Source organism: Pholis gunnellus (assembly GCF_910591455.1).
Source record: "Pholis gunnellus genome assembly, chromosome: 1".
Lineage (NCBI taxonomy): Eukaryota > Metazoa > Chordata > Actinopteri > Perciformes > Pholidae > Pholis > Pholis gunnellus.
In genome coordinates this window covers 31,385,893-31,457,981 of record NC_136528.1, presented here as the reverse complement: position 1 = coordinate 31,457,981, position 72,089 = coordinate 31,385,893, and the positions used below count along the sequence as shown (strand labels likewise).

Below are 72,089 nucleotides of genomic sequence, written 5' to 3'. Positions count from 1 at the left end.
ACACTACGCAAGAAAGCTGAAGATAACAATTCATTTCTAAGGCAAAATCAAACTGCAGTGATTCTCTTTAGGAAATGTGGCTCACTTCAGCAGCACTATAAATGTCAATTCCCGTATCATAGGATGGCTTTAACACATGTTACATCACAGTAATATAATTTTTACAATTTTTACAATATTACTTTGGTTTTATTTTGTAGTTTTGACTTTCATTTCGCTTTAAAACATTGTACTCACCAAACCAGTTATTTGGTAACATGGTGACAAGAAACACAAGATCAAATGATCATTTTAAACACGCCTATCTAAACCACTTTATTTGGGTCTAAAACCAAAAGTGTGGGCACCTGAAATCACCTAAACTCCCTCGTTGCACAGGAACACTGCAAATTAATTTTACTTTGAGCCTTTAATTCTCTCACAAAAAAGCTTTGTGAAAAAGAAGCAATGGCATTTTCTCGGGGAATTTTTCCTTTTTACCCAGTTGACAATTTAATGTGGAGCCAGTGTAAAGAAATCAAGATCGGAGTAACATGAAACCAGTTAAAGGAACTGGTCAAAAGCAACTTTCTTGACCAAAGGTCCTCAGCAGGACTTGAGTCATGGAAACTTTTTTGTTCATGGCCGGAGTCTTTATATTAGCCCCCTGGCCACCTGAAAAGAAAATAATTTTAGAAACATTGGAATTGAATGTTAAAAAACCTTGCCATCAAATGTAATCCTGGGTTTTGCAGAAGTGCCCAACATCAACATTATTGTTGAAAGCGTAGGGTGGCGATAGGGTTCACTGATTTTGTCATTCAGAATCAGAATCAGCTTTATTGGTCAAGGTTGTGCACAGATTACAACAAATTTGACTCTGGGTTTTCGTTGCTGTTAATTCACTTGCACGAAGCTAGACATTCAGCTAAAAACAAGGACAAGACAACTGCTCAAAGGTAAACATGAACATTAACTACTGTGTATAGATATAGGTGTTCATAAAAATATGTATAAAAAACAATACATTTTGTGAACAAGAAGACAATAGTGCAATGGTGCAGAATGTGCTGGAATGAATATGGAATGATTAATAAGGTAACTTTATGAAAATTGGGAAAAATATGTAACGTGTGAAGGACGGTATCATATGATGATATCATAGAATCATTACTGTTCTGTAGCGCCTTCCAGATGTTTCAACACATAGTGTCCAGGCTGTGAAGGGTCTACAGTGGCTATGTTTACATGCACCAAATATTACGGTTTTTGCCCTTATTCAGAAAACAGACAATATTCCTAATAAGCCTTTTCCTCACTCTTGAAATGTATGAATCCTGAATGGATGCATCATTGTCAGTGATGGATGTATGGAGGACAGACTAAATTATTGCAGTGTAGAGTGGATCAGCAGCTCCTGAGGCAGGTTGAACTTCCTGACCTGGCACAGGAAGTACGTCCTCTGCTGGTCCTGTTTCCTGATGACTTCTATGTTAGATGTGCTCTTCAGGTCCTGGAAGGTAGTGGAACCCTGAATGGTTCCACAGTAGACACAGTGCTGTTCAGCATGGTGATGGGGGGAACTGTATGCAGACTTGTCACCATCCCGGATGAGGGTGTCGGTCTCCTCAGGTGTAGAAGATGAACCAGACCGTGATCAGAGAGTCACAAAGTTGCACAGGGAAGAGAGTGATAGACTTCCTTTAATGTAGTTTAGCAATAGTCCAGTGTGTTATTGTCGCTGGTGAGAGACACTTAATATGTCGTCTGTATTTTAGCAGTTCGTGGCTGATGTTTGCTCTGTTAAAGTCCCCAAGAACAATGAGCATGGAGTCTGGATGAGTTTGCTCCGTGTAAGTAATCTGGTCAGAGGTGGGATGTAAACACCAACCTGAATGATTTCTTCAACATTGTGACATCTGTAGAAGTCGATTCAGCATCCTGTCGTCGCTAGGAGGAATTGGGGGCCTGGCATGTGGAGGGAAGTTTCTGGGATGTGCTCACCAAGCATAGGGCAGCAGATCTGCAAAAGTACCAGTTTGCTCCGTTGAGAAGCAGAGCAAAGTAGAGTCCACAGAGCAAACATCTCCTCCAACAACCAAACAGAAAACAGAAAAAAATGTACTATGAATATTACAATGTCCAGTTTTCCTGATCAGTTTTTGGTCAAAAATTAACCCTGTAGATCTGAGGACTTCCAGTATAGCAGCCGGAGGGTGTGTGATGTCATCTTCAATCCGTCTATCTTCCATCAGTCTGTTTAATGATTTTGTGAAGGAGTTCCCATGTTAGCTTCTAATCCTCTTCATGCTGCTCTCGCTACAGACCACCTGGGTCTCTCACAGTTCCTGTGGGCTGAATGTTAGTAATGAGGTAGCAAATTACTGTCTTAAAGTTTGATTGAGAGGTCTCCCGCTGACATCCTGACACACACACAGACACACACACACACACACACACACACCATCCCCCTCAGGGCTGTCCTCAACCCCCTGCCAACTGTAAAACAACAATGCTCCAAACTCTTTATTGATGAGACAGTAGTGGTTTTCACTGACTTGCCATTTCCCTCCAGCCTTTTGAAGAATTGTTCCTCTCCGTATTCTCAGGGTGGCTGATTGACATTTCTCCAGAACCAGAAACCCGGCATTTTATCGACCTCCTGCACCGACCAATGGGATTCATTAATACAAACTTGTTGGTATCTCAGCAGATAACTCTCTCACATTTGATCTATATATAACTTCCCACTGTAATTGGTCACATGCAATAGTCCAGGTTCTTGTTTATCCAGATCACCTTGGCATTTATAAGGCAGTCTGCTGTCATGGTTTACACGATGCCCTCAAGTAGAGTTATGCTCAAGATGCTCTGGTGCCTGGTTAGTGGGGCTTCATCAGCCAGCTGCCCCATCAAACACAACTGTCACAAATGAGAAACCTGTGCTTGTCGATATCTACTGGCAGGGAGGAATGTGGCATCTTGGGAATAGTGTGAATATCTGCAGGTTGAAAAAAGGACCCTTCTGGGGTAACGTACGAGGTACGATTCCAGTGTTTCATGAAGGCATCTCGAAGGCCTTTGGACGTTGTTTAAAGGATCCTTTTGATTCTATTCCTACCTGGTATAGACTAACATGCTATCTGTATCTGGATATCATTTCATCATTTCATGTATTGTGATACTGTATCTAAAACACAGCATTCAATTTTAATGAATAGTTTACATGCAAACAGTGGCTCAGATTGCACAAAAAGTAGTACAATGGTGTTCTGATTGCATAATGCACAGGGTGGTGAGTTATTTGTTAACGTATAATCATACAACAGTTTGTATATCTTACGAAAACGTTACTCATTTTAATGCATTTTCCTGCAAATGTCCAGCAACATGTGTTATTTTCCGCTCGTTACATGCATCCAGTCTTTGCAATGTAAGTACGGTCTTCACAGGAAACAACTTAGTGAGGTTTAGGCAACGAAACTACTACAAAGATTGTAGTTTGGGTGAGAATAACTACGGAAGCAGTGTTACATTGGTTACGTGACAAATAAACAGACACGGCACTAACGGAAGTGTCTGTGGTGAAAGACCTGTTTCTGTTTGAAACGCTACAACGTGCAAGATGAGGGTCATATGACCGAGGGGGTAGCCGAGATAACACTGGTGCTAGCAGGCTTCTCTATTGGCTCTGATTACCTATGAGTTAGCCTTCAGGTGACATTATGTAGACAACGTTCATCATGTTAAGTGCTCTCCGTATAATTCCTACAGATCATGATGCAATCAATTAAAAAACAAAATTCATAACATCATACTTTTTATATTACCAACAGGATGAGAATAGGTTGCTGCAGTATAATGTGAATGTGTAAAGCTAGTCTTTAAGGTATGTGGAGCTAATAATGTATTATAAAATCAAAATAGCTTCTTTTGAAACCCCACCACCCTGACCATTCTCACGGGAAAACTAACACCTCACCACTTTTTTTCTTCTCCTCTTCCTTTTCCAATAAAGAGGAGAGAGCTGAGGGGCCATAACAGTAGCAAGGCAGGCCTGTTTGATCCCCATGCCGTGCGATCTTCAGTTTTATCCATTCAGCCCATATGGACGGGGATCAGTGGAGTGGACTGCCTGTCTGCCCAAAAGGACAAAAGTCCCCCTGCTAATTGCTGCCACATCAAATGAAAAGGGACATCCAAAATAGGAGCCCTCAGATTGATGGAGAGGGGACGAGAGAAGAAAAAGGACAGCAAGTTTTCCTTAAAGCTGCTCACCGATTTTACTCAGATTACTCTTTGGTCTTTGTTGAACACTGGCTGATGAAGTCTGCATATGTTAAATTTGTGGTTGATGGGGGAATATTCTTTGTCTTTATTTTGTAACTCGCAATTATTTCCATGCATATCATTTTATATTGTTCTTAAATCTTGGGTTGGAAAAGCACTCATAAGTCAAACTTATGGCAGCAACATTGACACATCTTCAACCAAGTGCAATGACATTCTGTGGATAAATTACATTTTAAGGTAATAGCGCATGGGAATGAAAAAAGCAGAAAAAGCATTTGGTATAATCTCTGACATGTTTAAAGGATCTGTATTTAACATTCTGAACATTAATATAGCAGCAAAATAACTATTGTCCATACAAATATACAGAGGAGTAATGTCTACCTGAGCAGAGAATGAAGTCTCTCTCCCTCTGTGTGTTTTGTTATCAGAGCTTCTTCTTCTTGCTTTGTTGACATAGCCGGACCGGTCGTGAGTGCTTTTAGTGCACATTAGTGCATGTGAGCATTGCCCGCTGGTTAGCTCACGGCTGCCGCTCTGCACTGCTCTCATAAGGCGGTCACAGTTGATAACGCCGTCCCGTCTCGTCCCGTCGACCTTGTGATTAATCGACCCGCTCTACACTCTGAGCTGCGTTTAGGTCCTATTTTCTGCACGAATGGAACCAACTTTCCAATAATATTTATTTTAATATTCATGAAAAGTAAAGCATGAAATTCAGCTGCCAAATGATAATACAAAATATAAAAATATAATGGAATATAATCCACTAATTCACATGTAGGCATGGTCTACTCTGTCCTCCTCTCGTGTCTTTTGTTTGTAGAAGTAACCTCTTTAAATGTGTATGTAGCACCTATTCACGATTCATTCATTTTAATAAATGTATAAACCCCTTGATAGCTCATATGTGTCTCAGCAAGATTTCTGTTCTTGTTCTGCCATTCAAAACACACCCCATAAATCTGTGTTCTCTGAGAAATTGAAAATAAAGTTGAAACATTTTGAGAAAAAAGTGATAATATTACAAGAACAAAGTAAAAATGTGATACCAACTCTAAAATCACCTTATTCTCAGAGAACATGACATGATGTATCATGAAGCAGCAGCGGTCTGGCAATGTTGTAGTAAGATCGTTCTTCACTTTTTGAAGGTCGCTTCTCGGAATCAACTGCATTTTTATTTGGTCTGATCTCGGTCTCAAAGAGGATTCTGGATTTCATTTCAAGACCACAACTGCTGGGTTGGATGTAACATTCTGCTTCAATTGGTACCAATAACCTGACTCATTTTTGATTTTATATTCTTATAATGTCTGTCTGGGAGGAGATGTCATCGAAAACCTTCACCTATAAAATGTGGCTTCCTAAACTGCAAAAGGTTCATCTGCAAAACAGCACCCACAAGAAATCACTCAGCAGAATATCTGACTGAGGCGGACTATATCAAACTTGAATTGTTGTTTGTATTTGTTTGCTCTTAGAAAAACAAGGGAAATCCCCACACATATAATGTACCTCTTTAATGCCTTTTATCAAGACATTACTGATGAACACACACACTAAACCTATTTCCAATGGAAATAAGCAGCTATTCTCAGAAAACATGTTCTATATTCCACTGTGTTCAGCAAGCAGCAAAGTCAGGGACTAGCTAAGACATAGCAGCTAAATATTAAAATATATCCAGTAGCTAAAAACACAACTCCAAATAAATGTCATGTTGCTGCCTGGCTGCTGGATGAGCAAATAGGCAACTATTTGCACCATCCAAATGATCTTTATAGGGTGATAATATGCCAATGTATTATTATTATTGTACTTGGTATGTATTTGGCATATTCACTAATACTTTATTTAACAATGTTGTGGTATGTTGTGTCTTACAAGGCTGCATGGCTTATGGGTAATGTGAATGATATCACCACTTTACTAACTTGTAACTGCATCTTTTAACGTTTTAATCAAGCTCAATGTTATGATTGTTGTATTCTTCTTGTCAATATTGCTTGGCTGTGTTTTGTTGCTTAGTGTGACTAGCATGGCTACATGTACAGACTAGTGGATATTGTTGCTGTATTATTGTACTCATATTTAGTTGTTTCCTGTTGCTCTGCATGTCTTTAGAAAGCTTATTTTATTTTATTATATTTTGTTTCAAACCAACTCGCCAAAGCATTGCAGTTGATAATTAGCCAGCTGGCTAACACTGGCACGCTTACACAAATGTTGATTGATGTGCATTGTCTTTATGAAATAATATGTGTTCCGACTTTTACCACTTTCAAATGAAAATCCAATGTCTTACCTTTGACTGAGAATTTTCTCCACTGCGTTTTTTACTTCCTTCGGTGCTAATTATTAAAGCAGTGTAAGTGCATTGAACTTTATTACTTCATTTTATGTTCTCTATTATCATTTTGTTTATTTTGATACACTTGTGTTTTGCATTGTACAGATCTGTTTATTTCTACTGGTTTCCTTGTTGATTCAAATGTTACGAACAAAAAAAGCATTTTAAAAATATGAAGCATTGATTTAGTTTTATATCTCCAACAGTATGAAGTAATTAGATTGATATGTGGGACCAGCTGCAGCTTTAGACTACTATGTACAGATTAACACCTCATTCGTAAATCTGACAACTTTCGCTGTGGAAACTGGACTACATATTAATGGTAATACTTTCCCTTTGCTTAAGTGTAGTTTTGATTGCAACACTTTTCATACTTACATTGCTTGTACTTCAGTAAAGTTCCTCAAAATGTGTCCTGCCATTGTGTTCTTACTGTATTATGAAAAACAGCAGCAGCGGTGATATATAAAATGGAAGGTTTTGAATCAATGTTTTTATCACAGAGATTTAAATCAAGTGTCGAATGAAGTATCCAGTTGTATCCAGAGGTTGTTGGGTACAATAATGGTTAATGAAGTCCCAATAATAATACCAGTGTCATTGTGTGAATAAGATTTTAGTGGTGGGTCCATGTGTTTCTTTTGTTTTATGCTTTTTGTTAAAGAGTTTGGGAGACATTCCCAGATTAGTTCTGCCCTTGCGATTGCCTGCTATGTTACTGAGAAGCAGACAGTAGCTGACTGACTGCCTGTTTGACTGACTGCCCTTTTATTGTCCTTCAGCAACGAATAAGATCAGTGGACCAGGACCCAGCAACAAAAGGCTTGGAGCCACCACTCTGTGTGTGCTTGTGTCTTCGTGTATGTGTGTAGCTGTCACGGCCCAGTGATATAAGTGTCTCTGGGACCCGGTCGGTCCCCTGCACCACACAGGGACAGAAAGAGAGAAAAAGCTGTCACTTCAGAGGGTCCTTTCAAAACCTGCATCACTTTAGCGCAACCAGGCCCTGAAAGTCACAGTCCATATAGTCCTCCGAGCAGTCAAATGGTCGCTGCTCAGCTTCTGCATCAAATGATTTGAAATGGTCTCTTAAACTCCCCCCTCTCACCCCAACATTACCCCTCTCTCCCACCCAGCCCTTCCTTTTCTCAACTCATGCATTCCTGTTTTCCAATTGTGTTGTCTTTGTGTCACAGCGAGGCTTTGTTGGGGCCATGGATGGCTGTTGAGGGCGGCGGTGCAGTTTCAAAGTGTTTATTGATGTGCAGTCTCCACATGACGTTGGATCTTGTTGTCAGAGGTCACAACCTGTTGGTGTTCCGGTGTGGTCGAAGTAAGGCTCACATCTTGATCCATGCCGGCGGGTCACGCTAGGCCATTGAAAGCAACAAGACAAACAGATCTTTGGACGTCGGCTCATCCATCAAGCACACCTTAAGACTGTATCAGCCAAGCATGCAGCGCTGTCACTCACAAGTAAGTAAGCTGTTGGCGGCAGGAAGCGAGATCACAAGAGGACCTGCTGTAAATCAGTTGGTTAGAGCAGCGGTTCCGAACCTGGGGGCCGGGACCCCTATGAGGTTTTTGAGATGTATCTTGGATCTCAATATGATCCCCAGGGTAGAAATTAAAAAATAAAGGATGCACAAAATTGTGTTCACTTTTTGGACTTTCTTGTGCAATACTGTAATTTTTGGTCCACTTGTTGATGGCAAATGTCCAGACCGTCAAAACTTACAGCAACGAGTAGTCACATTCTTTGTGTAATTTTTCTTATTGGATTCTTTATACAGTATTTCTTCATATTGGTTATTCTGAACACACTATATTGCATGTCTGTCCATCCATTTTTCCTGTTCTGAGTTGTTCCTTATCTGAAGTGAGGCTCAAAGAAAGGACAGAGGGTATCATTTGCTGTACAGATTGTGAAGTCGCTTGAGGCAAATTTGTGAATTTTGATACTGGGCTATATGAATAAAATACACTTGATGTAACATAGGGAGTGTTCAAATCAGAGATGAAACTAAAGAACAGCTAACAACGAGTCTGTTACCAACTATTTTCAATGGAAAGTTAAGCCTGCCTCAAAAGTCCCTGATGTCACTAGATCTATTCACACATTCATTTCCCTATCCATGACATCATATCGTATCTATTTGAATTAAATAAGAGTCTAGCTTTATAATTTGGCATTGTATCAATATGCATATAATCTGCCTCTCATTTCATAGTGTTTTTAAGTAGGCTGTTGTAAAGACTGGGAAAATAAAGTATCATCAACAAAGATCCAGACACTGGAATGAAGTCAATCTTGAAATTCTGTGTATTTTTAGAAAAAAAAAAAAAAAAACATCGAGTCAAGTTAAATTATTTAGAACAAAGAAAAGAAGGAGTTCCCCAGACAATGGTTGTTGAGATTGGTCGTTAGGCACATTCACAGCTCATTTACCCTTCTGGCTGGCTGCTGATTGGGTGACTGAAAATGTTGCTGCTTTCCTCCACTTGCTGAACACAGCCTGTTCAGAGAGCCACACATTGACTGAGAAATATTGGCGAGGAGTTCAGTTCTGACCAAAACGTCACTAGATGTGTTGCTATACATGTATTTTGGAAAAGTGTAAAAAGTTACAGTAACTGACCTTGTAAATTCGAAAAGCTCCAGAACCTCTGGAGTTTAAAATATTGAATTTTTTATCAAGACTGTGCCAGAAAGGTGAGACACACCTTATAACATGACAACACAGTAAAGCAAATAGCTCATTTCTCAGGCATAGCCAACAAACTTCAGCTAACTTCAGCTATTAGCCAAATGTGAGAAAATAGGTTTGTGTAATTTCCTCTTTGCTTCATGCACAAAGTACAGAGATATGACAAGCACAGTGACTGGTTAGCTGGCTAGCTGGTGGACCATAGTCTATTGCTAATGCACTAAATATACATACAGGCGTTAGCTACATTAGCTAACTTGTGCTTACAGGACCATAATCAACATTTAATTTATACAAATATTAAAAAATGACTTGACTTTTTGGATTTCCAGAGAGAAGTTGTCACTTTTTGAATTGAGGTCAGATGGATCCAGGGATTATTGGAGCTAGAATCGTCTGCCTGTCAGTGCTGAAAGCTACTTCCACATTGGCCTCAGCCATCCGTTGAGGTAGTTGCACCTTGCAGTTGCACCAACCCAGCTTGCAGGATTTTCCAAGGATTATTCTGAACAGCTTTTTTATGATGATTTTAATGTTTGTAAAGTGTCTTTGAGAATTTTGAAAAGCGCTATATAAATAAAATGTATTATTATTATTATTATTAACATGCAGACCCTTCAAACAGAATAATGTGCATGCAGCTCTGGGAGCAGACATTTCTGGAAATGGATGTATGGAAATGGTTTTAAAATATTTTGTGGTGTTTAGATAAACATATATACATATATAACAGAGTAATAATCGTGTTTAATGTCATTTAGGTGGGTGTAATCAATAAGCCTTTTTGGGGCTTTTTCTCGACTCAAACATGAGAAGACTTCCCCATCATCCTTGAGCAGACAGCATACTGAACCACACTCATGGGAAACTGTGGCTCAGTGGTAGAGCAGGGTCGTCCTTCAATCAGAGGATCGGCGGTTCCTTCTCCGGCTCCTTTAGTCCATGTCCATGTGTCCTTGGACGAAACACTTAACCCCAAACTGCTCCCGTAGCTGTTCCTACGGCCCATGAATGAGTATGAATGTTAGATAGTCCTGATGGGCAGGTGGCACCTTGCATGGTAAACCTGCCATCAGTGTATGAATGGGTGTGAATGGGTGACTGATTACATGTAGTGTTAAAGAGCTTTGAGTGGTATGAAGACTAGTAAAGAGAAATGCAAGTACAGTCCATTTTGTTGAAGACGCCCGATTATACAGAGCTTATTTATTTTTTTACTGCTAATGCAAACAATGAACTGTACGCTACTTAATAGTTTAAGATACTAAAGAATAAGTTTTAACTGGTAATGAAACACTCTATTTAATACTGATGCATCTATATGACCTACATGAGCAAACAAAACCATCAGCAAGAGGGTTGGTTCTATGCAGTTAACTTTAATGCTTGTCATTGGCGCCACCAGGTCCGATTGCGACGAAATCAGACAAAATCATGCGGGTTCAACAGAAACTCTTACAGCTCAGTATTCAGCGGGGCCTCCAGATCCGGGTCCGCTGCCCGAGCTCAGGCGGGAGGCAGAGAACTCCGCGTCCAGCAGAAGAGGCTCCTCCTCCGGCCAGGAGCAGAGCTTAGCCAAACGATTCACTCTCATAGAAAACTATTTTTAAAAGCCTCTCCAGGCTGCTAAGAAGCGCTCTGTCTGATGGGAACCTTGTTCTTCACTTGTCAGACTCCCTCTCAACAGTCTTATCATTTTAATCATCCGAACCTTATTTTACCATGATTCTTCTCTACACTGCTTTACACCCTGCCCTGCTTCTCTCAAATTAGCAACCATGATGTCGTCTTGAAATTGCAATACATCAATATCGGGCTATTACGCAAACCCCTAATTATGTTAAACAACAATATTAAAATTATCTTCTTCTACATTATCTGGGCATTGCGACCTCAATTTGGTTGAGGTCAAGGTATGGTTCGAGTTATACAAGTAAAACACTTGGCCAAGGTTTGGGACAAATTGTAGCTCCTGTTATTAAAAAGTTGATGGAACACAAATGCCGCTCTCCTGATTGAAAATCAGATGTGAAATATCACCCCACCTTTACATTCCTACCTAACCAAACCTTAACTAGAGTAGTGTCGCATGATTTATTTTCCAACAGTGATGTTAGACGGTGGGTTTAGATGTGATCCTGCTGATAGAAGTGTCAGATCAGAAAAAAACACCTAATACAAGCACTTACTTCATGCCTTGTAGTTATCCTTGTCTTGCATTTGTTTTTACACTTTGTCTTTTATTATGGTTTTGATCCTTTGATACAAATGTTATTTCTTTAAAAAAAGAGCTCTCTAAGAAAGGGGAAGCCAGTTTTAGTTGCCATAGTGTCAGATGGGAAGTACGGGATAATGTACAGCTCCTCGTCCGTGTCTCGTTCACCCTGTCAGGGTTCACAATAATGACCGGCTTGCTGTACATTATCTTGCTTATTACATGGCAACTTTATAGATCAATAATTTAACACAAAATATTGATTTCAAATCAGCGTCCACAGCAACAGTCCGTTATTTATAGCAGCAGTCTGCTATAAAGAAATGACAGACCGTAGTATGCTGTAAAGAACCAATCAGAATCGAGTATTCAACAAAGCCGCAGAATAAAGCGACCTGCATTGTAACATGTGATGTTCGTTTACTCCTTATTGTAAATAATAACTGCCAAGGCTCCTGTGAATAGAACAAAGACACATTCTGGTGTTTGTTAACGTGGATGAGAATTTCGGTCCTTAATTAATGAGTAACACTCTTCATATATATACATTCATGTGCCGATGCATACACACTCCTTTATACAATCATTTGCTGTAAAGTAAATCTAAATCCTTCTAAAGCCTGAAGTCCTTCTGTCCTTCCTGCCTGTTGTTTCAGTGTGTTGACCAGTATTGTTTTGCTGCTCGTTACACCTGACTGTCCTCATCAGCTCTCATTGTCATCTCATCAGGAGTTAGATCTAATGAGGGTCAGTCTCATTACTGCCCATGTCGGCTCACCCCAGTCTGACCTCTGACCTCTACCTCCCTACGGCCAATCGAGTTTTTTCCCTCCCTCCTCTTCTTTTGGTCAGACGCAACACAAACAAAAATAACAATGTGTGAGAATAAGGAGCGCAAGAGCTAAATGGTGTGAGATGGATACAACTTTCCTTCAGAAGGATCCAAAATCAGTTTAGACTTTTTTGACATCAAAAAATATATTAAATGCTAACAAAAACAAAAACAAAATCTGCCAGTGCTGCTTATAAAGTTTTGCTCCAATGCATTAAAATGTGTATTTAAAAACATATAAAATTGAAATACATTTTTCTGTGTCTTCAAGGAAGATGTGAACAAAAACCTCAACCAAGACTTCAGAAAAAACAGTGAAAGATAGCCTCGTATTTTTAGTAGGGTGGTGGTTGAGGAGTAGGGGCTGGCAGCGGGGGTCACAGGAAGGGTGGAGGTGAAGATTAGGGGGCAACAATGAGTTAAATGTTCCCCCGTCAGACCACGTAGAAGCCGAACTATCCCCCCAGTGTCCATAATTTGTCTGGAATAATTGAGTGTGTGCATATGTGTGTGTGTAGCTGGGGCTTAGGCCTTGCTCTCTGGTAGTTGGAGGTGAAGGGGCTCTCCACAGAGAGTGGAGGACCCTCGCTGTCAGACAGGAATCTGAAGAGACCTCCCAGTAGCCCTCAGTGGTGAGACCCTGCAGCTCCATTTATTCACAACCCTCAGCAGTTTAGGGAGGCTGAGAGGGAAAATGTTTGCGTCATTTGATTCCAAATGGATACTGGCATGTTTTGCTGATATTGGGTACACATGGACAAATGGCTACCAAGCATAACTCTTACAACACCAACAATGATGGTACAACATAATAACTTTTAAATGTGATGTAATGCATAATAACATATCTGAAATCACTGCAAGGTCCGGGCACTTAAAGAGATAGCACATTTTGTACGTATTCAATTGTGTATGTATTTTATTTATTAATTATCATTATTATTGTAATATTTTAATCAAAAACAGACATATAAAGAGTTAAAAAAAATACAGATTCTGATCCTTTTGCATCTTTGTGTCCAAGGAGTCCAAAAGTCCAAATTACATAAATACACTTGTCTCTTTCCCAGACAATGTTAGCAATGGACGGAGTAGAGGTGGGCATGGTGTTACTGGAGGAGATGGTATTCAGTGGAGGTGATGGAAGTGGGTGATGGAGATTACATGAGAGGTGATGATAGAGTAGGAGGAGGTGCAGTAACTGTAAACTTTTTTTTTTAAAGCCAAAAGCAATCCTTAAATTAGACATCCCAGAATAAAAGGATGGTCTTGCAGACTGCGATTTCATCATGACATCACACTGGTGGTGTTCCCTGATGCTCAGCCAATGAGTGTCAATTTAAATGATGTGCTGCCATCTAGTGGCAAGACTGAAACCTGTCAGATCACTGCATGTCAGTAACCCTGGCAACTCCTGTGATTGACAGGTTTTCAGGATAAAGGTTTCAGTGTGCAATGTACAAAAGATATTCCAAAGACACAGTATTATAATGAAAACTGTTTCAGGCCAATGACATGCTGACACTCACCTGTGCTGACACTCACGTATTTTGCCATTAGTATTTTGACATTAACTCCTTGCTAGAAATCTTCCATAACTTCTTTTTCAAAGAATTATTGGACCATGCTAAATCATTTTTTTTTGTCTGCAGAGTTAAATAAATAAAAGTAAGAGTTCATAATGATGGTCACAATCGGCACACACATTTACAGAGAAGATGAGATACATTATCATGAAGTCAAAGCTACAATAATCACTATCTTTATACAATATATTAAATGATTACAGGTAATGTTAGAGGTGTGGCTTGTAGTGACGAACCCACTGAGAATCATCACCAACTCTGCAGTTTCCCTCAACTCTATGCAGCATCTCAGCATCTTTCAGTTCACTATTTTGCTTTCATGGCCCATGACTTAAAGTGTCTCACAGCTCTCATCAAATGTGTTTCCATCAGCAGAAGGCAGCTGTTCTCAGTGAAAAAGCTCTGTATACTTCCCTCTCTGGTGGATGTCTAAAGTAATGGTTTTCTTACACATTGGCCATAACAACTTTGTAAATGCATTTAAAAACTTTGACTCAGCAATTTACGAAAAACCACTACAACTACACTGCTGACGGACAGGTTTAAAGCTATAGACATAAATACATGCAGGCCATTTACAAGTTATCATTGAGCTTGAAGGTTCAAACTTGGAAACAGATTAAAATGAAGTCTAAATAAAGTGCTACTGCATTTTACTATGTTATTTTGTAGTTGTGGAGCTGTCAGCCTCATCTCATGAGCTGCATCGGCATATGGAGGCTCACTGTTGTCACATGGCCATATTAATAACATGTAATCACAGCGCCAACCACTGATGAAGGCAATGGCTGAAAGCTCTGGAAAAAATGAAGATGAACTTGGTCAAGACTGTTTCTACGAACACAATATAAAAAAAAATGTTTTGTATTCAAAGATCTGAAAGACTTTCAGCTTCACTTTACTTGTGATTGAGGACTTACTTGACTTTAGAGCCTGCCAAAACAAGCCTACATACTGGGTTAGAAAAATAAATCTCAGAATTACTCTATCTTCACTAACACCTGTTTACTCGAACACATTTGATAACTGAAAGCATTTTGCAACACTTTGCAACACTTTCCTGATTTCCAAACACAGCTGATCACATATGCTCACGTGTCCCTGCAGCTGTCTGGCACAGACTGGGCCGTGGAGGCTCCCTGGTGGACCCCCTGACACGTCTCCGGGTAGAAAGAGCGTGTAGGCCTCTGCTTATTATGTCTCTGTTATGTCTGGAAGTATTTTTTTCAGCAAAAATTGGTAAGACATTTATGTCATCTTTTCGTCTGTACAAACTGGGCAAATAGTCCTGTTTGTTGAGCCTGCCCCAGCCAGGCTCTTCACCTGGAGCAGGACAGGACAGGGGAAGGGTATGATTTGGCATTATATATCCTGTTTGTGTAGAACATAACAGAGTGACACACATGCAAGCCCTTCGGATGTCATAGGAAGAGCTGATTCTTTTGAAGTTGTCCGTTTGCTTTGTCTATCATCTCTTGGATAACCTCTGACCTCTGTGACATAGGCAGAGGTTACTTTGGTTCAATGTCAACACGGCATGGAGGACATATGGGAGAGTTACATGTATGAACAATATTACAAACAGTGGGACTGCATGAAATTCGAAAGGCACAACATTTTTTTTACCAATGAAGTTCCAACTTTATGGAGAATGCACAGAAAACTAAAGTCTTTTGTCTATTGGCCGAGAGCTCTCTGCAGCTTTAACTTCACATTCAGTGTTACTCACCAAAACTCACTGTGTGTATATCCTTGTGGTCGAACTATTATGTTGAATGCAATGTCCTGCATTGTTTATATCCCTCCCTCTTATCTGCCACGTTGATGGTCATGGTGTGTTACCGTCCCTTGCCAACCAGTGGAATAACATGAAACCATTTGTATGAATTATCTCATCACCTCCATGTATGTTCGTCCTCTTGCACGTGCGTGAGTCAAAGAAAATAGGGACACAACTACTCCATAGTGCTAGAGGTCAAACATCAGCAGGGTACCTTTAAGTTGATACCGCAAATGTGTTCCACATCCTGCAGACACGGTATAAGGGAACACAATACAAGCAACATGTTAATTTAGAGTCATCAATTAACCTAAGCTACATTTCATTGGACTGTAGGAGGAAGACGGAGAACCCAGAGGGAACCCAAGCTAACACGTGGAGAACATGCAAATTCCACACAGAGGGGAGTTTGAACCTGGGTCCCACTTGCTGTGAGGCGACATTGCTGAAATCTGAATGCTTCTTATTTTTGTAAATATAGATCCAGTGGAACCGTGTTTCATAGATCTCCTAGGCCACCACACTATGCAATTGCTAAAACTAAACTAAGGTGTTCTGAGATGGGTACCATTTTTCATTAACTACACATTTGACGCTGTCTGAGTTCTATTTATTTGATCCCGAGGATTACACCTTCCTGAAGCGTGATTTTCTCTCAGTAGCTCATTTTGTGAATCACTCCAGTCATGTGCAATGTCTGTAGAACACATAAATCGGATTTCATCTTTTACTTTAAGATAACTCTATAGCATATACCTTGCTGAGTATTAAACCTCCCAACATGTTGTTTTAGAGATCACTGCTGAAACAGAACAGGCATTGGCAGACCTTTGAATGTGTGCTGTACATTCACTGAAACTTCACTACCAAATCATGAAGGTCACTGGGTCCCTGTAAACAGAACATATGGCACTGTATTTAATCTGGATAGTAGACAGTTGTGAGAGAACCTGAAGGTGTTCACTGGAGCGAGATCAATCGCTTTTATCATTGGTTGACAGATGAGGTTCTCCCTGCTCCTTTTTAAATCCTCACAATGGACTCCAAGTGATCCTTTCCTTTTCTTTGCACCGAACATCTCAGTGCATACAAACAGTGCAGTGCAGCTGTCATTTGCACAGCTGTGTTGCTTTGGAGTCCTGCCAGTGATTTTTAGTCCACACATGCTCAGAAGCAACAGAACACATCACACACACACACACACACACACTCCTACACAAAGAGAGAGAGAGAGAGACAGAGAGACAGAGAGAGAGAGAGAGAGAAAGACAGAGAGAGAGACAGACAGAGATGTGTAAAAAAAGGACAAATATCCCCTCTTTAAGATCAGGTGAAACGGCCCTCAACGGTTCAGTTTATATTGTCTTTGTAGAGCATATTATCAAACAAAAACTACAATCTAACTGTAATACAGAAAACCTGGGGCCTTTAGGGCCCTTGGGGACTCCTCCAAGTTAGTAATCCAGCCAGGTGGGTGATGTGGTGCATGGGATGAAATCGTGCCATGGAAAAATGGTTCTAAAAGTAATTCCTGATCATAAAGGTTTAATTTAGGACAATAAACTAACCTGTTCCAGACAGATATCTATCTTCTCACTGCTTCTCAGTCTGGTGTATGTGTCTCCACCCACTGAAGGACCAGGGAGACTTTGCCTCAGACAAATGTTTGTAGAACTAAATCATTAATCTGTTAATGTTGCTGATGATCCCATATCCAAAACCTCCAGCTGTGTTTTCACAGCTGTTAGAGAGAAAAACAGCAATAAATGGGGGCACAGTGACTTAACACCTCCTCTTTCCTGGTAGCATCAATATAACACAACTGGACTTAGAACTATAGAGGACAATTTGTTTTCAAAGCCTACACCCTAACAACACCGGTGCGAGACATCCAAAGCTGATCATGTTTGCCTTTAGCTTCCTGTCAGAGGACTCTGAAGTTGGTTAAGCAGTTTGTGACTCTGCTAAAGAAACATCCTTTCATCGCTCCACTTATCCTACAGCGCCCTCTGCTGTGAGAAGGACAGATTTCTTTCATCAAAATCCAAAGTACTAGAAGTACCTACAGTATTTAGCGATGCAAGGTCAGGTTAGTTGCGCAGATTTAGAGTGAGCTTGTTTAACTTTCACAGAGCCACTGTTGTCAGACCTACAGGAAAAGTCTGGTGTTGCTCTGACGTCTTTGTAGAGCTCAATAGATAAATCAATTACTCCATCAACAGAAAAATAATCAGCAACGATTAACAGTTGCAGTTATTTTTTTAAAACAACCCTTGATCCAGCTCATCAAATCCTTCTGTATGAATTGATGTCCCATTAATGCTCATTACTAACTTTGCTTCTTCCTCGGAGTCTTTGTGCTTTCTCGCCTCACAGGTTTCCATGGATCGTGGTTATATCTGGACCCTGGACCTTCCTCCCGCCATGGCCCTGCTGACACCTACTACCATTATTATTAACATTATTAATTATATTACCGATACCATTAATGCACATTACTGAATTTGCTTCTTCTTCAGTCTTTGTGCTTTTTTGCCTCACAGGTTTTCATGGATCGTGGTTATATCTGAACACTGGTCCTTCCTCCCGCCATGGCCCTGCTGACTCCCACTGCTAATATCACTTTTATTATTACTCACATTACTATTTTATATTTCCTATACAATTATAGGTCTTCCTCAGAGTCTTTGTGTTTTTTCGCCACACAGGTTCCTGTGGACTGTGGTTTTATCTGGACCCTGGTCCTTCCTCCCACCATGGCCCTGCTGATTCCCACTGCTAATATCATTCAGTGTGGCTTTGTGGCACAAAGGCAGTAAAACTGCCTGTGCCAAAGCACACTAACTGTAATCCTGCGGGCTTAATAATAATAATAACTAGAAAATGCATTTCCTGCTGAAACTGCATTGGAATGCTGAAAGCTGAAATGAATTGCAAAAACATTGCTGAAAATAGATATCCAATTAAAAAAAAATTGCAAAAAGCTTAATAATTCAAAAAGTTTAAAGATTGCAAATATGAAAAGTCAGCATCACCCCTCTCCTGAAAGAGCTGAACATTTTAATATTTGAACGGTTTCTGTGGTTTAAAAAATGGCAGCAGTAGTGATATTTGTTGTAGTAGTAGTTGAAAGCTGAAATGAATTGCAAAAACATTGCTGAAAATAGATATCCAATTCAAAAAAAGAATTGCAAAAAGCTTAATAATTCAAAAAGTTTAAAGATTACAAATTGCTGAAAATACAGAAATGGGAGACTACCTGTCTGAAAAATGTTGTAGCCTGAAAGCATTTAAACTGCACTGCTGAAAACCCTTCTAGTTGAAATGTTTAACTATGGTGTCTGTAGCTGAAAGTATGAGAAAGAAGAAGGCTTTGAAAGTTGAAGAAGTTTAAGAGGATTTGAAGATTTTCTCCATAGATATCCAATTAAAAAAAGATTGCAAAAAGCTGAATAATTCAAAGTTTAAAGCTTACAAATATGAAAAGTCATATCACTCCTCTCATGAAAGAGCTGAACATTTTAATATTTGAATGGTTTCTGTGGCTTAAAAAATGTCAGCAGTAGCGATATTTGTTGTAGTAGTAGTTGTTGTTGTAGTAGAAGTATTATAAGTAGTAGAAGTATTAGTAGCGTTAGAATAAGTGTGTGTGGGGGGGTCCTCTAAAAGTATCCAAGACCTGAATGACTGAATGAGAGAGATGCACACAGAGAGATAGAGAGAGAGAAGTGTATGTGCGTGTGTGTCTGTGAGTCTGTGTGTTTATTAACATTGCTGATAACCTTAATCACGAACACCTGTGTGCCAGCAGCCTGTTCATGGAAAACAGACAGGCAGACAGACAGTTAGATGGACTGAGTGAATGTGAGAGACAGACAGGCAAGCAGACAGACAGTTATATGGACTGAGTGAGTGTGAGAGAGAGACAGACAGGCAGACAGACAGTTATATGTACTGAGTGAGTGAGTGAGACAGGCAGACAGACAGTTATATGTACTGAGTGAGTGAGTGAGACAGGCAGACAGACAGTTATATGTACTGAGTGAGTGAGTGAGACAGGCAGACAGACAGTTATATGTACTGAGTGAGTGAGACAGGCAGACAGACAGTTATATGTACTGACTGAGTGAGTGAGACAGACAGACAGTTATATGTACTGACTGAGTGAGTGAGACATGCAGTTATATGTACTGACTGAGTGAGTGAGACAGGCAGACAGACAGTTATATGTACTGAGTGAGTGAGTGAGACAGGCAGACAGACCGTTATATGTACTGACTAAGTGAGTGAGACAGAGAGGCAGACAGACAGACAGACAGACAGGAGGTCTAAAAATGCCTTTGACTGAATATCTCCAAGTCGTGTGTGTGTGTAGAGAGAGAGCGTGCGTGCGTGCGTGTGTGTAACTGGTTGCCATGGTGAGGACGCACCTGGTGTTAGAAGCAGACTGATTAAGACACGTTACAGTAAACAGTGATTTTGAACCAAACTCCTGCCTCCTTTTAACAAAAAGCAGGAGTCTGAGTGCCAAAATAAGGATACCGTGAGAAAGATAAGACTCTGCCGAATGCGATGATGTGTTTTTTATGTTGGTGGTGTTAAAAATGTGAGCTCCGGCGCAATATACAAAACTGGTACCGTCTGCTTTCTTTGAGAAATGAGTGGTCAGATTTAACATTGGTCTCTATGGAGCAGAAAGTTGGTTTTCCTCTCAATTTAGTAATTTTCTGCCAAATGTGTAAATCTGTGGGATTCGACAATCACTTTTTAACGAGAAGACAGGATTAGCTACTGTATGAACTAAAAAATATATATGAAGAGTGTAAATTGTGGAGTCGAAGGCAAAAGACAAATATTTTTTTCACAAGAATCTGAAGCTGCTCTTCACTCTAGCGGTGACATCACGCACTCTAAGCTGCGCAATACACACCCATTATAAAGGCAGAAGAGGACTGAAAAAATCATAAAAGTTAAAATGGGACAGTTCAAAAAGTATAAAAGATATTAAAAAGATTATAACATACAATAATAGCTTAAGATTTTCTCTGTATTTTAAAGTTGAAATGGTGTCTGTAGCTGAAAGTATGAGGAAGTTGAAGGATTTGAAAGTTGAAGAATTATTTGAATTATTTGAAATATTTGAAAATATTCTCCATAGAAACCCATTCAAAAAAAAAGTTGCAAAAAGCTTAATAATTCTAAAAGTTTAAAGATTAGAAATATTAAAAGTCATAGCATAAAGGTCCTTAAAGAGCTGAACATTTTGATATTCGAACGGTTTCTGTAGCTTAAAATATGAAGGAGCAGAAGCAGCGTACGGAAGAAATATAATAATAAAGAGAAGAATAAAGAAGAGGATAACAATACTTATACTTATAACAATACTTATTATACTTATATACTTATTAAAACAATACTTTATTGTTGGAATGCTTAACAGCATTCCAACAATAAAGAAACAGGATAACAATAGTTGGAATGCTTGACAGCATTCCAACAATAATAATAATCTTTATTTTGGTGCGCTTCTCCTCACACAGCGTTGCCAACAGCGGCGCGAAAAGTATATCCAAACGTGCGGCCCGATCGGGAATGGTGTGCTATGACTTTTATAAGAGATTCGCCCAGCGGTTTTCCCGAAAATCCCGAAAAACGGAGCAAAATCGCTCCATAGACTTGAATGGGATTTCAGCGTGAAGAGAGCAAAAAAAACACTGAACTTTGGACCCATATTGACAAGCCATACTTTAACGTAGAAAAATGATTTAAAGTTTAAAATGTAGACAAAACACTGGACGTTATTGAGCCAAATGGACATTTTGATAGCTAGTGCAATTTTCATGAAGTCGCAGATTAAGTTTCAGGAACATTTTGGGTCCATTTCAGACGGTACCACTTTTGTATATTGCTCTGGAGTTCACATTTTTAACACCACAAACATAAAAAACAAATCAGCGCGTTCGGCAGAGTCTTATCTTTCTCACAGTATCCATATTTTGGCACTCAGACTCCTGCTTTTTGTTAAAAGGAGGCCGGAGCTTTGTTCAAAATCACTGTTTACTGTAACGTTTCTTAATCAGTCTGCCTCTAACACCAGGTGCGTCCTCACCATGGCAACCAGTTACACACGCACGCAGGCTCTCTCTGTCTGTCTCTCTACACACACTGTCTCTGTCTGTCTGTCTGTCTGTCTGTCTGTCTGTCTCACTCACTCACTCTGTCCCCCCCCCCTCCCATTTCAAAATAAAAGCCCCACAGAGTGAATCCTAACTGGAATACTTTTGTTGAAGCCTGTCATTTAATAACCTTTGTGTTTGTGTCAAACATTATGAATATGTCTCCTCTCCCCCTCTCTCACCCACCCAGTCCCACCCTTTCAAAATAAAAGCCCCATAGATTAACTGTATCTTAACATGAAGCTTAGAATGAGGTTCGTACAGAAATGATGGGAGCGATTTGTGGACCGTCAATCCAAGAGTATGAATCTAAAATGCAGAAAAGAGAGAAGCTCTATCTCAATTCAACCTGAACGACACTACCGGTAACATCGGCGTGTGTGTATATTGCGACGTCTTCGGGCAGTAGAAGCCACACTGTCAAAATTTCTTGCGAAATTTTCTAGTTTTATTATTACCATTCTATATTAACGATACCATTAATGCACATTACTGACTTTGCTTCTTCACCAGAGTCTCTGTGCTTTCCCGCCTCACAGGACTCCGTGAATCCTGGTTATACCTGGACCCTGGTCTTGCCTCCTCCTGTGGTTCTGTCATATGCATTGAATGTGTTGTAACTCTGTTATGCTGTTAATTCTGTGCACATGACATCTATCACACTTCTGTCCATCCTGATAGAGGGATCCCTCCTCTGTTTCTCTCTCTAAGGTCTCTTCCTCTTTTCTCCCCGTTAAAGGTTTTTTGGGGAGTTTTTCCTGTTTCGATGTGAGGGTTCCAGGACAAGAGGATGTTGCATGTGTACAGATTGTAAAGCCCTCTAGCAAATTTGTAATTTTGGGCTATACAAAAATAAATTGAATTGAATTGAATCTATCCTACTCTCTCAGCTCATGGCGAGCAAGTGGTGGCAGAGGGGCTTTGGAATTGCCAGTCGGCAGTGCCGAAAGCTGAGTTCTTCTCAGGCTACGCATCCTTACTCTCCCTCAACTTTTTTGCTCTAACTGAGACCTGGATCACACCAAAAAACACTACCACACCCACAGCTCTGTCAGATGTGTACTCTTTCTCTCACACTCCCAGAGCTGCTGGGCGAGGTGGTGGTACTGGCCTGCTAATTTCCCCAAAATGGAAATACTCTCTTGTCTCTGTTCCACAGTTCTCCCCGTCCTTTTTTGAATTTCATGCTGTTACTGTCATTTATCCAGTCAAGCTCACCATTGCTGTTGTGTATCGCCCACCAGGCCCCCTTGGTGAGTTCCTGTTAGAGCTTGACACATTAGTCTCGCACTTCCATGACGATGGCTCTGCACTCATCCTGCTCGGCGACTTCAACATCCAGACTGATAAGTTAGAACCTCTTTCCTTGCTAACCTCCTTTGCCCTTTACCTCTCCTCTTCTCCTCCTACCCACAAGGCCAGCAACCAGCTGGATCTTATCTTCAAAGTCTATAGTTAAAGGGCAAAACATTCCTTTTCTATTATTATTTCTATTAATAATTTAAAATCCTTCTCCTCACCTACAAAGCCCTGAAATGGCTAGGCACCATCATATCTTATGAGCTTATAGTACCTTATGAACCCTGTAGAGCACTACGCTCCCTAAATTCAGGGTTACTTGTGGTTCCTAGAGTCTCAATAAGTAAAACGGAAGCCAGAGCCTTCAGTTATCAAGCTCCTCTTTTGTTGAACCAGCTCCCCAGTTTCAGATACCTTCACCACTTTTAAAAGTAGGCTCAAGACTTTTATGTTCAATTACACTTATAGTTAGGGCTGGCTCAGGTTTATAGTTAGGGCTGGAACAGGTTGATCTGGTTCACTACCTATCTACCTGAGCTCACGTTGGTCCGTTTATGTTCATGATATGAAATATGAATCATCTGTAAAATCATCACAATCTCAGTAAGATATTATTCAACCTCTGAGGTTTGAAAGTAAAGTTATTAAAAGTTACTTTATGGCTTAACTACGGTCGGATGCAGGCAGCCGAGCTGCCGGTAATAGCGCAGCGGCTAATGTTAGTTAGCTTGTCAGTTACCAACGTCACGTAAATTAACGGAACATTTTAACACACGTGATGTTATACGATCTCTTATTTTGCTTCAACATTAGTATCGGTGACATTCGAGTGAGTTGAAACCCAATACTTACATTTAAAAGTGAATACTGCCGCTTCTCCAGCTCTCGCATCAGTCGCCGCCATGTTTGTTCAAATAAAATCTTCACCGGCACGCAATGCATCTCGGGATGTGCTGGGCCGCGAAGGATACATCAGATGTATCCTTCAAATCTGGGGTCTGAAGGCTGCATTCGTCGGCTGCATTCGAAGGAGTCTTCAACAAACATGCGATTTGGGACAGCCTAGTCGCCGCGCTGTGACGTAACCGGTCTACGAATGCAGCCTCCGAAGGATGCAGGGACATAGCTAGTGTGTGTAGAGAGACAGACAGAGAGAGCCTGAGGAGTGTTGATCGAGTGTTTGAGGACTGTCTCGCAGACATTTTGAGCCCTTTATGATCACTTTCCGTAAGTAAGCATTAGATGCAGAATGTCCCCCTTGGAATTACCCACAATTCATTGCAATGTGACGTTAAACACGGGGTTAACAGTGGAAGCATGGAGACATAAAAAAATGTAAACAAAGAGGATGGCTCACTTGTGTCCAGCCTGTCATCTTGAATTTACACAGAAACATTAAGGGTTAAAACCTTTTGGACCCTAAGCCTTTTTTTAGGCCTTTTTGTAACCCATACAAAAGAGACTACAATTCTGTAACTACAAGGTCTATTTTAAAAATGTTGATGCTTGAATAACACTAGGGATTGTGAGATTTGATGAGATGAGTAAATATTGTGTATATGTTACTGGTTAATAGTAGCTGAACACAGCAAACACAGCAAACAGGGAAAATTCCCAAGTTCGTCTGAAGAAAAAGCACTGTAATTTATTAAATGAGGCCCTGGCTAGCCTAAAAACATTCCCAATTCATAGCACAAAGGGTGCAGGTACCTCACAAAAAGATTTGGTGTAAATAAAGTGAAGCAAACCCCAATTATAGGTGTTTATCTAAAAAAAAACATGCGAAATTCTCATTTTATATACTTTATAATTATATATTTCACTTTATTTGTCACTCATATTGTACAATCTATCCTAACAGAGCTGTTTGGCATCATTTTGGCATAATTCTGACCCATTCTGACCCATTTTGACCCATTTTGACGTGTCATATCTCTCCTGGATGTCTCTGTCTGTTTGTCTGGAGCCCTTGCTCAGCCTGTGGTTGGTGGATCTTGTCATGTGACATCTCATTAGATCCAGGTGCTCAAAACGAACACACTCTTGTGTTTCATGAAGTGATTGACAGAATTTTGAGCCAATAAAACTCCAAAACCGTGCAGCGGTCAGCCCCCAAGCCCCAAGCCCCTGTATGATTCGCCGCCGGCATTCTGACCACCATTTTGGCTCAGATGAATGGAGAAACTCCATTTTAAGTTCCAGACGTACCTACTGAGCAGACGAACACATTACTAATAAGGAATAATTGCGGATTTCACCGTTTTGGCCCTCAAAACCGTCTCAAGGTATGATACAGTTATAATATTTTCGCAGTGTGGGAGTTGTGCTTTCTGTGGCTTGTTGGCTGTAACTCCTGAACACTTTGACGGAGAGTAATTTGGAAGCTACCGTTGAACTCTGTGTGGAATGCTAATGTTGTTAGCGGTGTGATTTGCCGGGTAAGATGCTATGCCCGAGATTCACGAAGCATTCTCTGAGTTGTTGTCTTGCCGGCTGTGGCGTAAAATGCATGATATTGTGGCGAATCTTCTTAGTTAGTTAGTAGAATAGTTTATAATGGTGTTTGTAGTGTGTAAAATGGTTAACGTGATTACATTAAGGAGACTTTTTTCGATAAATTTCTTTTTTTAATTTCTTTATGAACTTTAATTTCTACGACGCTCTCTTCGATTAAAAATCTCGTAATGGAGCTCGCTCGGGTCCAAGAGGTTTTAAAGATGGAACAACAAAACATGAAATCAGAGAATATTTGATTTTGTTGTATATGAAATATGAAATGACCTCTCACAATGACTGTGTGTAAATCTAGATCCAAGTTTAAGTAAAGCTGTGTATAGAACCCACCGAATATATTTTTTGATATCTGTTGTTGGGCTGAATTTATGGTTGACACGAGTGTTGGACAACGTTGTTGGCATGTTGCATGCCACTGTCCAATTTGCTGCTGTGATCCTGTAAAAATCCTGTAAATTTCCCCACTGTGGAACTAATAAAGGATTATCTACTGAGCTTTGACAATTTTAGATTGTTCTCAAATTTGTGCCCGGTCTTTAAATGGTTTGGCCCCTCCTCCACTCCGTGACTTTGTATACACTCGTTCAGTAACTTCCATTAGATCAGCAAGAATATCCTTTACACGAGATTGTAAAATACCATTTCGCCACACTACTTTTGGACAATCAGCCTCCTCTGTAAAAGCAACACATCAGTGGAACACCCTGCCTGAAGGTGTGGGGAGCTGCAGCTCTATCAGCACTTTTAAATCCAACTTGAAAAGTCTTTAAAAAGCTGCACAACACTGCACACACTGACCTCAATTCTTGTGGTCTTTCTGACTTGATTTTATTGACAAACATTCATTTTTGATGTGCTATTTGTGTATAGTGTTGTATTGAGTGTCTTGTATGTTCTTTATGGTATATCTTTGTATTATGTCTTTTCCTTTTACTGTGTTATTGTCTTGTTCTTGTTTTACCTGCCAAGGGACTGCAGATGCAAATTAGCTTAAGCTACAATCTGGTACAGTGCATCGAATGGTGGTTAAACTGTACATGGTCCCTTTTAAATAAATAAATAATGATCTTATCTTATGGTTATTTTGATGTATGTTTTTCCTCTTATTAATTAATTAATGTTTAACTTGTTTTTCTTCCTGGTCTATGTTTGCTAGGTGCATGGTTTATAATAAAAAAAACGTAATAAAAAAAAGAAATGACCTCTCATCTTGTGAGGAAAGAGCCGGGAAGACGTTCAAATCAGGGAGTAAAAAATATAAAATAAATACCTACAACTGTACACATATTTTGACGTTGTCATGGTAACGTGATATGTTGCAGCACAGCTCAACCATTTACCAGGTGACGTCAGTAAGTCCCTGAGTGTCCAGGGTTTGAGACTTTAGGGTTACACTGGGATTGGGCTCTAGACTCTGTAAGGCGGAAGTGACAGTTCACCTCCACACTCCTAGGGGGCAGCACTGCTCTGATGATGGCGGAAGCAGATACGGCTGATAGAGGCCGATGGAAACAGCACAGTAAGCGGTTAGCAGCGACCAGTAGCCTTCAGTTTACATCTGTGTAGAATACAACATCTGTAGAGTAGGGCTGTCAAAGCGTTGTGGACACATTTTTATAAAAGAATAAGCTTGTAGGTATAAGTGGAGATGGCTGGCCGCTCTGGAAAAGAAGATCTATTTGACGATATTCTTTTGGCGGATGAAAGGTGAGTTTTCTGGAAACTAAATGATGTCTTGTTTACCACTGCGGTCAAGTCAGCAGACACTCAGATCTCCGTAGTCAACTCAGCAGACACTTACATTTTAGTGCACCTATATGCTGAAATTCACGGTAAACTCATTCAAACTGCACAGATCGGGAGCGAGCGACGGATTTTGCAAAGTTTGCGGAAAGATTAACGTGACACAACATCCGGTTTTCACACGAACATCCTGTTTTCAGAATAAGATGCCAACAAAGTGTATACATATTGTATATATGGAAATAAGATTAAATTAATTATATTCACATTAAGATAAAACATGTTGCATCTCGTGAGTTAAAGGGAAAATACACCTGAATTGTGTGTGAAGTGTCCTTTATTCTTTGATTTGAGGGTTGCTGGAAAGATATTAAAATGAACTAGAAAATGCATTTCCTGCTGAAAATGCGTTGGAATGCTGAAAGCTGAAATGAACTGCGAAAACATTGCTTAAAATAGATATCCAATTCAAAAGAAATTGCAAAGAGCTTAATAATTCAAAACGTTTAAAGATTACAAATATGAAAAGTCATATCACCCCTCTCCTGAAAGAGCTGAACATTTTGATAGTCGAACGGTTTCTGTAGCTTAAAAAAGGGAAAAGTCCTCTCAAAATCTCTAAGACCTAAATGAATATATGAGAGACACACAGAGAGAGAGAGAGAGAGAGACTGAGTGAATGAGAGTGAGAAAGAGACAGACTAAGACAGTTAGATGGACTGAGTGAGTGAGATAGGCAGACAGACAGTTATATGTACTGAGTGAGTGAGTGAGACAGGCAGACAGACAGTTATATGTACTGAGTGAGTGAGTGAGACAGGCAGACAGACAGTTATATGTACTGAGTGAGTGAGTGAGACAGGCAGGCAGACAGTTTTATGTACAGAGTGAGTGAGACAGACCGACAGACAGACAGACAGACAGACTCAGACCGTTAGATGGACTGAGTGAGTGAGACAGGCAGACAGACAGTCATATGTACTGACTGAGTGAGTGAGACAGGCAGACAGACAGTTATATGTACTGAGTGAGTGAGTGAGACAGGCAGACAGACAGACAGACGGTCTAAAAATGCCTTTGACTGAATATTTCCAAGTCGTGTGTGTGTGTAGAGAGAGAGCGTGCCTGCGTGCGTGTGTGTATCTGGTTGCCATGGTGAGGACGCACCTGGTGTTAGAAGCAGACTGATTATTAAGAAGTGATTTTCAACAAAACTACCTGTCGAACATATGCTCTTTATACCAAAACCAGTCAATCTCAAAAAACATCAATCTCCATTGATATCTCAAAAAACATCAATCTCCATTGATATCTCATTCAAAAAAGATGTTTGATGAAACTGAACGTTCTAAAACCTTTCACTTGTAAATTAAAATTGTTAGATTTTTACTATGGTTGGAGTCATGGATGTCCTGATTTACTTATTTAATGTACAAATGTTTACTTTGAAAAATCTATTAATTGTTACCATAAAAATGATTGTTTTTGTAGGGTTGTAGTCAGACTTGTCTTGAACACATGCATCAGTCATTGTGTGGAATTATTGAGAAAATACCTATTATATCACCTCAAATATTCAGAAATTTGCTTTTTGAATGTTCAAATATAGGACTTTTACTTTGAAAGATCTTTTAATTTTGTAAGTGACTATCTGCAACTTAATTAATCACCGAGAGGCTCAGTAGGGGAGACTAACCTGCGAATGCGCTGGCAGTAAATGATTCACGGATCCAGTGGCTGAGTTTTATGGTTTTATTTGTGGACAACAAACAAACAAAAAAACATACAAATGTGTACAGTAAAAACGTTTGATTTTCACCATGGGAGGAGTCAGAGATGTCCTGAACATAAATAGTTGAGTCATTGTCTGGAATTATTGAGAAAATGCGTTTTATAGCGCCTCAAATATTTAGTTATTAGATATTTGTCAGTACAAATGTAGGATTTTGAATTTGCAATATCTCTTAATTGGTACAGTAAAAATGTCTGATTTTAAGCATGGGGGAAGTGGAGTCAACGGTGTCTTGTACACATATACATCAGTCATTGTCGGGAGTTATTGAGAAAATACTTTTTATAGCACCTCAAATATCTTTGACGTGCTAATTAACGGTAGCACTTCTTTAAGCAGCCTAGTCGGTATAGGGTCTAAGAGACAGGTAGAAGGTTTAGACGGAGACAATGTTGAAGTCAATTGGTGAAGGTCGATGGAAGTAAAGCCATCTAAACATGTATCAGGGTTTACAGCTGTTTCTAAGGTTCCTGTATTTGAGGATAGATCGGTAATGTTTGAGGGCAGGAGATTATTAATGTTCTCTCTCGTAGTTATAATCTTATCATTAAAGAAGTTCATGAAGTCATTACTACTGAGGTCTCCAGGAATACACGGCTCATAGAGCTGTGACTCTGTCAGTCTGGCCACAGTGCTGAAGAGAAACCTGGGTTTGTTCTTATTATTCTCTATTAATGATGAGTAATAGGCTGCTCTGGCATTAAGGAGGGCCTTCCTATGTGTTTTAAGACTGTCTCGCCAGACTAACCGAGATTCTTCCAAGTTAGTGGAACGCCATGTTCTTTCAAGTTTTCGCGATGTTTGCTTTAATTTGTGGCTTTGAGGGTTTATACCATGGAGCAAACCTCCTTTGTTGTACTAACTTGGCTTGAGTCAAAGATGGCTGCTACTCCACCTCCTCGGCCGGTGCCTCGAGGATTGTGAGTATTAATATGACTTGGAGGAGTTTATTCATTTAGGCTGACATATTCTTCATTACACAGCCATGTTTCAGTAAGACAAAATAAATCAATATGATTATCTGATATTAATAATTTACTAATATAGCTTTAGATGACAGAGGTCTGATATTTAAGAGTCCACATTTAATTATCCTATTTTGTTGCACTGTTATTATTAACTTGGATTAGGTTGTTTTTTTTTTACTCCGCGACTGTTTACTTTTGATTTAATTAATTTAAGTGGCCGTTGGGCAGACACAGTCTCTATAGGGTTTTGGGTGGGTAACTGCTCTAATCAGAATCAGAACCGTTTATTGCCAATGTATGTTTCACATACAAGGAATTTGTCATGGCGGGTGGTGCATTAGACAATAACAATAACAATCTACAACAATCAACAATGCAAGAAATAGAAACATATTAAAATTTACAATAGAATATAGAAGAATTTAAAATAAAGTGCACAATAACAGATAACAGGACTGTAAACAAGTGTAATGTAAGTGTAATGCAAAAGTGACAAGTGTATTAGAATATGAAGGCATGTACCAGGGAGTAGTAGGGAGGGTAGGAAATTGTCCTGGGGATGACAGAGTCAGTCAGTGGGGGACCCGGGCTCTGTTAATGAGCCCGACTGCCGACGGGAAGAAACTGTTCATATGGCGTGAGGTCTTGGTCCTGATGGACCTCAGCCTCCTGCCAGATGGAAGGGGCATGAACAGTTTGTGTCCAGGGGGAGAGGGGTCGGCTACAATCTTACTTGCTCGCTTCAGGGTCCGCGAAGTCCTTGAGGGACGGCAGATAGCAGCCAATCACCCTCTCGGCAGAGCGGATGATGCGTTGCAGCCTGCCCTTGTCCTTGGCTGTGGCTGCAGCGTACCAGACTGTGATGGATGAGCAGAGGATGGACTCAATGATGGCTGTGTAGAAGTGTAAGAGTAATGGAAGCGCAGAGAAGTGTGTGAGACTGCAACTCTGCTTTCTGGTCTGAACTCTAACTGAAACTAGTCTCCAGCAACAGCCGTTGAGTGAGGGTGTAATTGTCTCTCAGGTTCCGAGGGGAGGGCTACCTGGAGGGCTTTGATAGAGGGACCCGGCGAGGACTGCAGGATGGCTGCAGACACGGAGCCTCTCATGGGGCCAAGCTGTCCACTGTGGTGAGTTAGCACAGTGATGTTTCTACACACTCGTACTGTTGAGTACCTTAAGGCCTCAACATTACCCATTGACCCGCCACCAGACCGTAGGTATGTCAGAGTGCTGTTGACTTTCTTTTGCCGTAGTACAAAGTCAGTGTGTCTGTATGGATACATGTGCAGTTTACAGGGTTAGCCTGTTAGCTTAGTCATGTGACAATAAGCTGAGTTGTGTTTCTTTGAATCCATTCAGCCTCTCAGGGTTGTTCACGGTCTCTTGCCCTCTAACCTCCGACAGATTTCCTTCTACTATGGGTTCGCCATCACATGGAGAAGTCTCCTCCAACATAATACAGATGTCAAATCAAAGTATGGTCTCCTCAAATATGATCTTTATCTCCTAGATATTTCACTTCAGTGATTTTTTTTGTTGTAATATTAGAACCTATATACATGATCCAACCTTTCTCCTGCTTAAGTTTAAATACGAAAAGTAGTTTAGCAAGTTTTCCACTTTCTACAGTAGTTTTTTTTTACATATTATGAGTGAATGTAGATCTACAGTGAGTTATGTTGTGTTGTCTATACTTATGATATCTATCAGTCTTTCAAAAGTCCAAAAGTTTTAATTGAGTTTATGTCTTTCTCTTTAAAGGTCGGTTCTATTTGAAGGGTTCCTCTTTATTGTATTGTGTTGTGTATTCTATCATACATAGGTATAAATAATCCCTCACTTGTAGAAAACACTGTTGGTCATGACTCAGGGAAGTTCTGTATTGTCATATGAACAACAATTCATATGACAATACAGAAGCAGTCTTTGGCATCGAAAATCTTATTTCTCAAGTTCCCTCCAACAATGCTCATTAAATATGTTTAAAAAGAAAATCACATGAGTAAAAGAGAGGAATCTAAGGCATAAATAATCCAGAAATAAATGAAAAGGGCGTAAATATAACATATTTAATACAACACATTTGCAGTAGACAGCGATACTGATAAAATGAATAAATCCTAATGTAAACAGTGGTGTAGTAAATGTATGCATAGTGACATGATGATGAATAAGCCGGTGTAAGGACTTGTTACAGATCAATTTTAATGCAACTTTGAAGAACAAAAAAATCCAGATTGTGTCAAATCGTCAATAATAAAGTCAAGCTAACTCAGTGATCCATGTACGCAGAGCAGGGCGCTGCATGTCACAGAATGAATTTTGTCTGAGATTTATTTCAAAGCCACAGTGAGTGTCCTGATAGCTGTCTTGATGTGTGTGCTGTCAGAAAGAGAATGAAAGCGCTGGAGGCTCTGCTGGGTTTGGTCCAAAACTCCCCTCATGATGATCCGCAGTCTGCACAGCTACAGGAGCACATGGAGAAACTTCGGGCCAAGTTCAGACAGGTACTCCATTTACTTGACATTGGTAATAGTGAAGAGTGTCCCAATTCAGTGTGCAGGATCAGGATCAGCCGCTGTGGTCCCGGTACGTCAGCTGTCTAACTCACGGTGATTTCATACCCACACATTTCTATTTCCTCTTGTCTTTATTTCTATCTCTTTTAGAGAGATGGATGGATAGATAGTTACTTAAAAATATTAAATATAAAAATGCACAATATATACAATGAAATAGAATAGTATTCAAATTAACGAACTAAACAGTAGTGCAAAGATTTTTTTAACCAACAACAAACAAACAACAGTGTAACAGTGTTATAGTCTTGTGACTGATGTGGCCAGAGGTGATTTATTCTAAAGTCTTATAGCAGAGGGAATGATCTCCTGTATCTGTCCTTGTGACAGCGGAGCTGGATGAGTTGACCATTTTTAATTTAATCATTTAATCGTTAACCAATTTTAATTATTAAATGCATTCTACACTTCAACAGAAGTCTGTCTGCTGTTCAAAGGTGAATTACGTATTTCAAGTGTAAATGCACGCTTAAACATGTCTTTTGAAGCTATAAACTAAATGATACACTGTGATGAAACACATCAATGCTGGTGTTGAAATTGACATTTCTTACCAAATATATAAAAATCTGCATTAACAGTTGAAAACGGCTCAAAACGCTATGTACTGTAATAAATCCGGCCTAATCTCACAAGACCACCTCTGAGATAGTGTCGACCGCCTGGGACTAATCTACGTCATGAAATAAAAGAAGGTTAACGAGCTCCAGTCAGACCCCCTCCTCACCTGTAAAAACAGCGTCTGTAGCATCACAATCACTAATGACTGATCTTCTGTGAGAAGAGTGTGTGGATGAAACATTAAATCACATTTTTCTCATTAAGTGGCTAGCTAGCTAGCTAGCTAGCTAGCCACCTTCTACCATGTAGCTCTCCTTAATGCACAGCAGCTGACCTCTATCTGCTGTCGCCCAGGTCTGCTCTATGCTGAGTGTCCCGACCGACTTCAACGATTACATCAGAACTTCTGAAGGGACTTCTTTCTGAGTGCCTGGTGATGAGGAGGAGGTGCTGAGCCGACCTCTGCGTCCTGGACAGAGAGGGGGAAGTGGAGCTGCTGTCAGCCAGCAGCCCTGTAGTCGGTTTCCCAGGCGACTGGGATTGGTCTTCAGTGGATTCATCTACGGGTTTGGAGTGTGAAGCGGTGACTGTGTCGGTTTGACCATCGTCTTTGAGAGCAGTCCTGGCCTTCCCTTTTCCTGTGGGAAGGTGTGGCCTGTAGGAAAGTCCAGGGACCTCATTAACCCGGACAGTCTGAGTAGAAGGCTGCAGCTACTCTTACTGTTGAACTTGCCAAGTCTGGAGCTCAGTCCCAGTAGGACTTTAGAAAGTGGGATAGGCAGAAAGACACTTTTATGTTTTGTGGTGAATGAGTGGATTTATTGCAGTGATGTTTAAGCAGCTGAATTGAAAATCAGAACAAAATGGCAAACACCAAAATAAAACCTTGGAACAAACTTTGCTCCCCGGTGTCTGAAGTGTCTGTATTCTTTGGGAGGTTTGACTAAACTACAGTGACTGAATAACTGAAGCCGTTCATGCTGCTTTCAGCAGTGTTGGAAAGTAACTGAATACATTTTCACTTTCTGGTGCTCTGTACTCCACATTACACTTCAGAGGCTAATAATGTGTTTTTACACCACTATATCTGACAGCTATAGTCGTAGTTTGTAAAAAGATTTCACACATGAAACATTTAAAGAGAGTTGTAATAAGATGCATTGTTACGGATTAAACATTCAATAAAGCCTCCTCCATGAAGGTGTTCACCTCTCCAACAGCTTGAACACAAAACACTGCGATGGACGCTTCTGTCAGGTCGTCCTTCGGCTTGTGGGATGTTAGTGAAAAACATTGGACATTTGGAGAAAATATAATCTGAGTATCAGAAATTCCCACGTAACTGTAATGTACACTAACATTCTACAAACTATACAAGCAGCTGGCCACTAGAGGGTGCTGCTGTAATTCAGTGATTACACCATAATCACAAGTCAGACAAACACACAAGCACGTTTCTGTTGGGTGAGCTTTATTGTAATTTTCATGTTATTGGATAGAAACGGCTGATGCTGATTGGTTGAGTGTTGACATATTGTGTGTTGATTGTGAGCATAAATGTTACAGTTATGGACTTTTACTTCCACATGGAAACATTCTGAGCTTTCATTTTACACAAGTCTTCCACCCTCATCAGTGCCCCCTGCACTGTACCAGCAACACCTGTATCGTCAGTAATAATCAGAGAACTCATCAAGCAGTATATCGGCCTGTAAACTGTCATGGGTGTTTACAAAGGACAGTTTGGATAATCATTTTACCATCGACATTCACATGTCTGACCAGGGGCTCGGTTTAAACCCTTCTTTTATAGCAGTGTCGCTTCATCTCCACGTCTCTGCATTTAATGGGTTCAGATTTGTTTTCAATTCTATCTTGATACCATACATATGTTTTATGTAGGTTGAATGAATTATTACCCCTCTTGTTCATACTGGCCACTAAGCCATCTCTAAAGGGACTCCACTCTAAGAAATGGGAGATCAATCCTCAGTCTTTGTGCAAAAATACATTCAAAAGTTCAACTGAAGCTCATGATAGGCTTCAGTTACACAAATCATTGGCTTTTTAGTACAAACTTTCCTCAGCAGTGTTTCCTTACTGAGGTACCTACATCATGGTAGTCACATGTAGGTTTGTTACTAGTTACTGGTAATTCATCTACACACAACTATGAGGACACAAAGACTCTCCCTTGATCTAGCTCACACTTCATAAGCCTCATATTAGCTTCAGCGGAACTTCATAATTCATTTTATCCATAATTTCTTTACAGTGGAGTGACACGTGGGTCCTAGGAGGGATTACAGACAACTATTTCAATTTACACATGGATACATGAGTATTGTACCAAGATATACATAAAATCTACAATGCAGCACAATTATGGTTTAAAATGTTGAGGTCACAAGGTCTCAGACCCGTCACTTGACATCTGGGTTGTCTCAGATCCCACGCGGCGTCAAGAGAGGAACGCTTGTTCACACGGACACTAAAAGTTTGCTACATGAGTAAAATAAACCAAGATTAGCATTAGCAGAGAGTTGGGTAAATGGTGACACTGCTCCTGAAAAATCAAATAAATCTTGCAGGAAAAACTTTGAAAATTCAAAGTTACGGTTGTAAACCTGTACAGCTTTAAATACAATGAAGTAACAAACAACTGTTGGAATGTTGGTAAGTATAAGTAAAGGCCAATGAATACACTTGGCAGCACTTTGCATGTCAATCTAATAAACCAGTCAATATGTTAAACTAAAGTCCTCGTTTCTAACATGAAAGAAATGAACACAGTGACAGTGACTATAAAGATTAGTTCAGAAAAGGTCCTCACAACTTCATCTCTTTTTGATATGTTACGGCAACACTTTCATGGCGTTTGGGATGTGTTGTTGTGTGGCTCCTTGGCTCAATTGGCTGCTCATGATCACAATCAGTCAGCTTCTTGTTTTGTTTGAGAACACATACCAGGAATTTGACTCTGGTTACTCTGCTCTCATTGTAGATATGCTGATATAGAAATGTTGGCTCCAGTGTTTAAAAGACTGACTCCAGTGTTTTTATTTCTGCAGTCATTACTGTCCGCTGTAGTCTGTTCCAGTCCGGTTTGGTGGCTGATCCACGCCACATATAAAATAGTCTGTTAGATTACAGCATTTGTCATAAAGAAATGATGGTCCAAAATAAGATGCAGGTTGTGATGAGTCGTAGTGATCCAGTAAGAGTGTAGACGTCAGTGAGAAGAAGAAAGAGAACAGCGGCACAGTGTTTGCTCTGATGACAGATGTGTTACAGTAGCAGACCATGTCTGTCTGCTGATTGGTTAATGTTAAACTCCTGTCCCTCTCTCTAAATAAGACCAGGTCACTGACCTCTATGTGAGCAGTGTATGTACAGAGTGTGTACATGGTGCTGCTCGGTCCACACACACTCAACAACAACAACAACAATGGCATCAGGAGGCACCAGAGAGGACCAAAGGGACTTTTGCAGCCTTTGTCCGCCAGCCCACTTTCTCTTCCACGTCCAAACTCACACTGACAATAACCCAACAGGACTGTGTGTGTGTGGTGGGGTTACAGTAGCAGCTGGTTTATGCTGTGTCAGGCAGCAGGTGAACGCTGTCTTGTAGTCGGCAGCTTCTGAAGGGAAACAGAGAAAAGAGAATGGGGGAGGGAGGGGGGGGGGGTGACAGGGGGCCAAATGAGAGAGGCTGCATTCAGACAAGTGTTTCAGTTCGACTTGTACCCTCTTAAAGTAAAAAAAAAATCAAAATCAAAGGCAGAAGCCGAGTGGGCAACTTTCATGAAGAATCCAAAGAAAGAGAAAAGGAATGAATCGATTGGTGCTGCAGTAAAGTGGAGAGGAGGAAGAGGAGGAGAGAGGGTAAGAGTTTGAGTAATAGCGTAATAGTCGTTAGGAAGAAGGAAAAGAAGAGAAAAGGAGGTGGAGGGGAAGAGGAGGAAGAGCAGGAGGGAGAGGAGGAGGGACCGAGGTCTTTGAGAGAATGTAGAGGAATGTGGGGAGCAGGTGGTGAGTGGTGACATGAAAAGCAGTGGTGACAAATGCCGCCGTCCGTCCGGCCGGCAGCAGAAAGGCCCTCTGAATGAAATGGTGGCTTCGGATTTCACCACAAGCACACCAACAGCTCCGAGAGGAGGAGGGGCCTCCACAGAGAACAGCAGGTTTCCTTTTTTTTAGGCCCTTTGTTTTGTTTGTCTTTGGGGGTCAAACTACTGCTTCAAGGCTCAGAATGAACTTTGACGCTCAATAAAGTGGTCCCTTTGATTGGATATGATTATGACTTCATGTATTTTAACAGCTGTTACAGACAATACAAAATAATCATAAAAGAAATATGGAAAACCCTAAAAGAACCACTTTTTCTTTTTTAAATCCTTGGAAAAGATTCAAAGTCCATCTTAAAAGTCCGCCTAAATATTTTCTGACTTCCCTACTCTGTCTCTCATTGGTTCCCACTGAAGTGTATAGTATAATTTCTACATAGTTTCATAAGAAAGAAAAGGTTCAGTAATTTCCTGAAACAGCTGATCACTTTAGTTTGTATTAATTGTTACTCAAATAGGACGAAATAGTGCATTTGTTGGGGACTATTTTCAGCTGCGAATGAATCCACATTTGGTGCTCTTGATGGTATTTGTGGCGGCAGGACGGTGTATGTGGGACGAAGTCATAATAAGCTACAGTGTGTGTGTGTTCATGGTAATGAAGGAACGTGTCACCCAGTGGGGCTCATTGCTTTGTTTGAATAGGTTTTAGACATCCGTGGAGCTCTATGGACTTGATGATTAACACCATACTTTTCATTTGGGATTTAAAAAAATGCTTCTTGGGAACAAATTGACTTGCTGCTGCTTTTTTAAGGACTGGGCCTCAGAACGAGTAGGCTGCTGATGTATACTGGTTTGATTATAAACATGTTTTTTTGGTAATTTATAAAGCTAGTTATTGTTATATCTAAATGAGTTCAATGTAATTCAAGCAAAACCTTACTTCAATGAGCTGTTACGTCTGAATATCACCATGCCAATCACAACACATCAGGTCGAGAGAAACATGTTTTGCCAGTGTTAGCTAACGTTCCCTCAGATGCAGTGACACAAAACGGATCTGCTTTTGAGACAAAAAAATGATGTGACAACCTGCCTCAGTAAAGTGGTGAGGAAATATGACCTTGGATACATTCAATCTGGATTCATAATATCAGGCAGTGTTTGTGAGGGTAAGCAGAGTATTTATTTTGGTCATTACAGCTGACAGTGGCATAACACATATTTACAGCCCAGTTCATTTCTTCTCATTTTTTCTTCTCATGTATGTGGCAAGCTGGTCCTCGGAAATGTTTTAACAATCAGAAGTGGGCCTTAAATTACAGAACCCGTGAGCTACTGTACTGTATACTCATATACATCGTATACAGCAGATGCAGAGGACCTGGGCTGGATGACTCAGGATCTCAATGAGAAGAGGAAAAATGACCAAGATGAACACACCATGGTGTCATGTTGACGAGCATTGGTCATTACTCGAATTCTCAAAGATTGAATAATTGCTAAAGTATGGAGGGACTTTCAGATCATTGATTTTAAAAAACAAAAGCCCCTCATAAATGTTCTTTTACAAAAAATAATAGATGAATATATTTGAACAGTATGATTTGTCAATGGTATGTTTGTTTGTTGTATTGCTCACCAGGGAACAAAATGATGAAGACATGAACCCAAGGTATGACAACGGCCTCGATGTAAAACATGACAAACATGACAGCTACGGTAGCTTAGAAAACAGCAATACGGCATGGGCCCCTGAATCTGATGGAATTACTGTTATCAGACCACAGATGAGACAAAAGTTACACCACGCTGCTGGAAGACTACTTTGCCAGGAGGAGAGCGGGCGTCACAACTGTAGTAACTCAAATCCAGCCATCACAGGAGCGGTCATCTTCTCTCCTCCCGGCTGTAGTCTCAACGGGGAGCGAGGACCCAGCGGCAGAAAACATGGTGGAATTAGCAAGCTAACATTAGCGAGCTAACCAGCCAGCCGCTAAATGGGGTGAAATTAAAAGACTTAATGCTCCATCTACACACTCTTGTAATCAGTCATCAACACTAATTCACTAGATTGTGTGATGTGCTGAAAGCTTAATTTCCAGTTCACAGAAAAGAGAGAAGAGACTTGTGCTGCTATTGTGATCTTCACAATGGTAACCGAAAAAGTAAACACTCTAAGGAGAGGGGAGGAGGGGAGGAGGGAGTCTGATTAGACTGCATTAACATTATTTTATTCCCCGACGTAGATTAGTCCAGAGCGGTCGACTCCATCTCAGAAGTGGCCTTGCAAAATTAGGGCGGATTTAAAATAGTAGATTGTGTTTTGTGATTGTCATTTTTAACCATAAAATGTCAATATTAACGCTGGCATTGTTGCACTTCACCAGTAGTGGGCTGTCAGGGCCTGCAAAGCCTTCTCTGCTGGCCTAAACAGAATCACAAAGTTATAGCTATTTTATAATTTTATATTTTTTCTTAAATACACTACATGTATTATAATTTACAAAAATATTTTTTCCATTATATTATTTTCTCATTGCACAGCTACTGTCTTCCTCAGTTGCTCTGCTTCCAGTGCAGCTTGTTTTAAGTAGAGCTTTTATCCAATCAGATTTCTGTGATTGGTCAGTGGACGAGCACGTGACTATTGGAAAACGAAACCTAAGCAGAGGCGTAGTCGCAGTAGTGAGAGTTCAAATTGAAAGATATGGAAGAAATGATGCCATTTTTTGCATTTTGGTGTATATATATTTTTTTTTTTTTACTTAGCTTTGTTTTTTTAACACTCAATGGCTGAAGGAGGAGAAACGGATTTGTGAGTTGGGATTTAACCATGGGATGAAACTCTTTGTCAACAAAGAAAGGAGGATGGACTTTGTCTTTAAGTGATCAGCATTTGGTAAGTCAACTGCTGTAGCTTTAATATGCTTGTGTATTATTTGTACAACTTGTTTTTATGAAGATGGATTTTTGTTTGGTTTAATATGTGATAGGAACTATTGTTACGTCCAATGTTGCTCTGGGGACATATTTAGCCGGTACCAGTGTGGCCAACTTGGCGACTTTCTCGCTAAATCTGTCAACTTTCCAAACTGTCATGGCGACTTTTTTTTATCAAAAGCTACTAGCAACAAATCTAGCGACTTTTTCTGGTGTTGTTGGAGACTTTTCTGGTGTTTTGATTCTGACGTGAAAGCACGTACGTTCTACAGTTACTGCCGTGAACAAGCAGCACGTGCTGCCGTGAGCCGCCCCAAAGCACTCACAGGCAGCTACTCTCACAGCAGTCCCAGCTGCAGTCAGAGCAGAGAGGAGACGCACTCTCGGCGTATTCTCTGCAGTTAGTGTATCTATAGGTGTTGAGCTTCATTTTTACACAAAACAAATAATAACCTTAGCTGTGTTTCAGCTGCAGGACAGCAGTGAAGGCCCAGGTATAAAATCCACAGCCCGCCACTGCACTTCACCAAAATAAAGTCATTTTATTTAGTTTACTAATTCAAAGACATGTTTAAGTTTGCAGTCAGTTAATATTGAACGAGTTATGTGTCCAACTTGTACCAAATTCGACAATGCACTCCCTGGCGTCTCCAGCAGCTTTATAGTAAATTACAAAGATACTGAATATGTGAGCAAAACAGGAGCAATAATCATCCTCCTCAATCCCAGAGTTGTGCTTTCATTCACAAACCTGTAATGATCAGAGTGCAGCAGCCAGCAGGAGCAGACTGCAGAATGGATCCTCCTGGAAATACTTTCCTCCCTGTTTGATGTGGTCTGCTCAGTATGTCTCTCCCTGCTCTCAGACCACAAACACTAACCTGTGACAGGACCAGAATAGTTTATAGCATGTCAAATAAGTGCGAGTTGGTTCTGCGTGGAACAGCTTTTCCATTTCAATGCAAACTGCCATGTTAACACTCAAGCCCACGACCCAGTGTCATCCTTGGAATTATTTTTACTTCTCTCTGAGACTTCTCCAAGAACTGTTTGAGGCCTCCTTTACTGCACTTCATTCAAAACTCTTCTGGAAAGAATCATTCCAACTTAGTTCTTATTTTCATCATTTTGGTCAATGTTTCAATTGGTTATGATAAGACTATTCACCATAGTATTTGCTTAGTTCTGTGAACGACAAGTCCAACAAACACTCAGGTTAACCAGAGAGAATAAAGGTGAACAAGTTATTTACCATTGTTGTGTACACGCACAATTTTCCTGTGTAACGACACTTTTTTACAAGTATAGACCCTTTTACAGCAGACGTCAAATATGTACGCGCATGTTGACAATGGAGGTGACATTTTGCCGCAGCAATCCAGAAAAGTTTTAAACATTGAATCTAAACTGTTAACAGCATAATGTCTGCTTGTTGCATGTTTGCTTGTCAGAATCGATATTCCAACAGCAGACTACTTCTACAGAACTCCAGGACCACAACCATTTCAGAGCAGAACAGATGTTTCAGTTTAACAAGTGACCGTGTTAACTGGTGACTTTCAATTTCCATGGTTGCTCGTAGTAACTCACGTAAATGGTTGGCTTAAACAATAAACACAGATGAGTATGTATTTGAAATTAGTTAAGAAGACTACATGTTCTGTTTGTGTTTTCAACAGTTTCCGTCATAAAAAACAACTTTTATGACAAAGACAAAAAGACGCATTCCGCTGAGAGTCTCCAGTTAACACGGTCACTCCCTAAACCCAAACACCTGCAGTGTCTATGGCAGCAAGCTATAAATGTGTTGACTACCACTAGACAGAGGACACAAAAATGCTTGTGTTTGTAGTGTCCTTTTTAAAACTCAATAAACTCAAAACTGCTAATCAATGTCATGGTATTCTGGCGTTCTATATGACCACAGATAACTGCGAAATGCAACGTACGTGACAAAAACATCAACATTGACTTCTCGTCTTGCGTGGGGAACGAAGTGTGGTCTCCCGGCTGATATATCGTTGTTTGTTGGACCCATGCACCTCCTCTACATCAGGGGTGTGATTCAGCGGTATTTATATGTCCTTGTTCAAGATTATGTGGATAACATACAAAAACACTTTGTGGAATGTCTAAGAATTACGGCGCATATTGTTTCTTATAGGTATTGCTAAGAATGGTGGATGAAACCAGCCTTGGATCTGGAAAGTCAATTTGTATAGGATGCATTTGAAATCTTTGGTGGTAATGCCCTTGCATAGCTTTGAAAGCTAATAATTAGGTCATCTGGATAAAGCGTTGACCAATCATTACCACTACCACGGCTTTCTGTTTGTCGCTGTGCTCGTCCAACACATTCTTACACCAATGGGTCAGCTTGCTCAGTGTTCCTAAACTTCAAACTATGGCGCTCTATGAACCCCTCTATATAGTCAGTCTGTCATGGCGTGTTACATGCATAGTGTCTTTTCAAAATAAACTTCCGTCTCCCCATTTTGTTGCCACATTGGACTCTGCTTATGTCACAGTGCTCCCAGATCTCAATGATTACTTTGGTGGATATGTTGACCAATAAAACAATATCCAAAACTACAAAATAATATATGTATACTGTGATAAGCCGGAATTCTTTTATTTGGGACGTTTTTAGCCTTTTCACATGCAAAGACTTTAATAGGCTGAACAAATTAACAATACTATTTATGTCAGAAAATAAATAATTTATGTTTGCAATATCTACTTGAAACCGTAGTTTAAAATATGTTTGAGTTAAATCAGTAGAACTGGACTCCATAGGAAAGTGTGTGTGTGTGTGTGTGTGTGTGTGTGTGTGTATGTGTGTGTCTGGAGGGGTTGAGGGGATCAAGTGAAAATCAATAGACAAAGACAGACACATGGATAGAAAAAAAGTGAAAGCATGGTGTATCACGTACAGCAGGCTGCTGTTACATAGTGTATGTCGGTGTGTTAGTCTGTGTGTGTGTGTGTGTGTGTGTGTGTGTGTGTGTGTGTGTGTGCTGAGGGTCTTTGTCTGCTGCTGGTTGAGCTGGCGCTGGCAGGCCTGTGGGAAAGGATTAGACTTTCACGCCTTTTCCTCCACACTGAAGCTCCATCAAAGACATTCCTTGCATAACAAATCAATGAGTACTGTCCCACACACACACACACACACACACACACACACACACACGCACACACACACACACCATCACACACACACACAAACACACACACACACACACACACACACACACACACACACACACACACACACACACACAAACACACACACACACACACACACACTCCTGTTAATCATTAGCCAAACAATAACTTTCAGAATTCAGGCACTTTCTTTTTCTCTCCTTCAATGTGGGAAGGAGAAAATTAGCAAAGAATTTACAAGTTGAAACATTAGCATTTGTAGCAGTTAGGGGTGTCGCGACATACCACTATTGATGATAAGAGTGGTATTTAAAAAAATAAATATTGATCATCATCGTATGGTAACTTTGTGTAGATAATCACCTCTCAAATCAGGCTTTGTACAGTTTTGGTTAAAGACTCTCTCTACCTCCCTACACTCATTTTGAGAGTAATTTATTTGCCCAAAAAGAGCCGTCATGAAATTAGTTTTCTGGAAACATGCAGTATGGAATCTGTCAGTGAACATTTCTCTGATTTAACGTAACTGCGTGTTCCTACTTTTGTCATCACTTGTAATACTAGAGTCTTTCCTAATTTCTTCTGTATACAGTTGGGCAACAAATGAAAGTAAAATCAGCAACCAGTGTCTCACAGCTCCACCATGTGAGTGCTGTTATAGGTTCCTCATTGTGTTTCCATTGTATTTTACAAACCCTTTCGGATATAAACCATTAAAAGAAAACAGTAGGACTGACTTAACTATCTCATATAACTAGAATGCACTCATCCTCCTCTGATACAGACTCCAATGCAAGCTCAAGGTGTGTAGAGAGTACTGGAAGCTGGAAGAGGTGAAGCTCTCAGTGGAACTGATTGGGATCATTCTGTGGGAAGGCAATGTCACACTGCAACTAAGCATTGCTTCTTAACTATCAGACATTTACACACCAAAATCATTTTAAGCTTGTGCAAACCTACTATGAAAACTTAACTTAAAAATATTATGCAGATTTAGAAAATAGCATTGTAATGAAGCATCATTTGGACAGCCACCATCACATGCCTAACACATCATACATGTAATGGTGGCAGGATTACTGATCAGTAAAAGGTGATCAGAGTGGATGCTGCACTCCATGTTAGTAAAATACTTCTGCTCCTTGTAGCTCTCTGCAGTTCCTTTTAAACTCCAGTTGATTCATTAATAAGAGGTGATATCAGTCTGCATTTACTGACCCGAGCTTTGTTAAACATGTAATCAAATATATTTAATCCATTTCATGTTTCAAAACAACCTGACAACAAGTGCAGTTTATCACTAGTAACATGTGTCTGTTTACATTCCTTATGATGCAAATTCAAAAAATGCACGACTACTGTTTTTTTTGTGTGTGTTTGTAGTGTTGAAAATGTGCTACAACTGAATGCTCCTGCATCCCTGTGTTGCATAATGACAATAAAGGATCCTTGAAATCAATAGTTTTAGAACACCTGTATGGAGTAAATCTAAGCTAAGCTAATGAAACGCTTCCTGTTCCATAATATAGGGTTGCTGCTGTATTCTCTGTGAAGCATGAGCAGGAAGTGATGATGTAGTATCAGCATATTAGTGCTGATACAGCAGCAAGTGAACAGTCACATCTGGATAATACCAGAATTAGGTTAGTATGACACGAGATCATTGCATTATTACAAATAATGAATTTGAGTTGTGGCACAGACAGAATCAGAGCAGGAACCTGAGCCAACCCATGTGTCCGTGTCTACAGTACAATGTGAAACTGTGCTTTTGGATAGAATGTGAATGTTTTCAGAGGATGGAAAGCCAAAATCGGTACAATGCATATTTAAATGCATATGGACATCTACAGTGTCCAGTGCAAGCATCTACTTGCATTATAATACAGGAACTTGTGTCTTCACGCGACTTAAGGAATTCCGGTCTCAACATGATTCATGTTGCAAATGTGAGAGAAAAGAAGGAACAAGATAACCATGCAGCTGTAAAGCCAACACAGCACTTTCTTTCTTGTCTCTTGTCACTGGCAGAAGGAACTGATGGGTGACACAGGAAGTCAAATTGGTTAGAGGTGAAAAATTTCACTCCTGACTTTTGAGTCCATCTTCCTTAAAGTGACAACAGTGGTCCCAGAAAAAAGAAATAACGTGCAATGATAATAAATAACGCTGCCAACATCAAGAGCAATCAATGTGCCGTCAATCAATCAATGAAACATGTTTGGTGGCAAAAGTCCGCTGAGTCTCTCAATCAGGGCCACTGATAAACAGCTGTCTTCAAGGTGCTGATTCATTGTGTCCAATGGATCGGTTACGTCTTCTTTCAGGAGTCCGGGTTGTTGTTTCACAATCTCATTGGTCGCCGTGTGCGGCACAGTTGGGTGTGCAGCCACAATGTGTGGCCTTCATTCCGTTCCTCCTGCAGCTTTTTACAGCTTCTCCATCAGAACATTTGAAATGTTTCTTCTCGTTTCTGCAGCTAACCATCAGTTTCATCATCACACAATCTCTTGGTCATTTTTCGATCATTCAAATAATCATTTAGCCTTTAAAATGTCTCAAGAATAAATCGGCTGATATTCTAGATTTCACAGCTGTAGCCAAAGTGTGATGTAACTTGTTCCTGACATGTTGTTTGTGGCCCATGCACACCATCCTGCTGCTGGAACTAAAAGACCAAACATGTATTAATCCGCAGCTGAAAATAGTCCCCCGCAAATGCACTTCATACTACGGTCTGAGTAACGTTTGCTTAAAACTACAGTTCCCATCGGTTTACTTTTTACTCAGCTAATTTTCAACATCAACAACATACAGCGTGAGTTCATTTCATTGAAATATCTTCTCCTGTGGACAAGAAGAGACAGCTTTCCAGACTCCATCTAATTCATGGTTTTATTGTGTAGTTGACAGAAGTTGCAGAAAACTGGCATGAAGTAGACACAACTGTGTGGAATGATTTGTAACAAAAGAACTCTATGGCTTACCGAGCACGACACTGAATCTATTTACAAACTCAAATCAACTCACTGACAGTTTGAAAATTGCAGCTAAAAGCTTTTTTCTTTTATAAATATCAAAAGGGGAAAGGAAGGAAGGCCGATGGGCCTAAAGTGGGGATAAAAGTCTCCTTCACCGAGACAGAGTTATACAAATCCCATTTTTCTGTTATGGCACCTGCGTCAAAGCAGGCCCTGGACTCGCCGCTCCCATCGCGGATGCTTCATCTTAAGCAGGTTGAACAGAGCTAGGAGGCACTGAACCAACAAGTAGAACAGAATAACAGCTAAACAAATCAAACAAACTAGGATTAGAGATAGATCTTGACTGTCACATGAGGTATTGTGGATCAAAGCATTTCTGTACATTGTCTCATTTTTCCTTTTTTTTGGAATAGTTAGGAAAATCATATTATGTAATTATAAACAAACAAAAAAAATAAAACAGATCACATAGAATCTACATAAAAACAAATGAGGATGTCAATAAAACAATTTTCTATGAGAAAAGTCAGACCTAGATTGGCAGTATATTGACATTTATATGTATAAAAAAACACCAAAAATTTAGCAGCAAACAGGAGAAAAGCATCATTTTAATCCATTACGTTTTTGTCAAAGTTTTTTCTTTTTTTTTTTTTACACGTAGCTGGGATTCATTTTCTATAGCAGCGGAATACGAGGAGTGTTTCTCTCCTACTCTCTATCCTTAATGTACAATCAGAAACCTAACAGGGCTCCCACACAGCTCAACATCAAACACAAGTCTACCTTTCTGCCACACGGGATTTGAAGAGAGTCGTCCTGCTCGTACTCATCTGTCCATCGTCATATATAAAGCATACACCAACCTCGTCATGACATCTTTGCCGTCCTGTGTAGGAACCCCGACTTGAACTCGACAGCATTAAAACACCCCTCCCTGTTGAGCCTTCACCCTTTTTGCCACATTTCCACCCCTCGGTACACTTGCCAGCTTTGCTCTCCACATTTCTTTCAGCAAGTCCCTAAGAAATGCGGCCCACGCCTTTTAGGTTTGTGCAAAATCATAGTCTCAACACTTGTTTAAGCTTCACCCCCTTCCCAGAACCCATGAGCAGTACTTGAACTGAGGTGCAGTGACGGCAGTTTTAGTTTTACAAACATTTGTGGACGGCAAGGCTGCTCTGGAGGCAGAAATAGTTCAACAGTAGGTGGAGCCACGGTTAGTTTGGAAACTATGAAAAGAATAAATAATGTGTTTTGCGATATAAAAATAAAGTATTATTTGAATTGTAAAAATAATACTTCGTTTTACTTTTCCTGGACCTTCAACTTCTGGCTCTGCACACTGAAACAAAGACATTTGTTATAATGGAAGAGCAGCTTTGCCTGAATGAAACATCTGTTGAACTAAAACTAATGGCAGACAGCTGCAGAAGGCCACTGGCTCCAGGAGACTGTGATGACCGTGTCCAGCAGCATTCAGTCTGCCGTACTGCTCATTCTTTTGTCCCATTAGATGAATCCGATCCAGGTCTGATCCAGATCCAGCTGTATGCAGGTGCTGCTCTGACTCTATTGCTGAAAGACTCCTGCTCAACCACCCATTCAAATTTCATCGTGTTTTACAAACTTAATCACTGTGATGTTTTTTTAGGCGACCAGCAGCGCTGACCAAAAGTGCTTTTTTTTTTTTTTTTTTTTAAACAAAGTTGGAATGGTTTAGGTATAACTACACAGAGATAGAGACATAGCAGACTGTGGAGCGCTCTGCTTGCTTGTGCATTGCTTTGATCTTATCAAATTACAGCAAGCTGAAATGGGTAAAGTCAACGAATGACATCAGCAGTCCACAGTCACTAGGGTAAGAAAACAGAGCGTCTCACACTACACTTGGTTTAAAAAGAGGTCTAAAATGATATATGATAAAGTGACTAAACATAAGCAAGCAGGGATATATGAATGTTTGCATTGCAACGAGACAAACATGAGAGCTTGGACAGGAAGTCTAAAACATTAGAAATAACGATAAAGAAATAAACAGAAAAAGCCTCTTCTCTTTAACAAACGTTAAAAGACCTGAAGACAGACTACAAGGACCTACTGTACACGACGCTTTGGGATGTTTTAGTAGGCAAGTTAAGTCTGTGGTAATTTAAAGATTCCTATTTAATATTTGAGGAAATGAGAAAAACAATCTACTAAAATGTCTGTTTTGAGGCTTTAACTCCAGCTCACACAGGTCATCAGTATTCGTTTTTTTTTCTCTCTTATACATTTCTGTAGTGTTCATTTCTTTTCCCAGGATGGGAGGGGCACTGGCAGGAAATGTGACTTGGGGTTTGCAGGGGGGGGGGGGGGGGGCAGCGCTCTGTCCCGTCTTGGCAGCCGGAGCGGACAGCGGGCATGCGAGTGACATGTCGGCCATGATAGCAGCCCAGGAAGAAGGCGGGGGAGGGGAGGCTGGGTTTAGATGAGGAACCCCTTCCCCAGCCCGCCCATCACCGCCCTCTGTCGACAACTTTCCTTCGATCACCAGGTCGCCGCGCGGCGCGGCCGTCAGTCATTTCAGATGTTGATGTCTCTGACGTCTGTCGGGGTGCAGGACAGGTCCACGTCCTCGTCCACGTGTTTGGTTTCTGTCGTGTTGCTGTGCTGCTGAGCCTGTCGCAGGCTGGACTCCAGCAGAGACTCGATCTGCTCCTGACATGACCGCAAGCAGTCCTGCGGACACGAGATCAACAGTGAGCGAGTGAGTCAACACGAGCACGCTGCCAACATCAAGAGCAATCAATGGCTTTTTCCACATTCAAATATGGGTTTGGGAGAAAGTGTGTTTGCATACCGGGTCACTGCGGATGACCTGCGACAGGAAGTTGGTGAGGTTCTGGGAGGACAGCGAGGCGTCCTGGCTCTTCAGGTAGAGGCCTTGAACAGCTGCCACCACGCTGCCCGCCGCCACCATGGACGGAGGACTGGCGATGAAGTTGACATCTGTGGAAACGGTACAAGCACGTGTTACAACATAGAACATCCACAGCACAGACGAGCATTATGCAACACCACATCTACTTTACTTCAAATATATGAATAGAACTTTTGTTAATAAACCCTACGAGTTCCTGATCCATGTGCACTGTTGTAAGAGATGCCTTACATTTAACAAATACAAACTCACTCCAGACCAGACAGATCCCTACATCCTCTAACAGGAAAACAACACATGACTATGCTCACACAAAGCTACACATCTGCCCCTCTGAACCTTCAACATTTATTAACTAATAATGACAACATGGTCAGATCAGAATAACAAACTTGGGGGAAGAATAATCCCAAACTGGGGCTAGGGCTTTTTATCTGCAGAGAACGTCACTGAAACCCTAATCAAGCCTGTCTGGAGACCTGCGTCACAAAGAAAGAACTAAATACAGAGGAAACAGGGAATATTACATCTACAAATAGAGGAGATGAAATATTTTTAAATATAAAAGAATGAGCATTCCATAATAATCATTCAGTATATTTACTGTAACATGACCTTGTATTAAGACATAATGTTCATATCCTACCTGTGGCACAGAGAGCCACGAAGGTCTGAGCGTGTTTCCTGAGGATCTGCTTGGTGGACGGGTAGATCTTCAACTTGGACAGGAAGTGCTCGATGAAGTCATAAGGCGTGACTGAAGCCAGGTCCCACTTCAGCTTGTTGAGAACCAGCAGCTCCATTTGCTGTGTACGGAGCAGACCAGAGGCATTCACTCAAACAGACCCAGAACAAGCAGCACCTAAATATCTGCTTCACTTCGTTTTGATACCATCTTAGTTCATGTTTCTGGCTTTCTTTCTTTAGCCCTGTAGTGCCCAAAATAGTTCAGCTTCCTCAAAAATGTATTTTGATAAGTTGCTATGCAAGTATACTAAATGCATAATCCACATTTTTACTTGCTCAATAATTTTTTTATTATTTATTGATTACTAAACTAATATGTATATATATATAAAACACACAGTCCCATCAATACAGTAATACATGCATGTCTCTGTTGTGTGTGAATATGATTAAACTGTGTTTAAGTATCACATTCAATGATCCGCCACAGTGCCTGTAGTTCTTCATGTTCTTTCATTGCCAGCAGCCTGCACCTCTATCTCATGGCCACTAGGTGTCGCTGTGAGCCAGTGTTTTCTTGGCAGTCACTGAGACCATTCATGAAATCAGAGAGGCCTCGAAGTCGCCATGGGAAAGTCACGGGCAGCATTCAGACCGCTGCGCCAAAGCTACATTTCTACATTTTTTTCATGTCAACCAAAGGATTTATGTCAGATACAGTTTGGATATTTTATGAAAATGGTGACACTGACAAACCAGAAGAACTACAAGCACTCTGTCGGTGTATTCCTGTCATGTGGTCTCCAGTGAGTGCTACTCGTGTAGGCTACTGTATGTGTTATGCAACATCCATGTCTGCAGAACTCAATTACCAGCAGCTCTCCGGGCTGGACCGAGTTGTCCGTGTAGATGCAGAGTTTCTCCGCCGTTAAGGGAACAGTTTCCTTCATCTTGGACGCCAGAAACATGCATGTGGCTCCCAGCAGCTGTAGTCTTGTTTTCCTGGTGGCCTCCACTGATAAAAATCGGTCCAAATAGTTCATAGCCAGCGGAAAAACCTCCTCCTCGCATTTCTGTTCCTCGCAGACCTGGAGGTGAGAAAAGCACTTATTGGTTGCTGGAGGAAAATCCCCCATTCACATGCACTGTTAAATCCTCTCCCCCACAGACTCTATACGTCTCATTCCGTGCACAGCTGTTCGCATTAAATCATCCGAACATGAGTGAAAAGGAATTAAACATTTTGTGCATCTAATTCACTCGAGTTGAAATATCCCGTATTCAACGCTATTTAATGCAAACACACCGAACACATTTAAAATCAGCGTAGTTTATTAGAGTAAGTAAGAATTGTGCAGTCAGTTCTGACTGAGACACAAAGGTGGCGTCGATGCAAGTTTCACTCTGCAATTTCAACTTCGTCATCTTTTCATAAAATAATTAGAAATATTTAAAAATTACCAGGGTGCGTACAATTATCATGTAAATGATCCTCATCGAATGCCTGTTCGGATGAGAGTACAGTGTGTCGAATTGTGACACAGATGGATTAAATAAAAAAATTTTTCTCAGACTGCTTATTCGAGTGCTGCAGGCGACACTTCCCGTCGGCTCTCCGATGCACAATTTCAGAAATTAATATAAAATAGAAAACTACAAAGACTTCAATCCAATAGTTCATGTTAATGTTAAAAAACATGTACTCTATCAAATCCGACTCTTTAATTGGATGGAATACTTTGGCACTTTGACTAAAAGCCCTTTTTCCTGAGCGACCTTCACACACCGCAGCGACTCTCGTGAAGCAAAACAAACTTTTCCAGTTGATACCAGTCCATCGAGCTGAAGCAGCCCCCACGAACCCGGCTCATGGTACACAAGCATTTTCGGCTGATTGAACCGAGTTACTGTCATTGCTGCTGATGTTATAGATTTTTAATGATATTAAAATCCTTCTCTTATACGACAACAAAGATGGCGCGTAATACTGGCACGGGCCAGACTGCATACGTGTACATTGCTGTTATTTTGGAATATTTTCCACATGTAATTACATTTCATAACCTTCTGTAAAATGTAGGCTAAGACATAATCAATAACAAAAGGTGTACAAAGTGAGTGCGGTCCGGAGCCAATATCTCCTCTTATAGCCGAAGGACCACCCAGCACTCGTGAGGACAGACTTTTCACAGCGTTTATGTAACGTGCACAGTGAATTAACACACATTAGCCTCTCACACACGCACAGCTTTCACCTTTACACTAACTCATCATGTTGTGGATACAGCCCGCATACAGCTAGCGACAAACCAACAAGATAGCAGCGAAACTCAGCCACTGAAGTCGAAAGTTGAAGTGAAGTAAAACCAACCTCTAGCATCCATGTGGCAACTATTTTCCTCATTTTGGGCACAATTTCCTTCTGGACACACTTGAAGTAGTTTGGCGACGGCAGGTAGTTCTCCTCTGCCTTCAGCATGGTGTGGAGAACTCGGTCGTTGAGCAGGTTGACGTCCTGGTAGGCTCTCCTGATGGAGTCCACCTCGCAGCACAGCAGCTGGTCCTCCATAGTAGGCTACTTCTGGTATTAGGGTTATGATCACCGTCGATATAATTTGTGTTCTCACCCTGTTCCAGTATGTCTGTATTACTGGGGAACAGGCTGCGGCAGAGACAGAAGGCTGCAGTCCGCTGGTTTTAAATCACTTTCTTCTTGCTGGGCTGCTGCCGCTGCGAACTGTTGCTCCTCCGGTGTGCGCGAGCCCACTGAAGCACAGAACGCTTCCCTCTACTAGACAAAAAACCCTGCCTCGCGCTCAGCGCACACGCACAAAGGCTCACACACTCACACACAGCACGCGCGCCCCGGAGAGGGGAAGGTGGAAGGGTGGGTGCGTGCGATGACGTCAGCTGTTGTTAGGAGGGAGGGAGGGGGGGGGGATCAAAGAGACAAGCAGGCTGCTAGGGAGCGCGCGAGGAAGGGATTCTATTATATACATATATATATATATATAAGGAAAGAGAGAGAGGGGAGGACCCCCACCCCCAGTTTTTGAGCAGGAGGTGGGAGGTCCGGGGCCGACTCTAGGGGACGTCTGTCGCCGGTGGAGTGGAGCTGCCCGGCGGAGGTTGGCAGCTTGGCGTCGGTAGGGGGCGATAAAGGCTTTACACCGCTTCTTCCTCTGTCTTTACCAAAGACTCAATGAAAGCAGCAGCTCTCTCAACAAACTGCTGAACATGAGGTGAGCACATGGGACAATAGTGCAGTCTGAAACACACAGTAGGCTACTGCTTTATTTACCTCCATTCATTCCTACTTTAAATAACAGAGAGGCGGTTAGGATGAGCTGTAGCTGCTATTAAATCACCCGAGCCCTGTCTATAAGATGGCAAACATTATTACCAACCCAAATCTAGCTGTATAACATCTGTAATGTAATGCATCATATGAATTGTTGAGCACTGTAAATTCCCTGCGCACAATTCAGTTAAACAGCAACATAACCAATCAAACGGGGGACCGTGGTCTAAATGGTGCTGGTTTGAGATCTGGTGAGTCAACATCTGTAAATGGGAACCCCACAGTTAGCATTTTAACTCTATGTCAAATGTATTATTTGATCAATTATTAATGTAATTGAGAAGTATGTGTGTGTGTGTGTGTGTGTGTGTGTGTGTGTGAACACTACTGACCATTACAAAAGTAAATTTGCAGTGTAGCAGGAACTGAGTTGAACGTCAGCTTAGTTTGCTTTGTAAGGCTGGAGTGCAAATAGTAAAGTTTAAAAACTTTTTCTAAAACACATTCTCTCTCTCTCATACACACACACACACACACACACACACACACACACACACACACACACACACACACACACACACACACACACACACAAACGGGAGGAGACTGTAGTTTCACCAATGGGAGGAATTGCTGTTACTAGGCAGATGTCGGCGCAACTTTTCATGTGGGGAAAAGTTTCATGCACTAGAAAAATTGGCATAGTTATTGATCACCCAATCAAAGTCCCTTAACATAGTATAGTCTTACACATAATCAATACAGGCATTATCTACTGATAGCACTGCTTTATAGGTGTATATCCCTGCTGCTCTATTGTTTTAGGAGAGGACAGCAGGAGCCATATATTCTGACATTTACAACTTGATACAAAGTATATCAATCACGCTCTGTGACCACGTATTTAGTTGCTCAAGTTAAAAAGCAGCATTTAGTGTTAGGTTGTGCACATTTGAATGTAGTTTCAATATGAATCGGAGCTTTTCACATTCCTGGAATTCCTCTCTGGGCTATTGGGTGTACTACCGTAATGTCTGAAGAGGGTTCCACCTCTGTGGAAAGAGCCTGGAGTCACATCAGAGCATACTTTCTAGTTGTTGTTCATATGAGGGATCCAAAATACAATATGATTCTGTTCAGCAAAATATGTATTTACCATGCATTTGCATCTGTAACCAAGTTTTAATATGTGCTGATTTTTCCAAACATTTACCTTCTGTTTACCTTCCTTTTGCACTTTATGTTTGGAAAACCTCTCAACAGTGTTATGGATCATTTAAATGTTTCCCATGCATACATTTTATTACATTGTATTTGTTTTGTGATTTCCTCTTTACAACTGGACCTCCCATCAATACGATTACAATTGTACCATTCTTATAAAAGAATACAATTTGATAAAATAATACATGTGTAATCCAGCTTTCTTTTCACCATTATAAGCCCTTTTGATTGTCTTAGACCCTTTAACAAATTGTTTATCACTCAAGTACTTTCATTCATATAGCTTATGTAACTAGGGAAACGTTTTAATCAAATTCCTATTTTATTTAGTTATTTTAAGATTGTTTGCAAATGACAAGGTGTTGGAAAACAGAATATATATCCTGCAGACACAGCGTGAGGAAACCTGGACCCAACAGTAATTCTGATCCACTTCATTTCCCCTCATATATGTCTTTTCTCAATGGCATGCTCTGTCCCTCTCATGCACAGATAGATAGAGGCTTTCTACGTGGAAACAAAGGGAGCTGGAGCATGTGACTTTTGCAGTGAGGCTCTTCTAGTAGCTTTATGGTAACGGTAGGGAGTGTTTAAAGGGACAGCAGAGAGCTGAAGTGAAACCTGCAGAGCACAGACTGGTTCATACTACTGATCGCACTACCACGGAGCCCACGGCGGGAAAATAAATGATTTGTCAAAGACTAAACCAAGGTTTTTCCTTTTTGCCCACTTGCAGTGTCTTTATTTGCATTGCTTCTTCAACACATCCAAACTGATATGACCACTTGTTGAACTTACTTGACTACACAGGTTAGGCCACATACTTAAATATAATGTTGATTTTTTTCTGTTAATTCAGTTGAAGAAATGTGACTACATTCTATACATGCCCCAAGAAAAGAAAAGGATAGAGGAATACAACTCTGCAGCCATGCTAGCAGCAATATGAGATGCTAATGATAACCCTATTTAGCAGTTAATGACTATCACCATCATAGTTAAGGAGTGGGGACAAAATAAGGCTGATGGGAAAACCTATATTTCTTTACTGTGTATGATCACCTGATATAGTCAGATGAAGGCGTTTACATGCAGATTTTTTCTGCACACAATTTTTGATCAGCTGAACTGAACAGCTCTCAACCATCACGCTGTGAATCAGAAAAGCGCTGCGATATCTACACATTTAAAATCTCTTTGCACACACTGTACAAGCTAATACTTCAGTTAATGGTTGATTTGGGAGGTAATACTCCGCAGGAATTTAAAAGAGACGTATTAAACATTCTGAACATTGACATAGCAGCAAACAATGATTTGCTATGTAAAGATAGAGTCGAGTAATGTCTTCCTGAGCAGAGAAGAGAGATGCATGTGAGCGTGCCCCACTGGTTAGCTCGTAGGGCCCACCCTCAGGTTAACACTGTTAGCTCTGTCAGAACTTTCGCCATAGTTAGCACTGTTAGCATTGTAAGCTGTCAGACCACCATCGACATGTTGAGAGCCGTTTAGAGGCAGTCAAAATGCTCCCAATCTCAGATATTGCTCCTTAAGTGTCCTGCATGTTGGTCATTGCAGGTGTGACAAGTTTCACTTTGATGTTTCAGATCCATGTTTTCACTCAGGTCTGAGGACTAGCACATCACATTTCCTAGCTCTGTGCTTTGGTTTGTTTCTGTGACTTGAATCACGTAAAAGAAACATCAGTTGTCATCATCACATTTTCTGTCTCAATGATTCATTCATTACATTGAGCAGTTCTCGCTTTCATTCATCCGTGGGTTAGTTGGTGTGTGTGTGTGTGCATGTGCTCACTCATCTCTCAGCTCACTCATTTCTGCGACAAAGAAATATTGTAGAATAGTCCTGGTTATTCTGTTATCCTGTCTTCAACCAACCCTCAGCTTTAATACCTAAAAGCAAAGCAGTGTGTGTGAGCCTGCAGGAGTGTTGAAGTGGTGACATTTGTCTTCACCCTTGTTCTATGTCCAGCTTTGAAGTCCTGATGCCTCTTCATATTCTAAATATGACCTCCGACAACACACACACACACGGTATCTGTGTGAGGGCTTCCCTTCCTCCAGCCATCATCCAGAAGGACTGAGTGAAAGAGAGATGGCAGAAAAAGAGGGTTCTTCCCTGTGAATGAAGCTCCTTTCTCTGCTGAGGGCAGGTCCACAATGACCCTGTAAAGATGGATAGGGAGATTGTCCTGTGAAGTGATCCGCGAACACAGATAGGCGGGGGTCAATCCGGGCGTGTGTGTGTCCGTGTGCGTGTGTGTGTCCTGCACCACAACAAACCTAACAGCACCTCTGGTCTGGCTAGATGGGTGGGTGCTATAGGGCCAAGGGCAAGGATAAGAGGAAAAAAACCAGCACAATGGGTCAGTGGGAGTTTGGGAAGGGGGCAGGGTGGGTTGGAATGCCTGCATCCCATATCACACACAATTTAAGTCTACAGGGGGCTGCTTTGATAAGTATCTCTCATGCTAACTACGAGTTAAGCTTTGACCAGCTAATATTTGACATACACTTTACTCAGGGGTTACTCAATCAGGCTTTTAAAACACATTTTCATCTTCATCGAAAATTGTCATCTGTCATTTGTATCTCAGTGTAACACATTATGTTGTGCTGACAAAAAGTTGCTCAAACTTGTAACCATTAATGTTGCATTCACACTGTATGCTGTTCCCAAAGAGCCTCAGGTGTTTTCCTCTTGGCACACAATAAGTGATTCCTCCTGTGGATAAAAAAAAAGAAGTGGATAGTTAACATGAGCGGTCATAGCCCTGATGGCTCAGCAGGATACAGGACACAGGTAATAAAAGGCCTCAATGTGCCGGAAGTGCATGTCCTTCTGATCTACCCTACGCTTTAATGCGAAAGGGACTCGTCACAGCATTTAGCTCATTTAAATGTGAACATGGCAATTAGTGGGTCTGCTCACTGAAGTGTTGTACTGAATGGCCACCTAAACTGAGACCAAGGCTACATCCACACTAATACGTTTTCATTTAAAACCTGGGTTTTAAAACAAAAACGATCTCTGTACACACGTTCAGCATCGTTTTCGAAATGATCTCCATCTATACTAAAATGCCTGAAAACGGATATCACATGACCATTCTCGTACACTGGGCATGCGGGTGGGTGGCGGTGTAAACAGGAAGTAGATTAGTTGCTTAGTTAAAAATATATAATATAGTAATATAGTAGTCATTAATAATGAAAGGTCGTGCTTGAGACTTAAAACCTTCCTCTATAAACTGAAACACACATTTCGTGGAAAGTTTTATTTTTCAGACTTAGTTACAACGCTGCAGGTCTTGCTCTATCTTTCTCTCACACATCAAATTTACTTTAAAGTGAACACTTACACATAAAGGTTTACTAGATTATGGTCCATAAATGTGGTCAACACACGTCTCTCACTCGTTTCCTCGGTTTCGTTGTTGTCTGTTCTCACTCGTAGCTCTGCTGGTGGCTGAAGTCTCTCATACTGGAGAGCATTTACTGCTTTTGTTCCTTTACATTTTATGTGTGGCATAGTTGTGCAGAACAAAATAAGCATTAATAAAGACAGGAAAGTCCTCTGTTTTGTGTCCGTCCTCCTCAAAGCTGCTAACCGTGACTTCAGACGTCCGCTCCGTAGGGCTGATAACACCGCTGGTCACGCCGCTCGCTAATCGCTCCAATAACAGCTGCTTCCTCCATAATAATACAGACTTTTACTGGACAACAGCTGCTAGTAAAGACAACAAAGTCATCAATGCCTGTAATCAGTTGTCCATGTAGAATTAACCTGGTAGACAATCGATAATCAAGGCTCTTGTTTGAAACTTTCCGGAAAAGGGTCACGTGACAGGGGAAGGGCACGTCGTGACTGCTTAGAACCAATCAAGTAGCGGACGCAGGTGTCAACATCATCGTCTCCAAAATGATGCGTTAACGATGGTCCATACTAGTTGGTAACCCCGGAGTTTTCAAACGTATCTGTTTTCAGTGCTCTAAAACTCTGGCCTAGTGTGGAAGCTCAGTGTAAACGTAGCAAAAGATATGCCTTTTCAAATGGAAATGTAGTAGTGTGGACATGGCCCAAGTCATGATCAAGACCAGAGTGTATCGGGGCAGAGACAAGGCCAAGACTCTGAGGGGTTGAGACCAAGACCATACTCGTGCGAGTTCCACACTGCATGAGACACTTAATGATGAAATGTGGAACAACAAACAATGGGCACCCATCTAATTCATCTGAAACTATTGATCCACATTCACTTAACAAAAACACCCACAGAAAAAGAAGATTTGTCTTCATCCACCTCTTTTATTGACATACTGTATATACTGTATATGTGTGTATGTGTTAGCGTACCATGAGAAATGTCTTGATAAAATAATCAAAAGGAAAAAGAGGTCAACTTTATGTGTGGGAATTTCCATTTGTTTTCTAAATACAATCAGACAATGCACAGGCAGTTTAACTCCGGGCTTGAAATAAAATCCAGTACCCTTTTGTCCGAGACAAGGGCGAGTAAAAATTCAAAAGGTTGTCTTGAAACCGGTCTTAAGACCAAAACCGATCTCGAGGACTACAACAATGGCTCATTGAACTGAACAAATGTAAATTCATGCAAGGTTTTCGTGTAAAATGAAACATGCAAATCAACACTGTTAAGCAAGACACTTCCTTCATTCAGAGCAGTAGTAAATACTCATTGGTCTAAAACCCCAGTATCATTTATACTCTACACAACTGGATTAACTGAGATGTAGCAACTTGGCACGTAAAATATGTAAAGATTTTCTTTTTTTTTTCAATCGATATAGGTTGAATATGTGTCGGATGTGGCCCAGCTTTGGTGACCAGATTTCTCTATTAGAGATAGAAATCATATAACTATATTGATATCAATTAACCAATTCAGAAGAAGAAAAAACAAAATAGATAAGAAGAAAATGTGAGAAAGGGAATGTGCATGTGCAGAAGAAGAGAAGTGAAACTGAAACTAGTAATGATGTAATTCCAGTTTTAGCAATTGTGTGTATGTAGTCTGCTGTCTTATATGAAGAGGCCTGACGTGGATTAAACACACATCACACATACGTCTCCTGTATGAAATGGATTTACCAACTATGGAAAAGGAGCTAAAAGAGGGAAAACAGGAACAGAAACACTCATGGTTTTTCTGACAAGGCACAGGGTATACACTACATTCAAAGAAATGTTCTCCTGTACTGACAAAAACAGCTTCGAACATGCCCAGTCTTTTGAGTCAGGGAGTTTCTTCACCTGGGAAATCACTGCTTGTTGGACTCTGTTCATTTTATTTGCATAGATTTGCATAGATTTTGCATTATGCCGTCAAAGTATGAAAAGTATTCCTGAAACCATTTGATCCTTAATCACCTGGAGCACTTCACAACACCATGGAAAAACCCTGAACTACTCTATTAATGAGGTAAATATTCAGCGTAATAGATTTGATGATTACTTGTTTGGTTTTTGACCATATGCACATAACACCTTTGAAAAGACTCATGTCAACCTTTTGTTAACCTCATGTAGCAGCAGTGCACTGCCTGACTGTTTGCCTTATCGAGCAGTTGGCCCAGAAAAGCCCTAAGTAAGTTTGTTTCATGAGTAATGCTTCCGTTTTCCTCAAACTGTATCCAGATCTGCAGATTTGGAGCTGATAATGACTCCCTGCAGCAACAACCATGGGGTGAAGGTGTGCACTGTAAATATTACATGCAGGCTGTAAAAAAACAGCTCGCCTGTCACACTCCATTAAACTTTAGCTATGTGAATAATCGTTACATTTATAATATGATAGATAGTTATAGACATTTTTGTTTCCTCAAATTAGAACAACATACATTAAGATATTCACAGATCGAGAGCACTGTGAGTCACTGACATTTCCCTTTCTGTTTTCTTTATTTTAAACATAATTATGTTGTCTATATCGTATTTTCATTTATTTCATTTTCGTTAAGTATGGTGATTATTACTACATATAGCTACATGCACAATCACTGTCAATCTTTGTTGTAAAACCAAATAAAGACAGGTGAAAGAGACATGGAGCAACTTCCAGGTGTCTTTTACAGGTCGCAAAACCTGCTCTGTACAACAAAAGTCTGGAAAGAGCATAGACATTAATCAAAAATCAACAAAAGCATTGCCACAAGATATTTGGTGCAGCTGTGACCACCACTTTATTTCATGTTTTCAGCAGGAAATCGAAACTAATCTAATCAAACTAAACACTTAATTCCAAAATGCTTTAAAAGATGGTTTTAACGTTGACAGAAAACAAGGGTGACTCTTAGCTGCAGTATTTAATGATACAGGTTCCCTCATAGGTATCATGGTGTGATATTCACACGTCAATATAGATGCTTAAAGACAAAATCAGTGGTGAGAATAATCCTTATTAGACAATAGTTGGGGATCTTTTATAAAAAAAGCATCCTCAAGCAACCACAACTGTGGTCCAACGATTCAAAAAGAGTCTAAGGACAGGAAATCATTTGACTAGCAGTAAACGGTGCAAACAGCACAAACAACGGTGCTGGCAGAGCTTACGGTGTTTACCTGAAGGGGAATGGCGTTATCAACTGTAACTGCCGTATGAGTGCAGTGGAGAGTGGTGGCTGTAAGGTAGCCAGTGGGGCACAACAGAGACTTACGTGCATTAACTTTCTGTGGTGCAGACATCTCTACAACAGTAACTTGGTAATGAGCCATTTTCAGAGTTTAACATTTCACGTAGTTAGATTGGCCTTTTGCTCTCCATAAGAAATAATAAACTTTATAATATAAATAATAGTAGAGGAGTTGTGGTCAACACACGTCTCTCACTCGTTTCCTTGGTTTCGTTGTTGTCTGTTCTCACTCATAGCTCTGCTGGAGGCTAAAGTGTCTGTCCTACTGGAGAGCATTTACTGCATTTGTTCCTTTTACATTTTATATGCGGACTTCTCAATAGTTGTGCAGAACAAAATAAGCATTATTGAGGACAGGAAAGTCCTCCGTTTTGTGTCCATCACCCTCCCTAAAGCCTCAAACCGTGACTTCAGACGGCCGCTCCGTAGGTCTGATAACGCCGCTGGACACGCCGCTCACTAATCGCTCCATTAACAGCTGCTTCCTCCGTAATAATGCAGACTTTAACTGGACAACAGCTGCTAGTAAAGACAACAAGGTCATCAACGCCTGTAATCAGTTGTCCATGTGAAATTAACCTGGTAGTCGATTGGTAATCAATGTTGTTTTTTATGATTTTCCGGTAAAGGGTCACGTGATATGGGTGTGACGAATCAGGGAAGGACACGTCGTGACTGCTTAGAACCGATCAAGTAGCAAACGCAGGTGTGGGACCCCGGAGTTTTCTAATGTATCCGTTCTCGGGAGCATTTTCAAACTCCTCGGCGTAGTGTGGATGCTCAGTGTAAACATAGCAAAACATATGCGTTTTCAAATGGAAACGGAGTAGTGTGGACATGGCCTTAGTGTTCCCCACATGAAATGTAGGTAGAGGGACTGGGGGAGTGTTTTGGTGAGAAAGAAAAATGCACTTGTTTATTGTTTGAATGTGGAGCAGTTTGGTGGGCTGGGAATACTTGTGGTTTAGTGGAGGCGGAAGGAAAACAGTTTCTTTTGCTTCTAATTTGACAGCATGCCCTTAAACCTCCTAATTACCTTGTACACCATATCACAGTGTTTATGAATGTTAAGATACAATAAAAAGCTTTTGGGGTTAAGTGTGGCATTCACGTTCTGTGGTTGATACATTCTTCTCCCAATAGGAATGCAGGATATTTGGAAAGGTTAAATTCTGATGCCTACCAGAGTGTGAGTGGCATTTGGTTTCTTGACGATCATCCATTTCTGGTGTCAAAATGTCCGTCTCCTCAGCCACATCCTGTAGCTCTTTCTGGGCAATCCCGAGCTTTTCCCAGCTGAGATAGCATTCATATAGGGCTGTGCAAAGCAGTTCTAACATTTTCCTACTTTTTGTTTGCATTGGAGCCTGTTAAGTAATTTCTTGACTGTCCTGTACAGGTGTCCTTAAAACCTGTTTAGACCGCTTTATCGCTGTTGACATATGTTATTGCAAATACAGTTTTTTTTTAATGAGTGCAGACTTGTCCAAAATCATATTTCGTTGTTTTTTTACTGCAAAATATTCCCCCCACCCCCCCGATCCGTATCAACAGGATGGAGGTTGAGTGGGGTAAGAACTCAATATTTTAAAAAACAACAACACTTTAGTGTCGTACACACAGGTACATAAATTAAAGTTGACCTCTGCATTTAGCGCATCCTAAGCATTTAAAGCAATGGGCTGCTGTAAAGCTCCCTGGGAGCTATAGTATCTTGCTCAAGAACACTCCAACATGCTGACAAATGAAGCCGGGGATGGAACTGCCAACATTGTGATTATAGAACGACCCAATCTATACCCTCAGCCATAGCCGACCACCACCATGTCTTCTTCTTGAGGAGACTTAAGAAAGTCCATCTGTCTTCTCTGGAGATTCTGGTAAACTTCTACCTCTGCACCTTTAAGAACATCCTCGCCAATCGCATCACAGTATAGTATGGTAACTGCTCTGTCTCAAACCAGAAAGCACTGCTAGGAGTAGAGAAAACTGTCCATTGTCTCACCGGTACTCCACTCCCCGCCATTGGGGCTGTCGTGCACAAGCGACATCTACGGAGATAAGGGACACCTCTCACCATGGCCACATAATGTTTGATCCCTTTTGGCGGTGCCATAGGAATCTTGGTTCTAGGACCAACTCAGGAACAGCTTCTTCCCTTCAGCTGTCACCTTGCTGAACGGTGATAGCCCCAGCTGCATATGTTCATTCTGTTCATACTGTATATCTTACACTGTAAACAATTTCATTGTAAAATAACTGGCAGCAGAGACACCAGTAATCTTTTTACGTTTTTTACGTTCTTTTACGGTGCAGTTACTGTATTTATTTTAAGAGTCTCTTATTGTATATTAGATAACAGTATTTGATAGGAGAATATATGGGTTAAACAGTCATTTTACAGTATGTTATCGTTTATTTACAAAGCATTCATATACAATACAATATTGCTGAAGTTTATTACTTGTCCTCAATCATACAACAAAATAAAAATAAATAATTACATAAACATATACACATGTAAATGGTACCTGCATAAACTACATGACAGTGTTAAGGTGTGTTCACACCAAACGCGATGAACGCGGCGCGAATCGCGTTCATCGCGTCATTCGCGCCGCCGGAATCGCCGGGGACTATTTGTGTTCATTCGCGTGCATCGCGTGAATCACGCGAATCGCGTGAATCACGCGAATCGCGCTGGACGTGCCGGAGAGGGGGTGTGGCTTATCGGCCTGAAAGCTGTTCAACTGTCCGCCCATCAACCGTAGAAAAATAGCCTCTATTTCTGCTCAGTACGTGTTGTGGAAGTCCCAGATATCACGGGGAACTAAACGCCGTCATGTCTGGTTCATAACATAGTCCGGAGGAGCTCCGTGGATTTCATCGAGCTCACTGTGTCTAGCAAGCCACACGTCGGCTATTTACTACAGCTGTATGAACACACAATAAACTGACTTGGCTGTGATTTAACGGCAATAAACCGACAAAAAGGGACTCCGAAATAACTACGTAATGATGCCGATTTGTACTTGTTTTATCAATGAAGCTCGGATCGACCGGTGCTAGGCTATGCTAACATTATAGCAGCTCCATCAACACTCACGATAACGTCATATAGATGTAAATACGGCAGCGTCTATTTCATTGTTTGTACCATATGGTTTACAGACACACATGTATACACATAGTTTGGTCCGGTCTCTACTGATATGAGGTATCGTAGAGCTCTGGGTGAACATGGCGGCTACAGCATTTATTTCCTGATTCAACAACAGCAGGACTTCACTGATGACGTGGGGAGCTACTCAACGCTGATAGGCTATCGCGCTGGAGTGTCACGCGATTTTTTCGCAGCAGTTCAAATATTTCAACTTCTGCGTTTGGGGCATTTCGGCGTTTTGACACGTCATACGCGCCGCGCCATCGCGTCTGTACATAGACTTTGTATGTAATCTCGACGCGTTCATCGCGTTTGGTGTGAACAAACCTTTAGGAGAAAGAGAATAGAAGGAAAAAGAGAGAGCAAAGAGTGAGAGAGGATTCGACTGCCTCACTTCATTATCTTAGAGCACATGTGTCAAACTCAAGGCGAATCCGGCCCGCCACGTCATTTTGTGTGGCCCGTGAAAAAAAAAAAAAGTTAAAAAAAAGAATTTTAAAATCAGACTTGATACAAATTACAATTATCCACTGCTCTCTGCAACGCGCACAGCGGAGGTCCTCCCCGATCCGCGCTAACCCTAACCCGCGGGGGAGATGCAACAGTCGCTCTCCTGCAAGCACCACTCTCCCGCAACCCCCCCCCTGCCGACGAAGGTCCGGCAACTGCCGCTCCTCTTGCGATCAGCAGCAGCACCCCACAACTAATCAGTTAGGTAACAAACAATACTTCTAGACACTGTAATTGGCGATTAACTTTAGATTCACTTTACTAACGTTAACTTTGCTTCCTATGCTGTTAGCTAGCTAATGTTACAGAGCTTGCTTCACCAATTCTAGCAACCTGATGTAATGAACCAAACCAAATGAAACATTATCTATAATGAAAACAATACTGGACACTGTCATTTTCTGACGATAAGCATGACTTTACCTCGTGTGCTCATGAGGATTACTACTGAAGCTGTTTAGGAACAGCCGGTCACATCTTTGTCACTCAAAAAATTATTAGTGGACCATGAGCAGTTTAATTCATAAAAATATACTATCATCATAGCAGAAACATTAGCCTATAATCGACAGTACGATGCTGATGGATAGTGACTCACTGAACTTAGAGAAGCATAATTCCACCACTGATAAATTCCAGTTATCTGCCGCTACATGGTTAACCGACGGCATTAACTGTTAATTTACATGCAAAGGATGAATATTTAACTGTATGTTACAGTTATTACGAAATACTGTCAGCTATGATTGTAAATCCAGCGTCCATGTACAGCAAATCATAAGCATATTCATATGTATACCCATATATGCCCCTACACATATGTTATGGACATCACTCTGCCCTTCACTGCTTTTTGCATCTCTGGTTAGATGCTAAACTGCATTTAGTTTTCTCAGTACCTGTACTCTGTGCAATAGATCTAACCTAATATTAAAAAAGAAACCAGGATTTCATAACTGATTTTATGGAATTTTTAAAAACAAAACCCTATTTTATGTTTGTTTATTGACGTAACTGTTAAGTACTGATGTTTTGAATACAAACAGGTTACGATTATTCAATTTAGGTCAACACAGTAAGTACTGTGTTGACCTAAATTGAATAATTGTAACCTGTCACACAGAGGAAGAGCAGAACTGCAGAGTTTTATATATATTAATACTTATTAATAATTAAATAATTATGAATTGTTTACATAACTGTGATGAGTAGCACTGGCATGCAAGCAGCTGTGACATAAATGTGCTTCAGCTGTCAGTTCACTGTGCCAATGACAGCATATTTGGGGTGATCTTAGTTGCTCAGTTGAAGCTTGGAAATTGCAAAAGTGTGCCAGTCACACTCATATGTTTGCGCCTGGAGATTTGACTTGTGTTTACATCTGCACCCTGCTTCAGGAAAATAGAGCCTATAATTTCTCTAGCGTGTTCTTGGTCTTCTGCAGAGATCTCCTCCCCGGTGGACACACCCTGTCACAAAGGGTGAGCCCACACACCTTGCAATGTAAACTAGGGTTGAGCTGCATACTTGTACTTTATAAGGACCAATATTTGTAAATGAAAAAGATAACTAAAAACACCCAACATCTTTCTCCCTATTGGACCACAGAAGGGTCTGTCAGATTGTAGCAAGGCCGTAATTTTCAGCCCAAACCTGACTCAGAGTCAGTGTTTAAAACCAAAAACTCTCAGAAACTTGATTTAGCCACTTGTGTCCCCAATGCTACTTAGAGTTCACCATTGAAAAACAAAACAAATACTCAATAAATTGCAAGCAACCACTGCAGGTTCTAGATGGAAATGTGTGAGTAATGTGTTACCAGAAGCATGTCAGTATGTCCGTGCAGCAGTCTGCTGCCTATACCGGGATCCATATCCAGGATATAGTCCTGGTTGACCGGAGTGTAGCAGCATGTCGGGCCGAACAAAGACAATGGAGAGCTCCGCTCTGTTGTTGCAGCCTCTGGCCTCACTGTCAGCTGTCTCGGCTGGACCCATGGCGGGACTATAGTGTTGTGCGTCAGGCCAACGTGGTAAATGGACTGTACTTGTACAGCGCCTTTCTAGTCTTCCGACCACTCTTAGCGCTTTAACACTACATGTCAATCACCCATTCAAGACAACCCGCTGAGTCAAAGCCACCCCCTGCGGCTGCATTCGCTCACCTGGCACTGGATCCCTATATGGGCGTCGGACTGCTGCTCTGGTCCTTCAGGGCTGCTACAACAAGCTAGCTGTTGCGGTAGCTAACAGAAGTAGCTAGCTACTGCTTGATAAAAAAAGGAAGGAAAATTGGACTCTGTTGTAAAGGTCTAAATTCAATTGATTTTTTGAGTGATGTATTAAACATGTTCACAATTTGCACGTTATAATTTATTTTTTAACAATGCTACTATCGCTCTATGATAGCTTGTGATGTATCATTGACTGTTTATACAATACAAAGGTGACTTGAAGGTGACATTTGGAAGTCATCATTGGACCAACGTAATATCAATATTGTATTCTGGTTGTTGATTGGTAACTACCCAATCCTTTGGAGTGATTTGGTCAATCATAGATTAGCATGTAAAAAATGTATTAAAATGTATAGAAGAGCTCCCACCCTAAAGGAGGACAGCAGGAGCCTGTCCTCCTCTACCCCCGAACTTTCTTGCCTGTCCTGCAGGTGAGGCATTTTAATCAGAATTTCAATAATGGATTTTCTCAAAAGAGGAGAGATAAAATATTTTATAAATACTACTGAGATTCGGTAATGCTTAATTTCAGCTCTTTTTATATTTTAATCTCACTCTTTCCTCTCAAAAATAGAGTAGGAGATCTCCTCTGCCTCTATGGACCATCCTCCTCTGATATATATTAAATTTATCAGCAGGAAACGTTAAGCTAATTGTCTATAAATAACCAACCTGTTTATGGCTAACTGTTTAATCTAGGCTACTGTATCACTGTACTGCAGCCTTAATTCTCAGTGTGAAAGCGTTGATTAGCGTACTACACAACAGCTTTGCTACACAACAGCTTTTCGGCATTTTCCTGTTTCTCTCCACGTTTTTTTTGCCGGAAGGGAGGCGCGGACTTGGCAATGACAAAATGCCAGTCTAATGTATGGTTAAAAAAAGCATCTACCTTAATTATTCATTGATTTAATGCACCACCCAGCAAGCATGTGAAGTGACGTAAATAAAACACACCCACGATGTGTGACCAACAGGTGCGTGCTGGGTTTGGCTAAATGTCGATCTTCAAGTTTCCTTTCTGCGTTCACTGAGTAACTTTTACCTTCAGTGAAGTATTTGAGGCCTTTCTGCTGTTTTTGACAATAATCCCTGTCATATTCTGCAGGGCTTCATTCTGGTCACAACACGTTTAAAACTTTGAGAGACTAGGTGAAACTGGGACAGAGGCTGAGTGGACTAGTTTCAGTTGGACAGAGAGGCTGAGTGGACTGGTTATAGTGGGACAGAGAGACTGAGTGGACTGGTTATAGTGGGACAGAGAGACTGAGTGGACTGTTATAGTGGGACAGATACTGATTGGACTGCCTGGTTACACTATGCACTGAGAATGAACAAGCAGATAAGTTGAACCTAGAGCAGATTGACGAGGACTTTGCAGCGCAGAAGACTCACAGAATGGCATTCAGACAGATGAGGAGGACAACAAACTCAGTGACCATATGTTGCCTGGAAATTAAGCATTGTGTTGGTGTGTTATGCAGTGTGTGAAAAAATGGTGCAGTTTATTATTTGCTTATATGTGTGATTGTTGTTTGCATCTGCTGTGAAGTTTATATTGTTTCATATCTCTAGGTAGTCTTATTTTTCTCTTTTCTCTCAGAAGTGTCAGACGATATAATTTATGTAGCTTAATAATACTTGTTGCACCTCTGTCTATAGACTTCATTCATTGTCAGTATTTTTTGTTTAATTGTCAGAGTTTTGTCCTCTTTCATGGTTAATTCTAGTGAAGCTACACAGAGGACGGCGACTATATTTATCACTGATAATCATTCATTGATGATTTGGACATTAAGGCTCGATGGTGTGATGTAGTTACACTACTGTATACTTAAACATTTCATTTATTTTTTAGCATAAGGCGTTTTAACTAATTTAACAGTAATTTCAAATATCATCGTTTTCCGTTTTTTTCTTTACCTGTCCCCTATAAAAGGATTACAAATGTAGATCAAGTCAAGTCTGTATTCAAGTACTTTTATTTGTCATCCCTTAACACACATCACTGCAAGTTGTGTCTTAGCACACATCAAGGGTTTTATTTACAATAACAGTGATATTTAGAAAATGAAATATTGATATCATAATAATTGTATGAATAATACAACAAAGTTAAAGACGACATTCACTGAAAAAATGATTATAATATATATATTTTTTAATTTTCTATAGATATTGCCATGATTGTTTTTGGCCACAACAATTGATTTAGAGACAAACTGACAGCATTGAAGAGTAACACTGCACACTATTTAAGAATCCCTCCAAACGGTAGGCAGGCTCCTGTAATCCCGCTCAGCTCCTGATCAGTGTCCACAGAGAGATGGAGACCCTTCCCTGTTTACTCACTACAAAAGTTTTACTCCACACTTGATTATAATCTCTGACTAGTCTATTTGTTAGCAATATACTGAACATATGGTTGTTTCCTTAGATTGTTTAGTTTCGCTGCTGCACTTCCTCAACCCTAACCCTAAAACCCTGTAACTTAACTAATGCTCGAGCCCACCAGAGGCGCGGTGTTGAGTTTGCATGTTCTACTTGTGTTTCACATCATGAATCATCATCGGTTTCCTCCCACACTCCCAAGTCGGACATCTTGAAATGTTTGTAGACTGTCGTCTGTACTTCTCATCAGTGGCACTACTCCTAAATAGTTTGTTATGGGTCAAAGGCTTCTTCTTTAGAGTGAAGGTGTGCAAACAGCATCACACCAAGATGGCTTTAACTTAAGTTAGTAGTTGCAGTAGTGGTAGCTGTTCTGCCCTGAATAAGTTAACTGTTAAATCTGTTTTCATTGTTTCATGCATAAATGTGTGGCGCTTTTATTTTGACACCTGTAATGAAGCAGGAAGTGAGAAGCAGGAAGTAGGATGTAGAGAGCTGTAAACTGCAGAGAGCATGGTCGCAGCTGTGTGGTATCCCATGTTTAATCCACAGTAATCCTTCGCCTGAATTCCTCAGAAAGCAATGTCTGTAAATGTTTTATGTTCTTAGTGTGTTGAATAAGTAAGAATGGTGACCTTTGTTAGGTAAATGTGAACATAAGGCTGTTCATATTTATCCGTTATTCATATTGCAGTCAACTAAGATGTTTTGTATTTTCTTTTCTAGTTTCACTCTGATTCAACGTTGTCAACCTGATTAATATGTACGGAATCAATAAAGGAGCAGGCACGCTCGCTTTCCTGGCTCTTGAAAAGGAGTTTGGCTGGCTGTTTATCTATGTTAACACTTAGGAAGTAAAACACATAGAGAGAACAGTACAGTAGCAGTAATTGTACTAAGCAAAATAACTTATCCTGCTCGCCCCTCATGTGGTATGCACACACACACACACACACACACACACACACACACACACACACACACTTTCAAGAAGGGACATTTAGGAGAATTTTCTCCTTTACTCTTTGCTGACTGCTTTTAGACAAGATGAAGTTTCATTGCCCTGGGCTGTGGTCTACCTCAGCTTCCCCCTTGACCTAACACACACATGCACGTATACGCACACAAACACACTCACACACACCCACACACATACACAGGCGAGTGGGGGTGGAAGTGGTAAAAAAAGAAATATGTTGAGCCATTTTTGCATCTACGTTTTTGCACATGAGTGTGTCTTCTACTGAGACCCCTCATGTTCTAAGAGAGAGAGAGAGAGAGTACAGGTAAATGCATGGTGAGCCGTCTGGTAGCCATTATGTTGTCAGCATTTTGTGATTGGCTGTCTGCTGATGGAGAAACACCCCAACCTGAGCGTCAGAGAACATGACAGGATGTGATTACCTATGGACCCTCTGTCTGTTTATCCGTCCAAGACTAGCAATATATGTCTCAACAAGAGATGTCTCAACAACATCTGCCCAGACTGCCATGAAATTTAGTAGATGTATATTTATACTCCCACTTTGGATGATACTTCATTTTTCTGCTGCCCCTTCATCCAGAAGACCAGGAACGATTCAGGAACTCAGCGACTTTACCGTTGGTTCCCTGAAAGAGGAACCAGAATCTAAATGTAGGGTCTTTGCCATACTTAGGGGCTTACGGATGGCCCAGGATCTATCAGGACAGAGTTTGCAGTGCTGGCAGTCGCTGATTGGTCAAGCACAAAAGCTGAGCTTCTACAACTTGTGTCAAGCTCCAATTACACAGCAAGCACCACTGGGTGCCACTATTATTAAGATTAATATGAGAATGGTCATTTCTTGAGATCTTTGTTAAAACATATTTTGTAGTAATTTCCTGACTTGTCTAAAAAGAGTGAGAGAAAGACAACAGAGCTAGTGAATGAACCCACTATGGATTATGTACATATTAGATGATTCTGTACCTCATACAGGTACATTATACCTCATACATACTTACAGGTACATCCATGACATCTGACCTCTGCATTTAACCAAGTGGGCTGCTGTAAAGCGCCCCAGGAGCAATTTAAGGATTCAGTGTCTCACTTAAGGACACTCTGACATGAAGAGTCCATACAAGTCCTGTATGTAACACTGCAGAGAGGTGTGGAGGTCTTATGGTGAATAGGTGCACTTACAGCCCTGCAGTTACTGTTTGTCTTTATTTGCCATAACGATGATCTTTCACTAACTCAAGACCTAATCATCACCTAAGGTGTAAACATTTCCAAGGTTGCTGTGACTGATGTTGCACTCTCTGATCATTTCTGTGTTTTCTTTGAGAGTGCAATCTCCTCGCACACAAATGTCCAAACCGAGGTTGTGACAAAGCGTTATATCTCTGAAAACATCAGTGAACTATTTATTGAGAAAGTTCTCCTCCTCGCCAGCCCTCTCTTGCATCT

At 40.7% G+C, this 72,089-nt stretch overlaps 2 protein-coding genes across 2 annotated transcripts; one reads left to right on the top strand and one right to left on the bottom strand.

Annotated features, from left to right (window-relative positions):
- Positions 1-27,239: 27,239 nt before the first annotated feature.
- Positions 27,240-34,285, top strand: lto1 (LTO1 maturation factor of ABCE1). Its single transcript, XM_079157086.1, has 5 exons — positions 27,240-27,445; positions 31,266-31,371; positions 31,649-31,719; positions 32,634-32,751; positions 33,739-34,285. Exons 1-5 carry the CDS (start codon positions 27,387-27,389, stop codon positions 33,808-33,810), a joined length of 426 nt encoding a protein of 141 aa, XP_079013212.1. The 5' UTR covers positions 27,240-27,386; the 3' UTR covers positions 33,811-34,285.
- Positions 34,286-46,450: 12,165 nt separating this feature from the next.
- ccnd1 (cyclin D1) lies at positions 46,451-52,892 on the bottom strand. The gene is made up of 5 exons (XM_079166013.1): positions 52,528-52,892; positions 51,029-51,244; positions 50,116-50,275; positions 49,389-49,537; positions 46,451-49,267 (listed from the first exon to the last, which is right to left on the bottom strand). Exons 1-5 carry the CDS (start codon positions 52,723-52,725, stop codon positions 49,112-49,114), a joined length of 879 nt encoding a protein of 292 aa, XP_079022139.1. The 5' UTR covers positions 52,726-52,892; the 3' UTR covers positions 46,451-49,111.
- Between the last annotated feature and the right edge of the window lie 19,197 nt (positions 52,893-72,089).

Coding starts and splice junctions, on each gene's coding strand:
- ccnd1 (XM_079166013.1), bottom strand. CDS start 52,725: ATGGAGGACCAGCTGCTGTGCTGCGAGGTGGACTCCATCAGGAGAGCC. Junction 50,276..51,028: donor TCCAGCCCGGAGAGCTGCTG/GTAATTGAGTTC, acceptor CTCCGTACACAG/CAAATGGAGCTGCTGGTTCT. Junction 49,268..49,388: donor AGGTCATCCGCAGTGACCCG/GTATGCAAACAC, acceptor TCGTGTCCGCAG/GACTGCTTGCGGTCATGTCA.
- lto1 (XM_079157086.1), top strand. CDS start 27,387: ATGGCTGGCCGCTCTGGAAAAGAAGATCTATTTGACGATATTCTTTTG. Junction 31,372..31,648: donor GGGCCAAGCTGTCCACTGTG/GTGAGTTAGCAC, acceptor AACCTCCGACAG/ATTTCCTTCTACTATGGGTT. Junction 32,752..33,738: donor TTCGGGCCAAGTTCAGACAG/GTACTCCATTTA, acceptor GCTGTCGCCCAG/GTCTGCTCTATGCTGAGTGT.